General features: G+C 36.8%; 6 protein-coding genes across 12 annotated transcripts; 3 read left to right on the top strand and 3 right to left on the bottom strand.

The window, feature by feature from the left end:
* Positions 1 to 4349: 4349 nt before the first annotated feature.
* Positions 4350 to 8529, bottom strand: LOC128861616 (ankyrin-3). Its single transcript, XM_054099870.1, has 6 exons — positions 7888 to 8529; positions 7377 to 7796; positions 7080 to 7314; positions 6166 to 6319; positions 5816 to 6098; positions 4350 to 5681 (listed from the first exon to the last, which is right to left on the bottom strand). Exons 1-6 carry the CDS (start codon positions 8050 to 8052, stop codon positions 4830 to 4832), a joined length of 2109 nt encoding a protein of 702 aa, XP_053955845.1. The 5' UTR covers positions 8053 to 8529; the 3' UTR covers positions 4350 to 4829.
* A 1387-nt stretch (positions 8530 to 9916) lies between these two features.
* LOC128861617 (uncharacterized) lies at positions 9917 to 12504 on the bottom strand. Its single transcript, XM_054099871.1, has 8 exons — positions 12101 to 12504; positions 11911 to 12029; positions 11709 to 11840; positions 11454 to 11608; positions 11010 to 11369; positions 10866 to 10955; positions 10633 to 10790; positions 9917 to 10576 (listed from the first exon to the last, which is right to left on the bottom strand). Exons 1-8 carry the CDS (start codon positions 12241 to 12243, stop codon positions 9964 to 9966), a joined length of 1770 nt encoding a protein of 589 aa, XP_053955846.1. The 5' UTR covers positions 12244 to 12504; the 3' UTR covers positions 9917 to 9963.
* Positions 12505 to 13558: 1054 nt separating this feature from the next.
* On the top strand, positions 13559 to 15083 carry LOC128861619 (probable malonyl-CoA-acyl carrier protein transacylase, mitochondrial). Its single transcript, XM_054099873.1, has 2 exons — positions 13559 to 14636; positions 14693 to 15083. The coding sequence occupies exons 1-2, from the start codon at positions 13626 to 13628 to the stop codon at positions 14858 to 14860; spliced, it is 1179 nt and encodes a 392-aa protein (XP_053955848.1). The 5' UTR covers positions 13559 to 13625; the 3' UTR covers positions 14861 to 15083.
* Positions 15084 to 15185: 102 nt separating this feature from the next.
* LOC128861618 (calcium homeostasis endoplasmic reticulum protein) lies at positions 15186 to 21052 on the bottom strand. Its single transcript, XM_054099872.1, has 13 exons — positions 20885 to 21052; positions 20561 to 20731; positions 20028 to 20371; positions 18770 to 18932; positions 18491 to 18563; positions 17956 to 18030; positions 17541 to 17617; positions 17263 to 17461; positions 16116 to 17129; positions 15884 to 16051; positions 15579 to 15812; positions 15345 to 15516; positions 15186 to 15285 (listed from the first exon to the last, which is right to left on the bottom strand). Exons 1-13 carry the CDS (start codon positions 20907 to 20909, stop codon positions 15187 to 15189), a joined length of 2814 nt encoding a protein of 937 aa, XP_053955847.1. The 5' UTR covers positions 20910 to 21052; the 3' UTR covers position 15186.
* Positions 21053 to 23737: 2685 nt separating this feature from the next.
* On the top strand, positions 23738 to 38424 carry LOC128861620 (glycerol kinase-like). 7 transcript variants are annotated; one of them, XR_008454393.1, is made up of 4 exons: positions 23738 to 24070; positions 35773 to 36465; positions 36525 to 37850; positions 38136 to 38424. XR_008454393.1 is itself a non-coding variant. In XM_054099876.1 (3 exons), exons 2-3 carry the CDS (start codon positions 35850 to 35852, stop codon positions 37619 to 37621), a joined length of 1713 nt encoding a protein of 570 aa, XP_053955851.1. In that variant the 5' UTR covers positions 23738 to 24066; positions 35773 to 35849; the 3' UTR covers positions 37622 to 38424. The 7 variants fall into 7 exon arrangements, 6 of the variants coding, with proteins under 6 accessions (XP_053955851.1, XP_053955854.1, XP_053955852.1 ...); XM_054099876.1 differs by having other exon boundaries at positions 23738 to 24066; positions 36525 to 38424; XM_054099879.1 differs by lacking the exon at positions 23738 to 24070 and adding an exon at positions 26967 to 26988 and having other exon boundaries at positions 36525 to 38424.
* Positions 38425 to 43300: 4876 nt separating this feature from the next.
* On the top strand, positions 43301 to 45099 carry LOC128860620 (glycerol kinase-like). The gene is made up of 2 exons (XM_054098252.1): positions 43301 to 43914; positions 43995 to 45099. Exons 1-2 carry the CDS (start codon positions 43350 to 43352, stop codon positions 45095 to 45097), a joined length of 1668 nt encoding a protein of 555 aa, XP_053954227.1. The 5' UTR covers positions 43301 to 43349; the 3' UTR covers positions 45098 to 45099.
* Positions 45100 to 59896: the final 14797 nt, after the last annotated feature.

Below are 59896 nucleotides of genomic sequence, written 5' to 3' on the forward strand. Positions count from 1 at the left end.
TGCAACTATTTTTCACAATTTTCGACGCGGATTAAAAAACAAGAATTCACTGATGAATTAAAATCATTACACGGCGACCGAGCACCACCCTTTAGCACCGTAGAAAATTGGAAGATTGAATTTCTAGTGGTCGCTGTTCGCTTACTGACGATTTCCAGGAAAGTCCTTTAAAATACGTTATTGTGCTATAAAATACCTATGCATTTTCTCGTGGTAGCTATTTGCTCACCGACGAATTCCGAGAAGGAAATCCAAAATCAGTTGTTGTGCCATAAAATACCGCTGTTGTGCGCGAAATGATTGAGCAAAATCGTCATGCCACATACCGTCAGACTGAGGCATCCGGGGACAATCATCAATAAGAATTTACATGATGACCTTGTGAGTTCGCGTTGGATTCTACAAAATTTAAAAGACGCCCTGGAAACGCAACAGGAGAAAGTTCTTCGAAAATTGGTTCAAAGGAATGCAAAAGTGGATTGATTATCATGGAGAATATTGTGAAAACCAAAAACGTTTGCAGCGTTAAATTTTAATTTTTCCATTGTTAGGCCAGAAATATAAGGTCTCTTCTTTTCGCCAAGCATTAGCAAGCGAAGAATAGATGAAGCAATTGGTATAAAGTAGTCTGGTCAAATACTCATACACACTTATAGATATTTTTTAGGTTTTATTTTTTTAAGAAAATAAAATGCGATCTTTTTGATTTTATAGGATGTTATTATTGGCATCAAATAATATACAAAAACATTTTTTTTTTATATTTTTTGTAGTAGTGTGGCACCAAAGTGAGCGTCTTAAAAAAAAGATAGGTGGCTTATCAACAGGAATTTGGCTCTTCAGGACATCTGAAACGAAAAAGTTAAACTGATTATAATTCTGTAGGCTTGTCATTCTGGCAGGTGCTACAATGGGATAATTTTTTTTTTGAAAAATAACAAAATGGCGGACTTTTGAAAAAAAAAAATGTTTTTTCGGGTGGAAATCAGACTGTAGTATGGAAAGTTAGGGCTAAAAAGAAACGAAAGTAGCACCTGCTAGAATGACAAGCCTACAGAATAATAATCAGTTTAAGGTTTTCCTTTCAGATGTCCTGAAGAACCGAAATTCTTTGTTTGCCAATAGATGGAGCCAGCAGTGTGTGCTAGTCGATTCTAACATAACCTAAACGTCATAAACCAAGCTCAGACACATGATAAACAAACTGTTTCGACACATCAGTGACTTTGTTTTGGTAACATATACTTTTGGTTTTGTGAAAATGTCTGATTTTGTGCCAAATAATCGACATTTGCGGGAAGTGTTGATTTTCCTCTTTCATTTGAAAAAAAACGGCGGCTGAAGCGTATCGAGAGCTACAAAAAGTTTATGGAGATGCTGCTTTAAGTGAAACAACGTGCCGAGATTAGTTCCGTCGCTTCAAAGACGTTGATTTTAATGTTGACGACCGTCCGCGTGAAGGAAAGCCAAAAAGGTATTGGCGGTATTGCTCAATGAGGATCCGTGTCAAATACAAGAAGAGCTTACTTCAGTATTAGGAGTTACCCGCCAATCCATTTCCAAGCGATTGCATGATTTCGGAATGATTCAGAAACAGAGACTATGTATTTTAAAATTAAAATATAATTAAAATGAAAATTTTGTAAAAAAACATAGTTCTGAAACCACTTCGCCAAATCGACGATCATTAGTATTAGCGCACTTAAAATATGTTAACTCTAGGAACTTCAGATTAAAAGTTTGTGGTCTACAGAGACAAATGCTTTGGAATGATCAAGTAAATCAGAAAAAGTTATGTACATAGTTTCTGTTTCTTTCGGATTCCTCGAATTCTTTTCCAGGTCTACTTCGAACCAATTGCCATACGGAACTGATGCCCACAATATTGTACAATAGTTTTCTTGTTTTTTATTCAAAAATAGTTATATGCATGACATAAATAATTATTTTGTCATAAAAATAGAAAATTTTGCTTTACTTAAAACAGCGCCATGCCAGGCAGAGGTAACCAAAAAGTTTAAATTGGAAAAAAATTGCTTGCGTTGAAAAAATATAAATTATGTAATACCAATATGAAGAAGTATAGAAGAGTTAGATAGAGAAGTTTCGATCGAAACCGAACTTTATATATGTACATATTTATATACCTGGTGAATGTTTTAACTTCTAATAAACCATTTTTTTAAGTAGACAATGCCTGTGTTAAATGTTTTTATCCCCTTTCATTACCTCAGTTAGTTCCAGAAATGATGTATTTTTTAGCCGTTTTAAATTTATTATATTGAAAATGTATTTTTGTGCCGGAGTGAACATTTTTCGTGAAATTCATAGGTCGACTAATTGCATTACTTGTTTAATGGCTCTATATTTATCAGGGTTGGGCGTAATGCACTAAAAAATAAATGCAATAAGCGTTTCACTCCCACTACTTCTTCAGTAGTAGTTAAAACACGAATTCCGTTGTCACTGAATATTTAGAGATAGTGAAAAAAATACACTGTCACTAAACGTGCATAATTTAGTTTAGTTTAGTGATAGTTAATTTTTTTTTCTATCACTAAATTTTCAGTGATAATGGATTTTGCATTTTAACTACCACTGAATAGACAGTGTCGTTATAGAATTTTTTTTGGACAACTACACAAGTACAGACAATATTAAGTCCATTGTGCTGCACTCGGATTCCCTTTTAATTTTCTTTAAATGTACCCGATATCCGAAAAAATCTGAGACGATTTTGTGGTGCCAAGGAATCAAGATGGTCACTTCTTAACACATCAGTGCCAAAGACCTCAAGTCTGATTCGAGCGAAACATACAAAAAGTGGTCCGCCACAGCATCCTCCTCGTACACTGTCTGAGATACCTACCTTTTCCATGCCCACAAAAAGTTACCCGTCATAAGTCCAACCAGCTGCCTGTAGTCTTTTCTGCTTAATGACAGGAGGATTTGCGACAGTCGGTCGGACATGACAGGTAACATCAGTTTAGTCCATCTGCAGCCTCTCTCAGCCTGCTAAGCCCCCTTGTGGGTTGTAGTAACGCATTTGCTAGCCGTGACTTTGATGGGTGCAAAAGGGAGTGGCAGAACGGGCTTCAGGCCAAAAAAGTTGGCCTGAGAGCGCAACATAGCTAAGGAGTCAGAGGTCTCGTTAGCCACGATAGCCACGTGTCCAGGGACCCATGCTAGCATCAGACTATCATGCCTACCGACATAGTTCAGTGGTTGGCGGGCTGTCCAAAACCATGAGCGCAGCTTGGCTGTTACTACAGACACATATAGATTTGTTTTCCACAACAAAGTTCATCGCTTCTTGAACAGCATACACCTCAGCTTGAAACACAGATGCATGCATTCCAAGAGCGAAGTGCAGTTTTGTCCTGCTGGATTCCACGTAGACCCCAGAGCCGGAGCCGTGCTCGGTCCTGGAGCCATCCGTGAAAATGCAAAAACTGCTAATGAAGTTAATTTTATTTAATCATGTAAATATTAAAAGAAAATTATTTTCATTCGAAGTAGTCACCATCTTCAAACGATTCCAATGGATTCAGATCTGGACTTCCAAACTTCTGCGGCTATGAACCCAGGAATATTGTTTTTTAGCCACTGCTGGGTGGTTGTTGTCGTATGGACTGCAGTGGAATCTTGCTGGAAGATCCAACGCCAACTCCATTGAAGAGAGTACTGCTCAACTGCTTCATTACGCCTTCTAAGACATCCTCCTGGTACACTTTTGCCCCATTCTTACCGCCTTTTTCGCAGAAATAAGGATATGTAACGTCTTTACAAGACACTCCCCACCAGGGCCGTAGACAGCATATCCGGGCCCCGGGGGAAAATTGCAAATGCGGGCCCTTTCCAATTATGTCTAATTCATATAATTCGAATTACTCTCGAGTCCGGGCCCCTCTGAAAACTCCAGGCCCGGGGGAAAAAGTACCCGATCCCCCCCCTTCTTTTTCTGTCTCTCACTTCAGACGTTTAGGAAAAACGATTAATCGCGCGGTAAACAGACATTCTCGAAATATTAAGTTTTTTCAGCAATTCGTAGATCTCACTTAATTTTTACCACACTTTTGTAATGCAATCACTGCAATGCGATTTTCCTTGCTCCCCACTCTATTGATAACAAACGAAGTTTGCCACGAAACTGGGTATAATTTATAAGTAGACAATGCATACGAACAAAAGCCAAAATGAGGAAACTTTTTTCTCCGAATTTGTTCTCGCCGTGTGCATTGTAAAATTTGTCACAGAATATATTGCATTGTATTGCCCTATATCATGTAGGATTTAGATATGATCGTACATATACTCACTAGTTCTTAATTGGATCAACGAATTTATAATTTCAATGGATGTGGCAGCTTTATTTTTATTTAACGATGCTAATATTTATTTAATATTTATCTAATTTTATATATAACTTGAAATATGAACAAGAGTTAAACTGAATTCAATCGATACCTTCAAAAACGTGTGGATTTATATCCACACAAATACATATTTCTTTGTAATATGCATAAGGAAATAATAATAAAACTTATCACAACTTTTTAGAACAGGTTCCACTTTTCAACTTGTGTAGACAAATGTACACTTTTCATAAACTTTTGCTCATATATTATTTTAATTTTTAGGTACAATAAGCCTTAAACTATTACTTTTTTATTAATAACTAATATTTAGTCAATTGGTTTTTGTAGATCGTTGCTGGATTTAATGATTGTTTTGAGTAGTGGAAAATTGGAGTAGGGGTAAGGTGGGTATAAGGAATTTATTTCGACTACTAATGGATTTCTATTCACCTCCTTTGTGCGCTGCACATGTTATCTCTCGAACTGTAATACATACTCTTTCAGTGGGCCTGGTAAATTGAGCCGATTCACATTCTGTGCTAGTTTGCGATTTATCGCCTCGTAGATGGCGATACGAGCCATTTGTTTAAGACTGCGCGGTTTGCGATACAATGAAGAAATTAACGATATCAATTGTTCGGTCTTTTTATTTGGCACTTGCGCCACGTAAAAGTTATGCAACGACTTAAGGCAATTGTATAATGGTCCATGATGCATCGTCAAGAAAAACAAATGTATAATGCGTGTAAAGGTCAGTGCTGGATCATTAAGAATAAACTCTTTCTTTGTAATTAAAATTATATAATAAAAAAGCAGGTAACGTGAGTGTGTACGAAACGAATTGCGAAACGAGCTTTCACCACCACTGCTGGATCCGGCGACGCCGCCATTGCTATTGGCCCCACTGCCGCCACTACAGAGCGCTTCGCCAAAGCTGGCAATTTCGTTGGAGAATATGGCACTTCCTGTGGTCGCCTGACCACTGAGCACTATATTGGGATCAGCACCGTACTGTATGAGCGTGAGAGTCAACTCGTAGATGCATTGCATGTCGGAGCAGTTGCGCACATTTTGTACCATATCACATACGGCTTGTAGTATGTGCGGATATGTTTGATTGCAGTCGAGACCGTGTTGCAATAATAACAACAATATATTCTTAATAAAGTCGAAATTTGTTCGTTTTTGTGCATCACAATTAAGCGTAAAGTTTTCACTAACGGTAAATACCAAAACATGTAGCGGTGTTAAATTTGAGCGATACGAGCAATTTGGATTGGCGCCATATTGCAGTAGTATTCGAATGCAATTCAAGTAGCACACCTAAAATTAATGTACGAAAATACAATTAGTGAAACTATAGTTGAAATAATTTACTAAAATAAAATTTGTACATAATCTCTTATCTATTAGTTATTATTAACTGACTAAAGTGGAATTTTTGTCATTTGGCTTACCTTCATAGAGTGCGTAAAATGGTGCAGTTGGTCCTTATTAATTAACGGTACAAGCAATACCATTATAGGTACTGAACCATCACGTCCCACAATATTCGGATCGCCGTCTTCTTTGATTAGCATGTTCAGCAATTCAAAACACACTTCCCAGTCGCGTACATGTCGAAAGACACATGCCAGCGCGCTATTGCCGGTTTGATTAATCGAACTCTTTGCGCCGTTTTGCAGCAGGAAACGCACCAGATGCAGCACATCCCACTTGCTCCACTTGTCATAGCCATAGCTGTAATAAATTATGTTAAGGTGAATAATATATATTTTGCAATTGCTGTTTGAATACTGGTAATTACCGGGCCTCCTCTAGGGCATAGCGCACTATCAAGGCATGAAGTGGTGTATTGCCTAGAGAGTCAGGTTCGTTGATGAGTTCCTTACATCCGCGCTCCAATAAAATACGTAAGGTACTTAAGGTATCTTCAGCAGATTTGCGCGCTGCAAAAATAACTGATGAAAGAAAAAAACAAAAAAATTAATTCAAAATGTAAAACAAAGCGAGTTTATAATAAAATTCTATAAGCTGTATATATTTTAAATGTTAGCCGAGCATTTTATAAGGTGCCTTTTTTGTTGAAGGCCTACACAATCGGAACCGTATAAATTATAAATTTCTAACTTTAAATAATTGCATATACAAATATGTACACAACTTGGAAACTATTTTATTATTATTTACCTTAAACAGTTTTTAGTTTCAATTAGATTAAGCGAATTTTGATAAATACAAATTTGTTTAAAAGTGGGTGGCGCCAATAAAAATGGCTCCTTTCATCATATAAAAGACTTCCGCACAAGTCATATGTATGGAAAAAAATTCACAACATCGTATGCAAAAAAATTATAAAAAGTCAACGGGATTTTTGAGCGACTTTATTGTATTGAAATTAAACGGGCAATAAAACTGGATACTGAGCACTTTTCTAAAGAATCTGATTAAAATTTTTTAAATTTTGTGGACAATTTTTTACATTTGTTACACTTTTAACAAAAGTTTGGAACTTTGATTTATACGATTTTTGTTATACAATGAACTATATTTTCATAAAAAAATAACAATAAAAATTTAGCATGAAAAATTTTGCGAATATTGAAAAACCATAAAGTGACTTAATTAAATGACAATGATGCTTTTTTTTTTAATTTTTAAAACACATCTAGCACAACCTAAAATTTGTTAGAGTTTTCAAAAATTCTTTCATTAACATACCAACGTGCAAAAGTGTCATTTGTTGCGTACACGTGCGTACAGTCGTCACAGCACCGTGTTGTATGAGAAGCTCCAAAAAACGTCCCTCATGCAGCACAGCCTGATGAATAGGATAATATTCGTCTTTAATCAAATTAATCTCTTCCGAACGAGTCATAACCAGTTGTTGTACACAATTCCAGGCTCCACGCTCGCAAGCTAAATGCAATAACGGTTTTTTAACTCGAAAGGGTACCTGCAATAGTATAAAATATCGCTTAGAGGAATTCACTTTGTAGAAATATACTAAATTAATACCCAAGGATCTTCCATTTTTTGTGCCAATATGTTTAGCACATTTATCTGGTCGCCATCTATGGCGTAGCAAACAGCATTTTGCAGTTTTGTATGAGCACGTTCGCATACATTTGGCGTAGCTCCCACATCATCATTATTACCATGATACTTGCCACTTTCTTCACAGTTGTGCGAATGAACACCTGGAAAGCACATGCGTGAATCAGTGTCGATGCGCGCCCCATGTTTTAGAAGTAATTCCACACATTCTTCATATCCCTTCAAACAAGCTATATGCAATGGCAGTGAACAGGGACTACGATTAACATCTGGCCGATGCCGGTGTAACAACCACTTGGTGAGTTCGATGTGGTTAAGGCCTACACTACGCTGCAGTATATTGTACCCGCATTCATCGTGTATTATCAAAATAGTTTCGTTCTAAAAAAATGTATACATTTTATGTTAATTTTAAATTTACTTGTCTTGAAATATGCATATTAGAAAATTTTAGGTATCAGTTTAGTCATACCTTTGGAATTTGCAGCAAAAGGCTCTCCAAAGTGTGTATGGATACTTTCGGATTAGCCCGCAGTATTTCGAAAAGAGTCTGAATACGTGCTTCTGTAGCCTTGGTTACTTTATGACCGTCGCGATGTGAAAGCAATGCTGACCCTGATCGAAACACCTGACCCATCTTTTTTAATGAAAACTAAGCAAGTCAGTTGACAATGCAAAGCCAAATGAAGTCTTCTCCACAACAGAAAGGTCAAATGGAAGAATTTGATGTTGACGTATTCAATTTTTTTAAGTAATAAGTGTTTTATTTCATTTTATAGATAAAGTATTAATCAGAGCTCCAGTTAATTAAATCAAATCAGCTGGTCCCTGATTGCCAGGCAAATTCCATTTATTGAGCCGTGACGCGTTTTTCCTGTTAGAGTTATGGGCGTGCAGAACACTTAAAGAAAGGTACTCTTTCGTTAATCTTTTAAGAAAATGTGCTTTTTTCGCTTCTATTACTAGTTTTGCTTTTTTTAAGCTGTTAATTAAAACCGTTAAATATCATGTTGCTGCTGAACTTTCTTATTTGGACCAAAACATTCTTTACACAACAAAATACGACTTTTCACGCAATACACATTTTTGACGCAAATCCGTGTTGTTGTTGCTGCCTCATAACGCAAATGTCGCCAATGGTGCCATATTATAATTTTACGAAGACCACTCCAAAACGGTCGATAAAAACTATTCAACGTATAGGATGGCAACAAAAACGATATCAGCAGCTCGTGAAAAGGAACGCTGAAAATTAGTTACAATAAAAAAAGAATTTGACAAAGTGTGATTGAACTTGTCAGTGCTCTTATAGAAAATACGCTGTAAAAAACATCTCTCTATAATTCGTCTGGCACTTAGCAAACACATTATATCTTATAGTATAGGCAGACGGCGAGGTTAATTGGGATTACCGGCGCTAATTCTGATTAAAATTGTTGTGTGTCAGCCGGTTGTCACGCGGTTTAAAAAACAGTTGATTTGTTTATTGGATACTTTTTGCCAGTAAAAGATGGACCACATGCGGGTATTAGCTGCTCTGATTCTAAAAAAAATTATTTATTTAAAAAACCTAAATTACAAAATTTCAAACTCTCCGAAATATCAAACAAGTAAAGTATTAGTATTACATGCAGTGTTTTTTGTTTTTCTCTGTAAAAGTTTCATTTATTTTTCATTCCATTTCATTTCATAATTCCGTATAAAGCCGTTGATCCCGATTAACGCCACCGTCTATCTAGGTTATTAAGTACCCATTACGCCACATACAAGGTTTATTTTTAGCAAAAATATTTGTTTTGTAATCTATACATTCAGAAAATAATCTGGTTTGGACTACAAACACTATTTTCAAAAATATCTTGAATTCAGCGCCACCTAGAAACATTGGTTTCCTTTAAAGTTATATGCATTTTGAATATGAGCCAAATAGAACCACAGACACAGAACATTTCTGAGGTGTATTTTGTAAATAACTTTTGTTCCCCCCAGGGCCGTGAGTGAAATTATTTATTAAATGTACGTTCTCTGCCACATATAGCGTTTTTAGAATTAATAGTTCTACGAATATTTTATACCGACTCCAACGTCGCTTTCTTCTTTTTCTTGATTGGCGCGATAACCGCTTAAGCGAATTTGACTGAGTTTAACTGTCGGTTCACGTCAGTTGTTTCTTTCTCGTGCTAACCGGCGCCAGCTGGGCACATCAAGTAAAGTAAAGTTCTTCTCCACCTAATTTTTCCAACGCACAGGAGGCCTTCCTCTTCCTCTGCTACCACCAGTTTGTACTGCAGCGAATACTTTTAGAGCCGGAGCGTTTCTATCCATTTGGACATGACCCAGCCAACCACCCACTGAATCCGAATATACTTATGAAACATCCCTGCAACACAGCAAAATTTCATCACAAGCGGATGAACGGTATGGGAGTGCATACCAAATAGACAAACATTCACTTTTATTGGAATTATTTTTTTTTATGTTATTTGTCTCAATATCAAGTATTAAAAGGTGCATTATTATTTATTTATTAAAATGGAAACAATTAAAATTATATGGGACAATTATAAAAATAACCCTTACAAATTTTGCAGCTGAAAGATGTATTACTGTCATCAATTGGATTTAATGAATAGAAGTACCTTTCGAGTTCATGAAGTATTTCAATTTGCTTACTTTCGAGAAACTCGTAAGCGAGATTTGAGTATTTTGTGACACACCACATAAACGTTTCATAAAGCACTTTCTCAGTGGGTATAAAAGTACGAAGGACAATATTTATATCATCGCCATATTCATCCATAAAAGTTCTTGTTAAGTTCAGCAACAGATAAAAACTTCTTTCACTCATGAAATTTGCCATTGTGCCTAATAAATCGATAAAACTATTTGAATCCAATATGTTACGCACAAATTTGAACCCGGCCGCAGCTAGTAGCTGTACGGGATTCAGTTTACCGTCCATAGTATAGCTTATTAGTAGCGGTAGTTCACTGACTGCATTACCAACCAGCGTGCCAGTGGAAGCTTGTGCCAATAATTTACCGACTTGCTCTATAAAGGCTTCTTTTGAGGGGATGTTATTTACCATGCGTATTAGATCAATTTTTATTAAATTTTTACTCATCCTCATGCACTCACTCGAAATTTTGCCGTACGAATTTCTGTAAAAGTAAATTTAGTCGACTTATTAAAGAACCATAGGACCATAAATTGTTACCTGGTCTGTTCGCGAATTGCACGCCGAATTGATGCACTACCCCCTCGGGTTGGAATCTTTGAGACAAGTGACAAATTGTTAATTGAATGTGTAAAAACTAATAAGGAAGATGCGAGTTGTAGAACATCTAAACTATTTAGTCCTTCGTCGTAGCTTAGCTGTGTATAAAGTAAAGCACATAGTACATATATGTACATATATTATTTAATTATGGTACTTTATAAATTGCTTACCAAATATAAGTCATAAGCGGTATTTACTAGATCAGTACCGGAGAGTAAAAGTGATGACACATTCATACCACCAACAGCTACTTTGGCCATCTAAAATTAATCAAAATGTCTTTCATGTTAGGCAAATACCGGTACGTCACTTACCAATGGTACCCCCTTACCAGCAGAGGTGGCATATGTAAGCGCATTCATAGCACCCGATGCACCCAAACCGGCCACTCCTCCAGCAATACCTAGCCATTTACTTCTAGACTCCCGATCAGCTAGAGATGTGGACTGTCCATGCTTATAGCGATCTGTTAAATATGTCGCAGACCGTACGGTTGCATACGCACTTGTAGCCAATGACACCAATGTAGCTGTTAACATGACCGGTGCTGTAATTGGCATAACCATTGAGAGAGCAAGTGGGGCAGTACCCGAAATTAATCCACCTACGCCAATTGCAGTATCAAGTTTTCTTTTCGAATTTGTATTGGGAGTAGTGCATATTTCAAGGCTGACCTATTATCCAAAGAAATGTAGAAGTATTTAAAAAATAGCATCACTGTTATGATTACCCGTTGCAACCAAGATTGAAATATTTACCTCTTCACTATCAATTAAAGTATAAACCCCATTGGTTGGCGCTACCATGGTTCCCTTGGGGAGAATATTTTTCAATAAATATTGCTGCCAATTCTCATAGATGCGCGAGTGTTCATCAATAAAAACCATACAACAGCCTGAACTATTATTCGATGCTTGAATAGTATGTGAAAAGATGTATAAAACGGAATTCCGTGTTAAATGGCATGATTCGAATAAAGCATCCAAATAAATATTTTATAATTTTATACTTACACAAGCATTTGCGAGTGCGTATTACGGGGTGAAAACTGAATTTGGTAGAGTATTTAGCCAATTCATAGTCCTTCTCTTCAGTTACCATTATGTAAATAATGGTCGAGAGCAGAACACCATTAGTATATTTGCCTAAGTAGTGCATACCAGTGGGTAATTGATTATGATACAGTGCTATGTTCAATGTCAATTAGATACTTACGTTGCGACCAAACATTTTGAAAAAGATTATTGCGTGCGTTTTCCACTGCACTTTGATTATGATCTGGTATTATATTCTTAATTTTATCCTTTAAAATATCTGATTGATCAGCAGATAAACTGTAATAAACAGAGATATGAAAACAGGAATAGGAAATTACATATACAAACGGATAGGATATTATACTCACGAGTCCCATACTATCTCCATACCATGAGCGCTGCTACGCGCCAAGTCATTTTGAATCTCCCATATTGTGCGCTGTGACATTTTTTGTATTATATAATATTCGATATTGGTACAGTTTCTTAATTTTTTTTCCATAAATAGCATTTACTTATTAACTAACACACATTTTGCGATGGCCGAGCGAAAGGACATTACAGAATGTACTGCGAATCACTATTACTCCTTTGGAATTCCTATGACAACCGTGGATTTATTATAATGACGACAACTAGTCAAATTCTTAGACAGTGCACATACAAATAGTTCTTTAAATGTTTAAACGGTAAAAAATGCATGATCCACTAAGCATAAAGAGAATTATCAAATATACCTATGTACTCTTCGCTTGCAAACAAAAACGTAATTTGTAATTCCCCTTTGAAAGAGCTAACATACCCAAGGCGAATTGAATTCTATTATTCTTGCGATCGCATCACTGAAAGGGTTGCATTTGAAAAGATCGCAGTTCGAAATATATATTTTAATAATTTATTGTTGCAGATCTGCAATAATTTTCAACTTCGTCCTGAATTAAACAAATAAGTAAACTAATCTAGAACCATGTTAAAATTGCGAAAAATAAAGTAATGATTTTTGGAAGGCGCCAAATGGGTATTAGTCAAAGCGAATTGAAGACAAAAGGAGTCGTCTTCCGACAACAGTTACTTTATGCTTCGAAATTTTGACATGTCTGACGCCAGGCTTTTCTCCAATACAAAACCAACAAAAGGAGGAGAAATTACATGCTTGTGAAAATTCAGTGAATGGCTTGGTAATATTGTGATTTTCGAGATAAACTGAACAAATTAAATAAAACGAATTGTCAATTTTATTGTTTTGTGAAATCACAACTGTATATAAAGCCTACAAATGAATTTTTTTGCGTTTTCATACGGATGGCGCCTAGCCGAGCAATGTGTGTGTGAGTGTATTATTTCCTCTGTTTGGTAAAGGTAAAGGTAAAGTACGGTACACTAGACAGGGCTAGTATACTGGGGCGGCAGCCCTTGGTCGGGAAAGAAAATCCGAGTCATTCCGGTATCGTAGAACCGGCTGCCATGGGAATGTCCTCTGTTTGGTACTTTATATTGTGTTCGCCTACTCTTCTTCTTCACAAATAAGTGATATCCTTTCTTTCTGTTCACTTATTCATGAAGCGTGGCGACACAGTGAATTTAGAAGGCGCAACCTTGTATTCTATTATCTTTGTTCGTGCCGATATTTCATTGATTAATGAATTACGTCGTTGCAAATGCACATTCATGCGCGTAAATGCCGTAAAATGCCTCCAAATGTTTTCTTTGTTAGTTTTGTATTAATGTGGTGCCTGACGTCATACTTTTCAAAATCGCGAAATATATAGTAACGGTTTTCGGAAGTGCCACTTTAGGTATTCAATTCGCCTCACCTCTCAGTTATCAGTTAGCCAAACAGCTGATGAAACCGGCTGTTTAGATTGATTTGCATTTGATTGAACCAAATAAGTCATGCTGTTAAGAAGTACCGCAGCGAAACTTGCGTTCAAAACGCCTATTAAAACTATATTTGAAGGTTTAGGAGTACGATTAAGCAGCCAAGATGCCGGGAATACGAATCCAGAGGCTCCTCCACAGACGAATGCACCAGAATCATCATCTACCTTGTCGAAAAAGCGTTCTCAAATGCATTTGGTAAACGCTTTAGAAAATGATTTGGATGAGCGGCGTACTATCAATCCTAAAGAAACCACCATTGTATTATTTCCCGGTCAAGGAGCACAATATGTTGGAATGGCGGCGCAATTGATGCGATTTCCCTCAGCCCGATCTATATTTGAACTAGCAAATGAAGTTTTGGGTTATGATTTGCTGAAGTTATGTATTGAGGGACCACTCGTCAAACTTAACCGAACTGAGTATGCACAATTGGCGGTGATGGTGTCGTCTTTGGCAGCATTGGAACAACTGCGCGAAGAAAGACCACGTGCTATTGATAATTGTGTTGCGACTGCCGGCTTTAGTTTGGGCGAGATAACAGCGTTAGTGTACGCAGGTGCATTGCCATTCGATAAAGCCCTACGACTGGTACAAGTTCGTGCTAATGCAATGCAGGCGGCATGCGATGCTGTGCCCAGTGGGATGGCTTTGGTGCTGTATGGACCAGATACTTCAATTGGAACTGTGTGTGCAAAAGCGCAGCAATGGTGCTTGGAGCGTGGCGTTGAATCACCATACTGTGGGGTCGCCAACTACATGTATCCTCACTGCAAAGTAATAGCGGGGAATTTGGATGCACTGAAATATATCGAGGTGAATGCGAAGGCTCTGAAAATTAAGCGTATGAAACGACTTCCTGTGAGTGGTGCTTTTCATACGCCCATTATGCAATCAGCAGTTGAACCCTTTACAAATGCACTAAAGAAAATCTATATAAAGGATCCGCTTATTCGAGTATATTCAAATGTGGATGGTAAGCAGTACCGCAATGCAACGCATATATTGCGCCAACTCCCTAAACAAGTGAGTAAATATTAATGTAGACATGTTGATAGATGATTTATACATAAAATTTTCAGATTGCAAATCCAGTAAAATGGGAACAAACTATGCATTTAATGTACGAGCGCCGTGAAGGGGCCGACTTTCCACGCACTTTCGAATGCGGTCCAGGCAAAGGACTCAAACAGGTACTCGAAAAAGTAAATGCCAAGGCGGCGAATTCAGCGTTTAGCATGGAAGCGTAGTAATATAAAATTAGCGGTTAATAATTATAAAATGGCAAAGATTTTGACCTATAAGCAATTATTATTAATAAAGTTTTAAATTCAATTGTAATTTTAAAATATTTTATAATTAATTCCTCACAGCCATACCAATGAATCAGAAAGTCGAAATTTTTTATTATAGGGCTAATGCTTTCTTAAAAATTAAATAATAAAAGTTGTTTTACATGCTTCGCGGATTGGACTTATGCCTAAAATATCTTTATTTAATTGCTATTAAACTTTATTTATATTTTAGCCTTTTAAATAAGTTGTAAATATTTCCATAAAAATACAAAATAATTCATTTAACTCTTTTCATCACGTGCTCGCATTCGATGCACAAAAGCTGCTCCTTTGTTTTTACGAAAGTTTTCAAATGGATCATTCATATTAATTCCAACACCCTGCAAAGAGAAACTTGTGTATCAAGAAATGATATGTATGTATATATACAATTTTTTACTTTAAACATGTCTTTGCGATCGCGGACTTCGCCTCCTGAAATAGGCTGATCGATGCCCTGCTGCTTTGAACCCAGACCAGTTCCCGAACCAGCCCAGCCCATTTTCTTTAACATTTGATGACCTTTATTTGTTTCTTCAATAAACTCATTGGGTTTTGGAAAGTTTCCACCACTACATTTAAAAATTGAATAGTTCCATGAATGTGATAAATATAGCTATAGAAGTGTACATACAAGAAACTTGGGGGAGTTACGGAGCGTTCACGTCGTGGATTGGCACGCTCCGACCGATTTTCGCGGTTACTACTAGAAGAATCACGCTCCCGTTCATTGCGTTCTCTCGGTGGCGATCTTCTAGGTGAACGACTACGTTGACTGTAGCGGTTATTACGCCGGCTGGAAGATGAACGCGCTGGAGGCGGTGAACGATATGGTGATCGTGACTTCGAACGGCTGCGACTTTTTGAGCTGAAAAACAATATATTACATAAATATTATAGCGCTAGGTCAATTCTATAAGAAATATTTATATAACTTACCGGTAACATCTTTTATTGAGTTTTTTTGTTTTGGGTTTCTCCAACGTGATGGGTGAGGGTGAGCGTGTTTTTTCGCGTTCACCCTTTTGTATCTCTTCCTCTTTCTGCTTTTTCGCCGCATTTTTCACCTTGTAGTATTCATAAAGCCCGAGCTTTTCCCAGCCCTCACTGTTGAAAAAATATTTACATTCACAATTTATAAATTTCTTTTCAGAGCTTTAGAACTACTCACGTATCACGTGGCCGATCATGAGTTGGTGGCGCGTAGAACGCCGCTAAAGCGTTTGTTAGACGCTCACTTTGTGGCGCAGGTGGTGGTAGACGTATCTCTGCCGGATCCAGAGCCTTGTAGTTATAGTCGTCCAAACGTATCAATGGCACCATCAATCCAGCAGGCAAGTCATAATAAGGCGCTGATGGTTTTTGTTCCTCCATTTCAATTTGTGGCGGCATAAGACCTAATGACGGTGAAATTTCATCATTGTCAAGCAAGATGTGCGGCATTTGGGGTTGCGTTGAAGGCTGTGGTAGAGTCTGTGTTTCTGGATGTGCCAGAAGTTGCCCAGTCGCATCTATATTTTGATGAGAGTTTTGTAGTTGTTGATTCTGTTGCTTTAACACAAGTTGTATAGCTGCGTTAAGCGCCAGCACATCAATACTGGGAGCTCCCGCATCAAGGCTACCAGCGCCTACGTTATTATTGTTGTTGGCAGCATGCGGAATGTTGTTCATTTGCCCAAATGGCTGTTGCAAACTGGTCGTTATTTGGTTGGCAACCGCACTGGGAGCGCCACTCGCAAAACCTGGAGGTGGCTTTGACATATCAGGTATAAAGAAGTTCCCAGCACCACCTTGCTGTGGCATATTATCAAGCGCGAAATTGTTTTGTTGTGCACTAGTTGGTTGATTAAAATTTATGCCGTTATCATACTGCTTCTGTTGCTGATAATGGTGATTCCTATTTGTATTGCCACCGCCATAACTGTTATCATCAACCCCTGGTGGCTTCATAAGCTCATCATCATCGTCTGGCATAGAAACTTTTTGCGCCATAAGCGAAGGAATCTTCGGAATAATTGGCTGTTGCAGTTGTTGTGGAGGTAACGCTGCAACCGCCGGCAAAAGCGCAGCAGCATTTGGCAATACAGATGCCAGCATCTGCTGTTCCAATTGCTGCTTCTGTTGTTCCAATTGTGTGATTTGTTGCGTTGCATGCTGAATGAAGATTTGATGCTGTTTCTGGTAGCTACAGTGATCGTCACACATGCGAGTAATAAACGAAACAAAATTTATTTCCGTATTCACAAATGTTGGTAGTAGTAGGTAAATGTTAATTGTGATATGAAGCGAGTCATTTCACAACTATGCGACTTTCGTACTTATCTAGTGTGGCCTTAGTGGCTTGTGCAAATTTCGTAACGATATCCTGGTGCAAATTCTGCAAATTCGTTTTGTATTCTTGCATTGATGAATCGGGCGACTGCAGCTTCGATATGACGCATGCATCGAAAAACTTTGCCTTTGACTCCCAAAGTGAGAGCAGCTTTGTAAGTTTAGCGCGTTGCTCCGGGCTGGCAACTGTGGGGTATACAAAATTATAAAAATGTGCCTACAGGTAGAATGTTGCTAAAGAATTTTTTTTTTTGAGTTAACTCACTTAAATCTGCACTGCAAAACATTGGTATGACCACATTTTCCAAATTGTTCTTCAAATCGTGGGAATTCTTACGCACACTGAAAAGTCAGAATAAGTGTTTTGAAGGAAACTTTCTTAAAGCTACAAAAAAGTTATCGTATAACAAAAAAAAAGTGTTGAGTTTCAACCAAATTTATTGTTTGTTTATTAAGAAGAGACAATTGGGTTAAATGATAATATTTTTGTGGAAGCTTTTGTGTTGATTATTTTTTAAATTATATTTTACTTGCAGCGTTTGATCGAATATTAAACCATATTCGAATATTGCATTTATTCTGGTTTCAGTTAAATTATAGGTATAATTAAATTTGGTTTCAGTTAAAGTCAAAAAGGACTCTACGGTTATAAAAGTGGAAATAGTTTTTGCAAAACTTACCAGTGGTGGAGTATATCATTTACTAAATATATAAGATGCAATTTTTGTTGAAACGTTGAACCAGTGACCAAAGCCCTAAAAATAAATTTACAAAGATATTTTCCGTGTCTCTTGCCCACTGTAACTTGATTAATCTCTATAGAATCTAAATTTTTACGCGAAAAATCTTTCTTTAAAGTGAAAGTGTATATTTTAGATTGTATTGAATTGTTGTATGTGTTGTTAACGGTATCATTACTTTTGCAGTATTTCAGCGTGTACATTTATTCGAAACATGCACACACTTAAATACTGATAATGTTGAATACATATTAATGTTTAGTCTTTACTTATCGAATTTATATTTTTTCTTACTACAAGCGACAATTGAGGGAGCAAGATATTAAAGAAAAAATTCATATTTATATGTAAGTTATTAATAAGGGTCAGGCAAAATGCGCTCCTATTATACTTCTTGGTCACCACGAGTGGAAGAGAAATTTGGTTATGAGTTAATAAATTAATTAAATTAAATAATTGATTAACTGACGCATACTTTTTTAAAAGATATTGTAAAACAACATTGCTTTTTGCGCTGTCGGATGAATGCTGTAATATCCAGTTTTTGCCTAAAATTGCAATACCAAAAATGTTACTTTATTTTGTTAACATTTCTGCAAGTTTTAAAAGTATTATATATAGCATAATGTAAAGAACAAATAATTTGAGCAAAAGTATTTAGTTAACTAAAGTTTATAAATAAGAACAAATAAATATAAAATTTTCGATTGCACTAAAAACTATTATAGTTAGTTAGCGATGCACTCATATTTACCTGAGGAAATGCTATCCTTCGTGCAGGACTCAATTATTGGCTGCAATATGCCGTCGAATTCACGTAACGCTATGCCATGCTCTTCGGCCTGCTTCTCCAAGAGCGTATTCTGAGCCGTTTCAATGGCTTCTTCAATTTGCTTAGCTTGTTGTGCCATCAGTGCCTAAAGTTTTTAGTTTTTTTGGACGTAGTGCAAAGACGAGCGATTGAGCGAATTCGAACCACAACAATTTCAAGGCGAAATAGGTTTTGTTTGTTTTTTGTTTTGAGTTTTTGTGTCATATGGAGGTTTTAAAAATATATAAGTAAAGCAAATATTTAAATATGGGCTTAAAGGCTTGATATATGTACATGAGTATATTATATACAATACGTACGATTGTATTTACGATATAACTTAATATATATACGAAGGTTCGATCAAGTAATTTATTCTTTAAAGAGGCCTTATTCATGTATTTCCGAAAGGGGAACGATATATTGGGACCTCTAAATGCATTTATACAAGCTGCGAACATATGTTTCAAGAAACATAATTAAGTGAACCGGTAAGTTAACACAGTAAACCAAAGAAAAAATCAGGGCAAATGCCAGAAGTACAACTGGTAAGAATCTCAACTAATCTCGCCAGTTTTAGACAGCACAAATTCGAAAACATGTATTGTACATATGGTACATACAGAACTAAATAAACGACCCCTAAAAAGTATACACAGTTTTTCTTGAATACAACTAAAAATATTTAAGTTTAGTTATTACAATGTAACTAACAATAGCAAACATTTTTTAAATGAACTTTTAGCTGCACTGTAGTCACAATAATCCCATCACGTGGTTGTTGCTGTGCCTATGTTGTGTAATGCAGTTTTTTTGTAATTTAACTATCTCGATAGTATCAAATCAGCATTCAAATGAGAGCATCAGGACACACCTCGCTGGCTGAAATTTCGAAATTGTTTTTGGAAGTTAAATAATTTGTTTGCAAATACATGTGTACTCACATTTCAGCTGTGTTATGTTGATTTGTTTAGTAAACACATTTAAGAATTTGTATATTTTTTATACTTTTCAATTAATCGAAGCGCGGTAAATTAATAAATAAATATAAATTAATAAATGTACAATAAATAGCTTATAATTCCGTTAACTTTCCGTTTTTATAAATAATCCTAAAGAGTGCTATAATCTCCACCTACTACTTCATCATTTAATTTTCATATATTGGACCAAACAAGCAAACGTATTAATAACAAATTACCGAGTGTTGTGCGGAGAGATTTGATTCGGACTGATGTATTTGCTCGCGTAAAGTGTTTTGCTGCATATTAATCCCTTCTATTTGCCCAGTAAGGTTTAATGCGATATTTGTGTTATTTGAGGAAGTTGGTGGTGGTTGCTGCATATTCATATTGAAACTATTTCCATCATGCGAGTTTTGTGGTAATCCTTGTGTTTGTGGGATATGCATTTGAGATGGAGGACCCTGCGTGTAATGATGTGACATTCCCGGAGACGCTGACTGGGATTGATGATGTGACATATGATGTACCGAAGCCGGGTGGTGCGTGGAGGACTGTGGAAGTGAGCCTTGTTGTTTCAGAACTGAAACGCACAATAGTTATAATTTTTTTTTAATAATTTAGGTTTAAAACTGGTAAGTGTGATTATTTAAACTAAGCAATTTCATACAAATGTACTTATTAACATATAAAGCACATTGAACAAACTCATTTATTTTGTAGTTATCCAATCATGCTTTCAGCAAATTAAAATAAATGTGTAATGGCTTACACGCTTGCTCAGCGGTCACTCGATATTGATAGTAACCAGCGAATTCGCCTCCATAGAGGAAATCAAATTTTGGATTGCCGTGCTGCTTTTGTTTGGTGATCATTTCAAACTCAGGCCCGTTTCGTGCCACAAATTCAGCCAATTTGTCGATTATGTTCCGAAGACTGGAATCTATACAAATAAAATTTTGATATAGTGATTTTTTCATATGCATATATTTTTAATTGAACCGGGTGAGGCGGCTCGAATGTGGTTATCTATGGCCACGAACTCGCAATGCAAAATGCACAAACCAAGTTTGTGGCTGAAACGAATTATTCTTACCACGCGGCGGCTGTGGAGTATCCATGACTATCAACTTTTATTGATATATTTACACTTTTAAATGTTAGATTTCACTTTTATCGCAAACTTTTTCAAATATAATGTGCACTACATTTTTTCTTTTGACGCCATGTTTAGCTACTTTTGCACCGGTTTCGGGGTCAAAAGAAAAATAGAACATAGGGTGGTTTTGAAGACACAGGGTGTATACACATTCAAATGTAATTTTAAGAAATTTTTTGACTTGATATTAGATGTGTTCTCGTACGCGATAATTTGTCTAATTGTTATTAATACGTTGAGTGCCATCATACAACAAAAAAAAATGGGGTTCGTCCGGCCACGATTTTTTTTTACATAATACAATAGAATATTTGAATTTTTGAATAGGCCATATGATGCCACATTGGTCTCATACCCATAGGCCAAGCAGCATAAACAATGCAATGGCTCTAGTATGGCGTGAATACACTACTACTAATAGCCTCTATGAAGCAGCTGCATCGGCACAAACCGAAATCTCACACATTATACCGTGAGACCAAGTGTCACCACGATGCCTGAAAGTCCCTTCGCACTGTGAGACCAACCTGGACTCACATGGCATGTTAAAGTCATGGCCATGCTGAAAATCTGTTTGGCAAACACCAATTGCCATACATAAAAATTATTGAGGATCACATCATTACGTCTTTTCTTATAAAATTTCGGTTGTTTATTGTCCAAAATATGATATATAAATTTTTACTTATTATAATTAGCTGTTTATGAGCCCATGTCCATACAATAAACAATTTTGGAAAACTATAAACATATGGAAAGTGTGCATTTGTACTTAGATAATTCGCAAATTTAATTTTTTACATGTTTTACCATTAAAACCTGCTAGTTCTTACTAGATTTGCGTTCTTGAACTTTTTGCGATAATTGCCTTCTCAGATTCAATGCTGCCAAATTCTCAGAAATTTCTTTACTGTTTTTTTACTAGAGCATTTTACTGGAAAAGTACGAGTAGCAGACCTGTAGTATTTTATACATTGGGTCCTTATTAGACTATTCACCTAGGTGCAAAATAATCATAATTAAATTACAAGTGCCAAATGCCAGGCACGCTTCATTTATCTACAAACCTTAAAAAAATTGGATTTTACAATATGTTGACTGCCTCCTTTGTGAAGTTCAGGCTATTTGGTAATTATGAGAATATATTTTATGCTTTTAACCTACCACAACGTCTTTTGCCATTTACCATTCCCATGAACAAATTTGTGAAAACCAATTTGTTTCCTATCTTTATAATCGTGCGTGTCAACATTCAATCAAATTTTTTGGTGCGCAAAAATGATAGAATACAAAATTTTTAAGATTGCAGCTGAAGTCAGAGAGTAATATGGCTATACCGCGATCATGGTATTGCTACTTTGCTTTCAGCTAATTTAACAGAATCGCTGTGTGTTTGACGTCATATTTGTGGAATTTATTTTAGTTTAATCACTTCTTCGTCTTGCATTCTTGTTCGCATTTTCATATTTGTCTCGCTCAACTGTACTAGTGTGACGTCGCATCTCTCTTGTTTTCTATCATCCTTGGCTGTATGCATAACTTAAAATTCACTACGAGAGCAAATTGAAAAATAGCAACGATAATGCAAAGTTAGGTTGGGTTATTGTGAACAATGCAAGAAAGCAGTAATTTGCTATTTAAGGGGGGAAGCTGGTCTAGAATTTTGAAAAAATCGAAAAAATCGAAACAATTTTTTTTGTCTTAAAAGGTGCTTTAGGGTCTTAGAAATAATATACCAAATGAGGGATGCCAGCAAAAATGTCTAAATGCCCAAATTTTTCATTCGACGGCAGTGCCTCGCAGGTATGCCCCGAACGCTACTCACAACTTTAAACGCGTTTTTCTCGAAATCACTTTTTTTAAACTGGCCGAAGACATAACTCGAACAAATCTTTACCGATTCTTACGAAATTTTGACAATACATTCGAAATACCTTTCTCCGGAGACGTAAGTAGGATTTTTTATTTATATTACATAGTTTTTTTTTTAATCAACAATTTTATGTCGTTCTTTATAGTGAAAATTGTAACTTTTTGTTCAAACGTGCACCATTTCGCGAAAAAATCCTACGTACGTCTCTTTCTGTTGTTATATAGAAACTAAAAAAATTTTATTTTTGATCCAGGACAAAAATTAAGGAGTTTACGTCTTCGGCAATGGACCCACCAGAAAAAAAAGGCGCCTTAGGAGAACTGCTGGACAGCGGCCATTTTGAAATTAATTCAGACGAAAAATTTTGTATTTGTACCATGAAAGCTATATTATTAAACCTATTTCACAGATTTTCGATTGATTCCTTTGTTGAGTCAAAATAAATTCATAAAATATGCCCATTTTTTGCGCTCTAGACCAGCTTCCCCCCTTAAATGATTTTTATTAAAGATTATTAATATTGACATTAATAAGTATATTAACAATTGTCGATTGATTTAAATGACGCTAAACTTCGCATTAAATGCTTTTGGCCTTCGGCGGAACTCGATCCACTTCGGCAACAATTCAACATTGGTTGTAAAAGCAAAGGGACTACACTTGGAATCTTTACTTTTATTGCCATTGTCAACATCACCCAACTCATTTCAAAAGGTTTTTATAGCGAAAAACATACAAATCGCAAAATATTAAGCAAAATGTTCAATGAAAGTTCATAAATATCGTGAATAAGTTTTCCATACACTGAAACGGAGATCGTTTAACAATAACGAGTACTATTTTATTACATTTTTATTGGTCCTTAACGTGTTAACATATAAACAATACAGCAACTCAAAAACAGAGATGCATGTAGCATGCACTTAATAAACGTGTTCAGAATTGCAAATAGCAAAAGGTGGGCTCGGCTCATTTCTTTTAATAACAATCGCTGTGCGTTTGTCTTTGTTTATATTAAGAGAAACAAATGTGATGTTTGAAGTGAAGGAAATATAAAATGAAAATAAATGTAAATGCGTAGATATGTACTTAAAAACTAATCGCACGCTATTCTTATAAATCAACCGAGTATAGTGTTCTGCAAAATACCAACGACTACAATAATTGCATAAAATGTTTTGTCACTCTCTAATACAACAACTTAATACAACATAACCATCCGGATAATGAGCAAATGGTTGCTAATGTATGTACGTATTGTACACTATATTTATGTATATATGTATGTACGCAAAGGTATATATAAAAGTTTACAACCAAATCGACCTTTGGCCAATCAGATTTAGGCACAGATGGGCTCGTCTTCATTGTTGGTAAATAGTAGTTCAAATGATGTTATATCGACCGATGGGTTTGTGATAACGTCACAAAACAAATATATGTATGGATGTATGTACAATGAATCTACCTAATATGGATTATAAATGAGTTGGTGTAGGAAATAAAAATAATGTAGTAGAAGAGAACATTGATTGTTCTCTGATTGTTGATTGTTCTCAATGTTCTCTGGTTGTAGAAGAAAAAATATCTAATACAATAATGTATGAGGTTATAATCAAGGTGTATTAAATAAGGCGATATATTTAGGATTAAAATTACAAGATTTGGCCATCCGAAACAAAATTGTGAGAGTAACTTCAGCTGCGACGCCATAAGGGATTCGTAGCAGAATTAGGCCCACTCATGAAACATGTATTTTTACGTTGTCGAAACCAAACAGTCTGTGTTCACAAGGGTGATATATTAGCAGGTTTGACCATCCTAGACTCTCTGAATTTTCTCAGCCATGGTTGCTCAGACCATAAATAACGTTCAGACGACAACGAACTAACGTAAATAGTTCTTGTGTTGATTTTTTCTTATATCACCAAAATATTCTCAGTTTTGTCGTAAACAAACCGCTGTTACATTCCCTGTTACGTCGTAAACCAGTTGATTCCTTCAAACTCGCTGAGAGCCGGTTAGCGGTTTGCTGTTATTTTTTTTGCTGAATTTTTTCTACTGTGACGATGTACGGTACACAAAGGTGGCGCCCATCTCGTACCATTATTTTGTTGTGCGTGTGATGTCATACTTGTGCAAATTATTCATGTGTTATTTGTGTAAGTTCTCCTTCGTCTTGCATTCTGATTCGTATTTTCACATTTCTTTCACGCTACTTCTCGTACCTGTTCAATGTGCATTGACATGAATACATTTATTTTTATAAATTTGTGCTATAAACGCTTATTGTTGTTCAAATATAAATGCACAAGTTATTCAACTTTTGAAAACCATTCCTAATATGTACATATATGAATATGGTTTGAAATGTAAATGAAAGATGGAAAAAAAATTGTATTTCATTGTCCAATAATCGCTATACATATAGACAGTTTACGTATCCAATGAATCCATTGACCTTGTTCACTGGCTCGATGAATAATTTTTGGCGCCGAAATTTCTTGAATAAATTGTAACAAAACGCATGTGCAATATACAGAGTGGTCCACATAGTACATTGCTTTTTTTTATCATTCTTTCATATCATTTTTACAGTGATAACGCTTACCCGCGGGAAATTTTGACAGAAAGTATCATATCTTCGCGGGACGAAATGAATCGCTTTACTCTTGAATATTGCAAATTTATTTTTAAAGTCAATGTTATGTAGCTCAAAGTAAGTAATTTTTTTTGACGAATCCCATTTTCATCTCGGCGGCAATGTTAATAAGCAAAACTGCCGCATCTGGAGATCGAAAAACCAGCAGGTGCCCGTCGAGAAGCTAATGCATCCTAAGAGAGTGGCAGTTTGGTGCGGATTTTGGTAATTTAGGTCAATGGTGAGTGGTAACTTTTTTGTGGCCGGAATTTCAAAACATGGGTTTTGATGATCTTTAGTTTCCGCAGGATGGTGCACCATACCATACATCGCATTCCACAATCTATTTTTTGCGCACCAAGTTCGGTATACGCGTCTCGGCTATGCTAATTGGCAACCTCGGATCTGACGCTGTTAGACTATTTTCTATGGCGTATCGTTAAATATCGGCGCTATGCGAACGATCGATTAACGATTCAGGCTCTTAAGGCGAATATCAATAAACCAATAATATACAGAAAAAATTTATTTTTCTTCATCTTTTTGCATTTTTAAAAGTACCCCTCTATATGGACCACCCAGTAAATACTTTTGCATATGTATGTACTACTGCTACGAATGAGAAAATATGTATGCGCATTAGGGTGTCCTTTATTTTGAAAAGGTTTTGGATTCCCGGTCTTCCCCCTATAAATAGGAAAATAGCCTAAAACATACATATACATACATACATACATGCGTACATATATATGCCAATTAAAAAAGATTCAGCGATTGAAATCCTGAAAAATTGCGATTTTCTAACTTTTTAATTTATTTGTTATAATTTCTCACTTTTCTAAAATGACTGAAATTAGGGAAATTAACCAACTAATCATGAAGTTACAGAACCAAATAGCTATCGTGCCCGATATTTCAAGCAAATACAATATAATTAATGAATTACATCGTTGCAAATTCATATTCATCCGCAAGCGACTTCTTGAAAGTTCGATTATGACGGGACTACTTCTGTTAAAATTTAAATTTTGTGTTGCCAAAAATCACTTTATTAGCGATTAATTTCAAGTCACAAATGTTCAAAAAATTACACGATCAGAGTCCCTGTGGCTAAATCCTAGGCTTGACTACTGGCTATTCAAAAAAATTGAATAAAAAAATATTTATTGGTTTTTTTTTCTTTGTTTAAAGCATGTTTTGGACAAATTTACGGAATACGTAATTTCAAAGCGTCAAGCGTAAATATTAAATAAATAAAAAATATATGTATATTTTTTTTAGCAATGGAATAAATTTGGGGAGCCTCAAGAACAAAATAAATATATTTTTTTTTTGGTCACCCTAATGTGTAATTCAATTTTTTATTTGGCTTTTGTGAGATAAGTGTAAGCTTTAACCGTTTTGAATGTTTCAAAAAAATTCCATCTGCAACGCATTCATTGATCTGCTTTTTGCAAGGCGAATTAGTATTTAAGATTTTTATAACCGCGCACACTTGAGTCGTCCGTCTGTTCGTCCGTGCGTACGGTAAACTCGAGCAAAAATTCACACTCGTATATTCCAATTAAATTTGCTACACTTGGCTTACTCTTTGTCCCAGGTAGGTTGCTAATGAAATTTGGTGAAATCTGTAAATAACCACGTCCACCTACCACATAACGGCCAATTTTCAAAAACGCGCAACCAAAAAAAGTGCTATCTTGCAAGCAAAATTACTCAAATTTGGTATAAATGATAAAGTCAGAAACAAAAACAAAGAAAACAAAAAAAGTAAATGCGGTGCAAGTAAAATTTTGAAAAATGGACGGTTTCATGCTCAATTTCGGGTAAATCTGAGTTAATAAAACTTGGTATGCGTCTTGCTTCCCACCTTTCTTAGGTCCGTCCGTCTGATGGTAAAAGCTATAACTCTTATCGCCTATGAGTTTCTTTGATTTCAAAAATTAACAGTCGGCCAAAATTAAATACTTCTAAAATGTGCGCCGGGTATAAAAAATTCCATACCTTATGCAATTAAAAAATATATCCTTTATTCATTTAATCAGTACCACCGTTCGGTTGCATGCAAGTGCCGTTTCGGGCTTCTTTGAACGTGGCTGTAGGTTTCGGCTCCTCTCAGAGATTTTCCTATCTGCGGATTGCTTTTTTTCTGTCGCGTGCTTGTTTAATTGGTTACCGATCGATCGAATGATCTGTTGCTTCGTTGTTGGGTTAGTTGGTCGCGCAGCTTATTGACATTGTCATTGCCACCATTGCCGTCATTGCCACCATTGCCCTCACCAATACCAATCGGCATCGATTTTTTCCTTATCTGCATGACAGCCAATTTTCATAATATACGATTAGAAGTTGCAGTGCTCTTGTTATCGTAATATACATACATATGTATGTAAAAAAGGCCTTCGTTTGTTGCTACTAGTGCGTTCGGCGATCATTTAGTTAATCGCCAATGCTTCATCCATGTTTGCCGCTTTAATGCGTCCCTCAGTATGTGTTGCTTTTAGCTGGTAGACAAACGTGTTTTGCGGTGTTATAAATCTAAACCTCCACAAATAACGAATATAAATTAGGCGATTTTTATTAATTTTATTATCTTTGTGCATTGAAAAACAACAGCCGATCGTAAATTTGCTTACGTTCAACCGCAATTCTCATCAACTTCAGATGCGCACGAACTTCATGTAATTACACAGAGTTTGTACTTTACCCTCTGAAGTAAACACATCCGAGGTTTGTTAGATTACGTACATATGTAAGTCGCATATGCAAGTGTCGTTTTAAACTTTTTTTACCAAGCGTGAGTTTTGAACTTCAATTCTATTTGAAATGTACGCATCGTAGACGGTAGTCAGGATGATGAAGTGAAAAGTTTTAAAATAGTCGTACTGTGCAATATAATAAACATAAGTTATTTAAAAATGTAATAATTTTGCTGCAATCGTCTGTGAACTTTTGGCATAACCTCTTATCTGACTAAAGCAATTTGGCCGATAGATCGTTATAGAATTTAAAAATTGTGTTCGCCATTTATTTATATGTACGCTAAGGCTTTAAATGGTATTTAATGTTTAATAGGTGGAAAGTGCTAAGTCGACTTAAGTGGTTTTTTTTTAATTTCACAGATATCTTTTGATAATTGTGATTGTGAAGGTGAAGTGTACGCATTACATTTTTATGTAAGGTTGTGGGTATAACAAATATCATTGCATAATCGAAGAAATCAATGGAGATCGAAAAAACAAACCAAATAAATGGATAAATGATTGGGTTGGACTTGCGTCTTATCGAGAGGCTATTGATAATTTTTATGGAAGATAAACCAACAGTGATAGCAACTTACTTACGTATAAATCTTTACTTTAATTTAATAAAATTTAGTAAAGTAGCTAATCTTATGAAAATGTATAGGGTGTTTTTTAGAGAAAAGAAGAAGGAAAAGGGGGTTTTTTGAATAGAACAAAAATCAATTAAATAGCTAATAATTTGGCTTAGTTATATCTATATATCTATATACGAGGTGTATCGCGAATTTTGTGTTTTTTCAAAAATTATTTATTTATTTATTCATTAATATCTATTTTGTCCCCTTCAAAGTAATCCCCATGAGATATATTGCACTTGTGCCAACGTTCTTTCCAATCTTCGAAGCACTTCAAAAATCATTTTTTTATCTTGTTCAGCTCCTCCTTCGATGCCGTCTTTATCTCATCAATGGTTGCGTAGCGTCGTCCTTTTATGGGCCTCTTCAGTTTCGGGGACAAGGAAAAGTCACAGGGGGCCAGATATGGGAAATACGGTGGCTGTGGCATGATTAGTGTCTTGTTTTTGGCCAAAAAGTCGTGCACAAGCAACGATGTGCGAACAAGGGCGTTATCGTGATGCAAGAGCCAATTTTTGTTCTTCCACAAACCCGGGCGTTTCTGGCAGATTGCTTTGCGCAAATTGCGCATAACTTGCCGGTAATATGATGCACAATTGCCCTGCAATCGAAGAAACCGGTAAGCAAAACTTTTACATTCGACCGAACTTGGCGCGCTTTTTTCGTTTCGTCTTGGTTCGTCCATTGAAATAATTGAGTTTTGGTTTCCACGTCATAACAATAAACCCACGATTCGTCACCAGTTATGATGCTCTGGAGCAAATTTGAGTCGTCACGGACAGAGTCCAACATCTCATTATCAATGTTCATGCGATGCTGCTTTTGGTTGAAATTGAGCAGTTTTGGTACGAAATTTGCGGCGACCCGTCTCATGCCCAAATCATTGAAAAAAAAAAAAAACGAATGGCACGAGCTATTCGATATGTCTAGGTCTTCAGCAACTTCTCTAACGGTGATTCGACGATTGGCCAATACCATTTTCTTTACTTCATTAATTTTTTCGTCTGTTGTTGAAGTGCTCGGGCGTCCGGCACGCTTTTAGTCGTTCACATCTTCTCGTCCTTCTGAGAACATTTTGTACCACCGATACACGTTGCTTTGGTAGTAGTAGTAGTAGCTTCTCCGTATGACACAGTCAACATTCGGAATGCATTCGTGCCCTTAATTTCGTTTTTCACGCAAAATTTGATACAGGTTCTTTGATCCATCTTTATGAATAGGTAAAAATCGAAGGCGAGCCGAAACACGCGCAAGCAAAGTAGCTGTCAACAATTAACTGAACATTCAAAATGACCGAACTCGTCGGCATCAGTGAGAGACATGAGTACCACCATATCGCCACAAAAAAATCGAATATAGGTACGTAACCTGCGAAAACTCAAAATTCGCGATACTTAATTACTTCGCGAACACAGCTCGTATAGGGACAAATTGGGGGACCTACCGTTTTTAACCTGACTCCAAACAGCAAATATTTTTTATGAGGAGATTTTTCATGGCGTAAATACCTACTCGGAGGTTTGCCATTGCCTGCCGAGGGGCGACGGCTATTAGAAAAAACTTCACCAAACTTGATTTTGGTGTTTCACCGAGATTCGAACCTACGTTCATTCTGAATTCCGAATGGTAGTCACGCACTACCCATTCGGTTACGGCCGAATTATGTTTAATTTGAGTTTGTCTTATGAAAAGCATCCGGTCGGTACAATTGTGTGTATAAACCTTTTCCAACATATCTAGGCTTACCTTCAAGCATTCTCTCGTAGTTAGTTTACTAGTATTGGCCACTTATTTGAAGCAGCCTCACAAAAAATAGTCTAAAAGAGTTGAATCACATAAGCTATGCGGTCAGTTGGCCACCGTTTTGTTGGAACCGATTAGTATTGAAACGATTGGCGTGAGAAAGCAATAAGTTTCATAATTGGCTTGTCACACCCAACCCTGAGGTGCATTGGTAGTTGTTGACTCACTTGTACAGTCTTGTACTTTTTTTAAATGCGACGACACTCTTGCTTAATGGCAGAGCCGGTCTGCCAGAAGTGAGTATGCCGAAAAGTAAGTGAAGCGCTCTGCGAAAGTTTATTACTGAACACGTCTTTTGGAAACTCATACGTTTCCATGATTTGTATACTGTATTGTATTGCTTTTTCATGGCAAAAATATACTCGGAGGTTTGCCGAGGAACGTCTCCTATTAGAAAAAAAACTTTTTTGTCAATTGATGTTTCGTGCATGGCGTTTCGAGCCTGTGTACTTTGGTAGTGACGCACCCACTATAAAATTTTCAGCGCAGACGCAAAAGCGTGTAAAATGAACAGCTACAAGTATTGCCTGTCTTGCTTAAAATAAAGTAGATCAATCAAATTCTGTTATTATTTAGCTAAAGGGTTTTCCAATAAGAGGTTTATTTTGATATTCAAAGAAAAATGCTATTTTTTAATATAAATGATCGAATGTTTATTTCATTATAAAGAGGAAGGTATGCCGTTAATAGTGGAAAATAACATCAGGAAAATGAACACCACGACTTAGCTTACAGGACTATATCCTTTTCATGAAATTTTCCATAACCGAATTGTAAAGTCGCTGACCTATGTCCTCGACAGCCTCACGAATTCCATTTTTGAGGTCTTGAATCGACCCTGGGCTGTTTGGGTAGACCTTCTCTTTCACGTTGCCCCAAAGAAAAAAGTCACAAGGTGTTACATCACAAGATCTCGGTGACCAATTGTGATCACCTCTTCGAGATATAACACGGTCCGGAAACTTTTACCGGAAAATATCAATCGTTTCGTTGCTTGTAGTTTGTAGCGCCGTCTTGTTGAAAATAAACGTTATCCAGATCAACACCAACCAATTTCGACCATAAAAAATCGTTAATCATGTCTCGATAGCGCAATCCATTCAACCATAACACCTGTTATTGGAAAACCCTTTATTAAGAAAATTTGTTTTATTTATATATTGTAGATTTTGTGTAGTATCCATTGCGACCACTTTCTTTTATAAGATGAAAGTTCAAAAATTTTTCACGTTTTTATAAAACAGTAAGAAGAACGCAGTTAAAATGAAAACATTTTTTTCTAACAAGTTCGGTGCAAAAGATGTTTCTTAGATTCGCTCTAAGATCTTTGAATTTCTCTGCTTCTATTCCTTTTTGTGACTCGATCAAACAGAAAAAATCGCAGGAATCCTTATCAGGTGAATTTGATGGCTATTGGATGGTATTCGTTTTGTTCTTGGTCAAAATTTCATACAATGACGACACGGGCTACGGTGCGTTATTATGGTGCAAAGTCCACGAGTTATTTTAATACAAATATTTTCATGTTTGGCGAATTGCTTCACGTAAACGTCTCATAATGACCAAATAATAGTCGTGATTAATTGTCTGACCTTCTGGTAAAAATTCATGGTGTACAATACCATTGTAATCCATAAAGACCGAGAATATCGCTCTAATTTTTGACTGAAAATTAGGTTTTTTTTTGGTCTTGGTTCATTCGTTCATTCAAAGCTCTCTACTCACTCGCCTGATGTCTGGAGTGCGGGTCGTACTCATATATCCACGTCTTGTCTTCAGTAATGATGTGTTTGATGAATGACCACGGCCCCCTTTTTGCTTGAAATTCAAGTCCTTTGGCATCCAACTTTGCAGCAGCACGGCATAAACCCAAATAATTAACTACAGTATCCTGAATGGATTAACTACTATGGATATTGGTCAAGTCTTCTATCATCTCTCTGATGGTTAATTTGTGGTTATTTATCAACTCTTCTTTTACTCTATTAATGTTTTCGTTCGTTTTCGATGTGAATGCCCTGTCACTACGTTCGTCATCCTCCATGGACTCACGATCTCTTCTGAAGTGTTTATTACACTCGTAAATGGCTGTTTTCTTTAGAGCATCATTACCAGCTATCATTACAGTTTTCCAATATTTCTAAGATTTCCGCACCATTGAATCCATTTTTAACGCAAAATTTAATAAAACTTCGTTGCTGCGAATTCATCCATTCTGCAGCCCATTTTCAAAGACGGCGTAACTTTTACGAATGTTAAGCATTGGCGATAAAATTTTGATATGAATGTTACTCACAGATATGGCAACCTAATAAAAGAGCGCCATCTTGTGGTTGTTCTGGGAACTTTTTGAACAAGGTGGTAATTAAAGCAAAGTTACTCACATTTGAAACAAAGGGTAAACCCCAAAAAAAATAAATACAATGGAAGAAAAATTTTGGAAAAAATAGGCGGTGCCACGCTTACTTTGGGTAAATGCGCCCAAACTTGGTACAGGTGTTGCTCGCCATCTCATTTAGATCCGATCAATAATATTTACTTATTTATATATTGAAAACGGATAAGAACCAAACGAAAATCGGACAGCATTGGCACATTGCAGAATAAATGTAACATTGTTACGAAAAAAGGAAACGCTATTACAAAAATTAAAATTTCATAATTTATTAGGTGGTGGCACTAGACCAACAACAAAGTTTTGTACGTTTGATTGTCAAAACAAAATATTGGCAAAGTAGAAAACAAAGAAAGAAAAAAATAAATCAGCTGATTTACCGATACCATAGATTCGCCCTGGTTTCTCCAAATTTTTCCTTTTTTTTTCAAATTTAACATATTTTTAATATTTAATACAAGTATTCTAAAAATTTCTAAATCTTACAAAATATAAAAATTCTCAATATGTCAAAATTATTAAAAATATGATCTTTATTTGACCTACTTTCCCTTGTTTTTTGAATTTAGAGTCAAGTTTGCACTTTCGAGTTAATTTTTTAAATTGTTGAATTGGGTAGAGCGGTGGCTGCTAACGGTTTTTGTAACCTCTTTGTGCATATTATTTTCTGTTTGATTTTCGTTCTACATTTTGTTTTGTGGCTAGCAAAAATTAAACAGAACAGGCCAAGTGACTAAATTACAAACCTTGCCAATCGCTGTCACAACGAAAACAAAAAGTTTGCGGACAATGTTCACCTACCTACAACATTTATTTACTTCTCAGTATGCATGCACGTATGTTATCATTTAAAAATGTGCTATGTAACCCAACGAGTTGTATATTTAATTTGTTTTTGTTCGATTGGAAGCACGCCGAAGCTCAACATATGAAAGTACATAACATGCAGATGTTAAAAGTACCAAATATGCCGTGTAGTCGAAATTAGTACAGTTAAGAAAAAGAGTAGTTTTGTAATAACCATTTCGTAAATACTTTCGATGCGACACGAAATATCAAAATATGCTCAACTAATGCATTTGCACGGTTTTGTGCTCTTGGACCTGGTGCGCGTTTGAGGAGTTTGGCAATTAGATATGCTGGGGCTTAAGTGCGGGCTGGTACCGATGTAAAAATGGGCTAGTCTAGTGCTAGTCCGGTAATAGTTTGATTTACAGTGGGGCAGACATTTATGTATATACCATAGACATTGCTTCTCTGCTAGTGTGACGTCTATACACAAGTTTCCGCTTTTAGCAATAGGGGCTTGTCCGAATCATTCCAATTTGGTTCCTTGATAAGAGAGTTCTGTTTGTGTTCATAGCACAAAAATACATCGAAAACCAATCTCATATCAAAGCAGCAAAAAAAAAAAAAGAAGACACATAGCTCTTGCAGTTAAATATCAAAGCAAGTTTGTTTAGCTGCGTTCAAAACACCCACTGTTAGTGCAAAAAATATATTAAAACGCTCATTGTATGTACATACATATATTTACACGTAATAAATTACATATATTAAAACGTAAAGGGTCTTACAAAAGGCTTGCCTAGATGTTGTATGTTGATGATTCTTTCAGGTTTCACTTTTTTTTTCAAAATACGGCTCTTAACAACTATATGTGAAAAATAACACCATTTAATTAACAGCTATAGGTCAAATCCGCCAAACAGTCGATTCATGAGCACGTCGAGATATCGATTTTGAAGGTTGTTCAGCAACAGTTTGCGCTACAGCAGCAATATTCTCAATAGAATGTGGAATTTTTGGTCTGGCAGTTCTCTCTCTATCCTCGACAGAACCTGTTTCTTGAACTTTTTTCACCAAACTTTGAATTGTTGACTTATTCGGACAATTATTTCCACTAAAAAAATCACGAATTTTACGATATTTTATTCTTAAAGATCGACGATTTTCATAAGAAGTTTCAATAATTTCAACGCATTGCTCTATCGTGCAAAATTGTACATCTGTCCACTTGACAATAGCCAAAGATGACATAAAATAATTTCATTTAGGAATTATTCGCTACTGTCATCTAGGCGTCTCTTTTGCAAGACCTTTTACATATACACTCACACATATATAATATATCGTTTCCAAACGATGTTGTGCCAAAATAGCTAACATAAATTTACTAGCCAATATAAATTTACTACCTATATACTATATATTGGGTGCAGTGAGAAGTTCTGAATGTTTACCGCTAGATGTCTTTAGTGCGTCATATCGCCGTTTTAAAGATAATGAAATGTTTCAAGCAATTTTGAATTTGGTAATGTGCATTCAAAATAAAGTACCACCATAACCAAGATGAAAAGTCGGCGAACGGCAACAAACAAATTTGTGCTGTTTGTTGACGCAATACCGTAGTACGGTAAAGCCTTAATTCTGAACGATTTCGCTCTAGCAAACCATTCGTCGAAAATCTTGATAAAATCTCGAAAATCGTCGAGTCGAACAGGCAAGTAGACTGTTGGGAACCATTTTCTTGAGAATAATTATAATTTTGTTAATTTTATGGTCGAAATACGTTGAGAACATTTAACTGCCCCTAATATAAGCGATTTAATAAACCCTTTTGCCGCTCAGGTTATCCGGTTTCGACTGTGTTTACAAAAGAAATGCATGCAATTATTAATTTCTATTTACAGTTTATACCTATAACCCATAATTTATTATCCATTAATTTTAGTTGGCTTAGAGTGACCCAAAATTAGTTTGTTACGTGACGAGGCAGCTAACTGGTTAGTCACTGGAAGCACCGCAATCATGACGGAAGGCAAACGCCTGTTGAATGGGGCAAAGTGCCGTATAATTACTTCACAAAATCCATCTACGACAAGCAAGAGTCTCGTGGGGGTCATCGATGAAGGCACCAGCAGCGTTCAATTCTCATTATACTCGGTGCCTTTCTTCAAAGAAGTGGCAAACTATCAAATCGAATTGACGATGATCACACCGCAGGATGGCTGGTTTGAACAAAACCCGTTGGAACTGATGGATGCCATTTATGAATGCTGCGAAAAAGCTTGCGCTCAGCTACCCGCATTGGGCTACAGCGTTGCTGATATTAGCTGCATTGGAATTACAGATCAGCGAGAAACGACTATAGTTTGGGATTCACGTACTGGCCAGCCGCTGTATAATGCGCTTGTTTGGAAGGATATACGAAGTGAACAATGTGTTGATCGAGTACTGTCCAAATTAGATAATCATGACAAAAATTATTTTAAGCATATTTCTGGCTTACCTGTTTCACCATATTTCTCGGCGTTGAAATTGCGTTGGTTGTTTGATAATGTAGCCGAGGTGAGGAAGGTGCATCGTGAAGGTTTTTGCAAAGCTGGTACAGTTGACTCGTGGATTGTGTGGAATCTTACCAAAGGTAACTAATTTTTATTAAATATTTTGTTTTTGTACTAAATCGTTGCATCCTTAATGCAGGCGCCTTGCATATTACCGATGTCACAAATGCCTCACGCACTCTACTTATGGACATTGATACACTGCATTGGCATCCACAGCTGTTGCGCACTTTCAAAATAGATAAAAAAATTCTGCCTGAAATTCGCAGTAGTTCAGAAATCTATGGCCCCATCACTAGCGATCGGTGTGTGCTCACTGGTGTACCGATTAGTGGTATTCTTGGCAATCAACACGCTTCATTGCTGGGACAGATGTGCATCAAGCCAGGCCAAGCGAAGAATACCTACCGTTCCGGCTGTTTTCTTTTATGCAATATTGGCGATCGTCCAGTTATTTCGGCGCACGGCCTAATTACCACGGTCGCCTATAAGCTGGGACCAAATAAACCGGCCACATATGCACTGGAGGGATCAGTAGCTGTAGGCGGTCATGCTTTACGTTGGTTGGAGAATCGTTTTCGTCTGTTAAAAGATTACGCAAAAGCGGAACAATGTGCTGAGGAGGTGTCCACAACGGGAGATGTGTATTTTGTGCCTGCTTTTACGGGTCTCTATGCGCCATATTGGCGGAAGGATGCACGTGGTTTAATAATTGGCCTGACGCAATACTCCACAAAGCATCACATAGTGCGTGCTGCCCTTGAGGCGATCTGCTTTCAAACGCGCGACATACTGGAGTGCATGCATCAGGAGAGCGGTTTTCAGCTGAATAAATTGCATGCTGATGGCTCGATCAGCATGAATAACTTACTAATGCAATTACAGGCCGATACGGCAGGACTGACTGTTTTTCGATCTCAATTGACTGACACTACAGCATTTGGTGCTGCATTGTGCGCCGCGCAAGCGGAAGGCATCGACTTATTCTACTTTCATCCCGATGAATTGCCTTACGATGTTTTAGACTACGATACTTTCTTACCAACGAGCACCGAAGATGAACGCTATTATCGTTATGGTAAGTGGAAGCGCGCAGTGGAGCGCAGTATGGGCTGGGTAATTAAGAAACCTGTGCGTCAAATAACCGATGAAACATACAAGCTATTATCCTCGGTACCGGCGGCATTGTTCGTCATGAGTACTTTTGCCATGATTATTCACTCGGCGAGGAGGTAGCTTAAATGTAAAAATTGTACATATTCACATACATACTCGTATGTTTAAAAGAGTAAACGTGTTTATATGTATGTTCAAATATGCATGTACTTATGAAGCTAAAAGCCTTACTTAATTTGTTAACTAAATAGTTTTATATAGCAGGAGTTTTGCTTTGCTGAATTTTGCACCAATACTTACCTAAGTACATGTACTTATATACATATGTATCTAGCTTTTAAGTATGCAAGTTAATTTACCCGGTCACGGTTGTTTTAAAAAAAACAATTTTTATCCGGTGAACGGTCTTTATTTGTTGAAACTTAATTTACAACTGACTTAAAAATTATTCTTAGTTCTAATACTAAAGCTAAGCCCGTGTGCCAGCAACGTGACCCATTCTTTTCTGAATAGGCGTTTCCCACGGAAACGCCAATCGCTGCTCTGGTATCTCTTCAAAAGCGTTGCTCGTGTGGAGTGTTGGGTTACCGTCATACTTTGGTTGAGGTGTGTGAACTGTTGCGTTAGCTTGCAGTTTACTATTATACGAGAACCCACACACTTGTGCTCAAGGGTATTATAATTTTGTATGTAACAGCATACAGGAATGAAGATAGAGATAGACATATGCACACAATAATTGTATATATCAAAATGTTCAGAACGATAAGAGGGATCGTGCGTTAACTGATACACATATTACTCAATCTACTATCCAAGGTAGTTTGGTATTAAAAATGGACAAAAAACGGGCAATAACCACGCTCTCTTGTCGAATAAGGGACAAATGACGAACTTAAAGATAAATACTGACGCAAATAAAATTTTGAAAAATAGGCGTTGCCACTCGCACTTTGATAATGACTTAATAAAACTCGCCCAAACTCGGTACACGTATTGTTTCACATCTCTTTTAGGTCCGACATGAATATTACTGAGGTCGGATTAAAACCACGTCCAATTTTTATATTTTAAAACTAAATAAATTAAAATTGCAGCCGCCATAGCCGAATGCGTTAGTACGTGACTATTATTCGGAAGCGCATAGCTTCGAATCTCCGTGCATGAAACACCAAAATTAAGAAGTTTTTTCTAATAGCGGTCGCCATTCGGCAGGCAATGGCAAGCCTTCGAGTGTATTTCTGCCATGAAAAAACTCCTCATAAAAAATATCTGCCGTTCGGAGACGGCTTTAAACTGTAGGTCGCTTCATTTGTGGAACAACATCAAGACGCATGCCACAATTAGGAGCACGAGCTCGGCCAAACATCCAAAAAAGGGTGTAAGCGCCAGTTATAAAGAATATAAAGACTAAATTTCTGTCCATTCGTCTGGTTGTACAAACTATAATAGGTGGCGCAAAATTAATTATCTAATTTTGCTTTTCAATGACTTTTTTACTAAATAAAAACAATTATTTCGAGTGATGGAAATCTTTATTTTGAGCTTTACGTGCTCTATTACTTGTCTGTTTGTATACTGCCTGTGTCTAGTTGCAAAAAGTTTAAATCTTCCGGTAGGGTGATTAATTTTGCGCCATTTTGTATATCTTTCAGTGTCTATGAGCTTGTTTGATTCCAAAACTGAATACCCAGCCCAAATTAAATTTTACTAAAATGTGCTTGGGTATATAAAGATAGGCTAGGTGTGAAATTAGCTCTCTTATTTTTGAATTATGTTTAATAAAAACATTTAATTATACTAAAATCTATCCTTAAGTACTTATAAAGTTTTGGTTGTGATAAATTGTTTAAATGACAAATTGCCCTGTGAATTTAAATTTTTGCCAGATGACATTATTTAAATTGTAAATATTATATATATTTTTATATAATTATTGCAAAATATTTATTAAGTTATTGTTATTTTACTTAGAATTTGCAAGAATAAAGGAAATTCTGTAAAATGAAGAACGATAAAACGAATGTGGTTTTGTTTTTAATTTTTGATTGAAAAAATAAGTCTATTTATATGTAAGTACATATATGCATGTGTAAGGTGGCGTTAAACTAATTATCCAGTTTTCGAATTTAAAATAACTTTTTTACTAAAAAAACGATTTTGAGTGACGAAAATATTTCATTTGACCTTAGGGCGCTCCATTGCTTGTCTGTTTTGTATGTTTGTTTGTACGGCGCTAACTTGCAAAAATGATAAATCTTCCTCACCCTATAGATATATAGATTAGATATACTACTTTAATCCCCCTTTAAGCAACCTTGTATGTATAACCACTTATTGGAGTTTATTTAATTGTGCATTCTTTTCATTCGTGTGGACTATCGCTTCGAAATGTTTCAAAAAATTTAAATTATCTTACTTATAACGTTTATTTTATGGGTTATTTAAAACTCAGGAACGGTTGGACCGATTTTTATGACTTGTAGAATTTGACTCTGCTCTGCAAAATTACTACTAAAACAATGGAAAAATTCACGGAAAAATATGAATTGAGAAAATTGATTTTCTCAAATATTGTGTATGGAACGACTTTTTTGGTGATGTGTCGAGAACGGAGTAACTGCTTTCAATTTTGACGTGATAACGTCTTATAATTCGATGTAGCCGGTTGCACGCACCAAAAAATGCGTCGTTTCTTGCTCATGCGTCGTTACCTTGCTCATTCGGCGTTACCTTTTCATGCGTCGTTACCTTGCTTGAACTGCAAGCGAGAGCGCGGAACGAACGACAAAGAGACACAATCGGCCCCCGCGTTCGGCAACGTTTGACATCTGGCTCTCTCCTACTTGAGTGAGTATATATATGTATGTATATATATGCGCATATGTAGGTACATAAATTCACATACTTGTATTTGCATATGCCTTCTTCCTGCGTGCATGGGTAATGAACTACCTACTTCTCTGTTGAGAATAGTACGATGATAGGAAAAGTAGGAAATGAAAGGGAGTGATTCGAGTGTAATGTGTCAAATCGATGATGGTGCCTCTTAGTGTTGTTGACTTATTAACGTCTGATGCACAATCGAAATTGAACATATCTTTTATGAATTTAATAAATGTTTCCTAATTTTTCACGTTTGTGTAAATGTAACTTGATCAATTCCATTGCGATTCCATTTAGAAGGAGGCTATATCCATACAAAATATCTATCAAACAAATAAAAATAAATTTTTTTTTTAAAATGCAACCATTCCATCAGTAGTTTCTTATGACGTTGTCACGTTAGACTATCGTCAGTAAACCGACTTTACAGACAACCTCTTTTTTTGTTACTTTTTTGCAGCTGATTCAGTTGCTATTGATAGCAGATGTACGCCCCGATTTATCAGCATTTTTATTAGAATTTTCACAAATTTTAACTCAATTTTCGTTACTTATTACATTTGGTTTCGATTCGAACAATTTTTTCTGAAATCCATAAGCGAAAAGTAATTTCAAAGGTAAGTTCATCATCAAACTGAACTATGCATGTTGTAAAAGGTGATCAATGTTAATTTTCTTTTGGTGATCAATGATCATAAATCTGCAATTCTGACTTTCGACGATACAGATCCAAGGCCAAATTCACTATCGAATTGGAATCACAACCGCTTAAAAACGCGCAGCATAATTTCATCCGAGTTTCACTTTTTTATAAAAGAACTTTTATTCACAGTACAGCTCCAGATACCCGGGTATTGAGCAGTTGGAGCTGCTCTTCGCTCGAAACTCGCTCATTGGTCAACAGCTTAAATGCTTGTTCGAAATTCGCGAGCTTTTGAACAATTTGGGCAGCTAAACAAGAATTACCAATTTTACAATATTTGTCAGCATTATTGTGTAGAGATAATTTGTAAAACTTAACAAAAAGTGTTGACAAAATCGTAAAATTTATTAAAAGTATGATATTACAATATTATGTATGATATTCGTTGGTTCGAATCTCGGTGAAAGCAAAATTAATAAAAACATGTTTCTAATAGCGGTCGCCCCTCGGCAGGCAATGGCAAACCTCCGAGTGTATTTCTGCCATGAAAAAGCTCCTCATAAAAATATCTGCCGTTCGGAGTCGGCTTGAAACTGTAGGTCCCTCCATTTGTGGAACAACATCAACACGCACACCACAAATAGGAGGAGGAGCTCGGCCAAGCACCTAACAAAAGTGTACGCGCCAATTATTATTATTTTTTTTTTTTTTGATATTATTCAAATTATTCGAAAACGCTCGATATACTTGAGCTGTAGCGGGTTCTCGGTGTTCGTTTGCCCGCACTTTGGAAAATGTACGAACAAAATAAAGAGCTTCTTCAATTTCCTAGTTGTTATTAAAATATTTCCGCAAATATTTTTGGTGGTTACTGTTGAAATGATAGTCCCTGGGCGGATGTAAACCTAGTCCTTCCTGTAACGTAGAACCTACTGTCTTCGATACAATATCCCCGTCCTGGAGGCAGCTGAGGTAGAAATGATTCGTGAGAATAATGTCGTTTCATTCGGGCCATTCTAACGGTATACATCCCTGTTAAAGAGTGATCTGAAATAATCCATATAAAGGAAGAGTTAAGAGCGAAGGGAGTTCCGGAGTTCCGAGTTTATAAGAAGATAGGGTTATGTCTGCGTTATGGGAGAGGGAATATCACTGTCATGCGTAGTCTCAGCCAACAAGAAGACTTCTACAGATTTCCGCATCTGTGAATATATAAAGCAGTCAGGTTCCTTTGATTTGAAGGGTTTGAGTGCTCATACAATGCGATACTCCAATAAGCTGGTACCCTAGGCCAGCTAATTTTACGCAAGTCGGAATGTGTAAATAGGTGCTCCGCCGAGACTTTGTTTGTGTTTTCATTGGGGGGATTTTTACGTGACGGGTTCCAAACCCAGCGCACAAGCAGCTATCCTGGGTTGCTTCGCCTTCTCACATTAGCTCGCTCTCGAACAGGTGTTCGGAAGCTACCCGGAGGATACTTGGGCTAATCCCGGAAGTTGTGTCCACTTGCGTGGACTTCTCCATATTGGATAATTTTCATGTCGTCTGAATGGATACAAACGCTTCGGCTCTAAGTATTCGATGCGGTGCTAGCTGATGTTAGCAGAGGAAGAGGAAGGCCTTCTTTGCGCTGGAAAGATTAGGTGGAGAAGGACTTGGCTTCACTTGGTGTGCTTAACTGGGGACGGTTAGCACTAGAAGGAAACGACTGGCGCACTTTGTTAAACTCGGCCAAAATCGCGTAAGCAGTTATTGCGCCAATTAAGAAAAAGAGGGCCCCGCCGATCATCGACTATTTTTCCATTCGCTTCTCAAATACTCAAATGTAATGGGATTCCACGAGGGAATAAAACTGAATCTTGAGGATTCATGCCCACCTTACATGGGTATTTAAAGAGCGAACTTAGCTTATAAACGGCCAATGCTATATGTACATTGTATTATCAAGTATTGGGTATTCAAAAGTGTTAATTTCCACCAAGCCACAATAAACAGCAACGGCGTAGGATTGCAATAACGATTTTTTTCAATTTATTTGTTCTCTAAATTGTCAAATTTTCTTGAAGTTACTCCAGTCACAAATCAATTAATCTTTGTTTATAGACTTTGAAATGCTGAGGACCAAAAGCAAAAACAAAAAACGTAGCTTTTGTTATTTTTGCTCTACTGCTGCTACCTGCTTAATGTGCTTTGATTTGTGGTCATGTCATTTTGAAGCATCTTTGATATATAAAAAAAATCATTAATTGATTTTTCTATATTATATTTATTTAAAAATTTTCTGATCGCTCTTTAGTTACATAAACTATATACATACATATGTACATACATACGGGTAATGATCAAAAATTGATTGGTGTTATCAGGTGTGAAACAGACAATGTTTACTTCAGCATACATCAGCCACCAGATTTTAGTGAAGTTGTCAGGACGGAACAGAATATTGGCGTCTCAATACCACAGCCTGGTTGGTTTGAACAAGATCCAATGGAGATTATTGAAGCAGTTTACAAGTGTTGGGATGAATTAGGTAAAGTACTGCCGAAGAAAGGTCTTACGGTTGAGGGAATTGTAGCCATTGGAATCACTAATCAGCGCGAGACCACGATTTTGTGGGATTCGCGCTCGGGCAAACCTCTTTATAATGCAATTATGTGGAAGGATATACGTACAGATCAAATTGTGGATCGCATTGTTGCAGATACAGATGATCAGAATATTAATCATTTTAAGTTCACATCGGGCTTACCATTGTCACCTTACTTTTCGGCTCTCAAAATACGATGGTTGAAGAATTATGTGCCAAAAGTGCGCACCGCATGCTTGGAAGGTCATTGCAAATTTGGCACTGTAGACAGTTGGATTGTTTGGAATCTAACGAACGGTGAGGAGGTCTATTTCCACATTTCAAACATCGTTTATACACTTACATATTGCATGTAAACTCAACTATTAATTTTACAGGTGAGCTGCATGTGACCGATGTGACGAATGCTTCTCGCACATTCCTTATGAACATTAACACTTTACAATGGGATCCCTTGTTGCTTCGTACATTCAGTGTGGATCGAAATATGCTGCCCGAGATACGCAGTTCGTCTGAAATATACGGCAGAATCAAAAATGAGCGTTGCGGTCACTTGATTGGCAAACTTATAACCGGTATCATCGGCAATCATCAGGCGGCATTGCTTGGCCAGTATTGCGTGAAGCCAGGTCAGGCGAAAAATAGTTACCAAAATGGCCTGTTTTTGATTTGCAATACAGGGGAACGCTGTGTTATAACAGATCGTGGTCTGATTACCACAGTTGCATACAAATTAGGGCCGAGAAAAAAAGCTATTTATGCATTAGAAGGTGTGGTGCCTGTGGGAGGAGCGTGCTTGACTTGGCTAAGGACGCGTTTACGTCTTGTGCGAAATGAAAAGGAGGTGCATGAGCATGCTGACGCTGTGCCCACAACAGGTGATGTTTACTTTGTGCCTGCTTTGACTGGACTTTACGCACCATACTGGGATAAGAGCGCTCGCGGTCTGATCATTGGTCTGACGCAGTATACAACTAAGAAACACATCTTACGTGCCGCACTCGAGGCGATTTGCTTTCAGACCCGTGACATCGTCGAATGTATAAACGATGCGAGCGGCTACCAAATAAACAAAGTCTATGTGGATGGTGAATTGTCTGGGAACGATAAGTTAATGCAATTGCAGGCCGATACGTCGGGTTTGGCGCTGTATCGCATACAAACGGACACAATATCTTTGGGGGCAGCTCTATGTGCAGCGCAGGCGGAGAGTATTGATTTGTTCCGATTAGACCCAAACAAATTTTATGAAGACACTTCACAAAGTGAATTATTTCTGCCAATCAATACCGATGATGATCGTAAACAACGTTACGCAAAGTGGAAACGTGCCGTAGAACGGAGCAGGGGTTGGGTGCCAAAGAGGCCGGGTAGTGATATGACCGATGCAACATATAGATTGTTAGTATGCATACCAGCTGCTGGGTTTATACTAGGTACGACTTTCATGGTGTTACTCGCGGGATGGGGTAAGAAATAAAATGCGCGTAAGAAATATAAACTTATACTTTTATTATGTTGGGAACTGGGTACTAATGCTGAGGGTACATACTCGTTTGGATGAATGAATGAGTTGGAGATAAAAAACCCGAGCGAGAGCCAGTAGTTGCTGGGAGCCAAACCGAGCGAATGCGGTGGATGTAGAAGCAATTCAAAGTTCAATTCATGTAGTTTTGCCATTGTTTTGATTAAATTCACAGGACGTTGCCTTCATGAAACAATTTCTTCCGTATGCGGACACTTCTTCGCAATTTCGGCCTTCAAACGCTCCAATAACGCTATTTGATATTCACTGTTGATGGTATTTCTCTTCTCAAGATAGTCCATGAATATTACACGACGCACATCTCAAAATAACGAGGCCATAACCTTTCCAGCCGACTGTTGTGCTTTCGGGCGCTTTGGACGCGAAGTTCACCAATTGCTGTCTCTCAGATGCCGATTGCTTTGATTCCGGAGTGATGCGATGGTTCCATGTTTCATCCAATGTCACATATCGATGCAAAAATTACGGTTTATTACGTTTAAACATGTCCAAACTCTGATCAGAATCATCAACACGTTCTTGTTTTTGGACAACAGTGAGTAAATGTGGCAACCACATTCAACAGATCTATCCCATAGTCAAATGCTCATGCAATGTAAAGCCAACACGTTCTTTTGATATCTTTACAATGTCAGCTAACTCACGCAACTTCACTTTTCGATCATTCAAAACGATTTTGTGGATTTTTTTATGTTTTTTGGTGTTACTGCCCATTTGGACGTTCACTGCGTTGTGCATCATCGGTGCCTTTACGACCACGTTTGAAGTCAGCAAACCAGCGTTTTATTATTGTTCCTGATGAAGCAGAGTCCCCGTAACACTTTTCAAGGTATTGCTTTGCTTGAACGGTATTTTTTCCCAATAAGAAGCAGTGTAAAATTGAAACATGATTTTTTTTTTATTGAATAGATAGAATATCATGAAATATTAACAGCTGTTTTTTAAGGTTAGTACTAACTGAAAAAGAGGAGACGTGTTTTGAACGTTGAGCTCGCTATTTATTATATCCACGAGCATTTATGCACGAGGTTATTATTATTATAATCACATAACGGTTGTATGTAACTGCCTAAAGCAATCGAGATAGATCTAAACATAGACATATGTTCTGTCAAAAAAATATCAGGAATTGTTCATTTGAAAAGCGCGCGTTCAATTGGGCAACTTTTATCCAGCGCATCGTAACAGGTGATGAGACGTGGGTATATAAGTTTGACATGCAAAACAGCCAACTGGCGGCTGAATGGCGCTATCCACATGAAGCCTAAAGACCCACGTCAAAGTCGGTCAAAAGTGAAAGTCCTGCTACTAGTTTTCTTTGACTATCATGTTGTTGTGCACTCGGAATTCGTTCCAAATGGTTCTACGGTAAATAAAGAATATTAGTTTGAAGTTATGCGACTTTTGAGAGAGAATGTGCGCAGGAAACGGCCCAATATTGTGGAGAGAAAACTCATGGATCTAGCACCATTATAACGCACCGTCTCACAAGGCTCATATTGTGCACACTTTTTCGACCAAAAACTCGACAAATATCATCGAACAATCACCGTATTCACCGGATTTAGCCCCCTGTGATTTTTTCCTTTTCCCAAAACTTAAATTGCCACTCCGCGGACGCCGCTTTCAGTTGATAGAGGCCATTAAGGAGAATTCGCTGAAGAAGCTGAAGAAGATCTCTTCAAACGCGTTTAGAAGGTGCTTTGAAGACTGGACTAATCATTGGCTTATGTGTATTGCTTCGAATGGAGCCTGCTTTGAAGGCGACAAAATAAATTTTGATGATTAAACAATTATTTTGCATTTAACTGAATGATGAGAGAAATCGAACTCATTTCATGAAGTTTGGTACTACAATACTTAAATATTAGGATCAATGCTTTCATTTGTCTATGAGCTTTTTTGATTGCAAAAAAGAACAGTCATTTCAAAGTAAATATTACCAAAATGTATGCAGCTATATAAAGTTCGGTCCGAACTGAATCAATCACTTGGTTACTTGTTTTGGATATTGGGAATAAAAGGAAGTGGCTTTCGACCACACCACAGATTGCATATTAATTGCTCATTTTCAGGGGAAAAATGACAATGGGATAGTTCGTGAACGTTTGCCTCCTCTGGTCGATGTTTCCTATCTGTTAAGCGAATGAGAAAGGCCGTTTAATTACGTTAGCCGTTAGCTCATTTGCCTGGCGTTGGCGTCTGCAAATCTCAACAGACTTATAAAATAATTTATAAGCGCAGCACGAATTTGCAAACTGTTGTACATATCACTTCTCAATAACAAAAAAATGTTCCTATCTGAGCAATTAAATTCAAATATTCAGTTGAAATATTCAATTCAACTCAGACTAATGCCGAACGCTCCTAGTTTATAAAAAATTCTCACAAAGCACTTCCCCCAATTTACGGCCAACTGCTGAGAGCCACTTTTAGCACATTGCCGGATGTGCATTAATGCATAGGTTATTGTTATTCATCAACTACCCATGTATCCTCAAAAATGCATCAGAGGTGTAATCGGGTCAAAATCTTTACTTGGTGTGTCCAACTGGCGCCGGTTAGCACGAGAAATAAACGACTCACGCGCTTTGTTAAACTCGGTCAAAATCGCATAAGCGGTTATCGCGCCAATTAAGAAGAAGAAACTGTTAACATTAATTTTTGGCTTGTTGCATCGCTCTAGATGTGATTTTTTCTTCCGTTTGACAGAACCCAACATCAGTGCCCCTAACATGGAGTTCTTCAGATATAATTATTTCCATGCTTCCATTAGCAACAATAGTAGACGTACTAGTTGTCTGGTTGGAATTTCAGATACATCTGCTCTGCGGTTAGAACCCAATTGTAAGGAATTCCGAAACTGCCTTTCCCCATACGTGTTCCAGTGGAATATCAAGGAGTGTGTGAAGAGAGAGAGAGAGAGAGAGAGTTCTATGAGCTTTGGCGATATTAGATTTAGCCGTTTGGGGACTTTTGGCCGTAGAAATATTTCTTCATTACTTTCTTATTTTCAAGCAATGTTTCTTCTTGTGCAAACTTCTCTCAACACCATCTGATATCGGCAAGTATGCATTCAATAAATTTTATTGAGTAACCTTTGAAATATTGTTAATTTTATGGGTACCTTATCGAATGGGTTCAAGGTTTAGTTTAAATTTCAAATAGTAAATATTATTTATGTTAGTCTAAGTGAGCATAACTATGCATGTATGTACGTAAGTATGTAGATATAATCATACTTAAAATGAAATATATACGAGCAAATACGTTATCTATTATAAGTACATACTCGCATACCCTAATTAATCGCGGTGACGCTTACGAGTGTACAAAATAGTCGTTGACAATCAAAAATGTTGATAGAAATTTTAAAACAAATTTCCGGTAATTAGACAATAACTTAGCAAACAACTTATGTCCATACAAGTGGTTAAATTCACTGGTTATTCTGGGCAGTGCAGAGGCCCTATTTCAAAAGCCCTGTCTAATTGGGAACCCACATTTTGTAGGATATTTGCTGTAAATTTTACGACAAATGTTATAAAAATAAAATATACGCCTCTTCTATTAGTCACTCTTCTTCAGCTAATCACTTATCTACTGTATGTGATAAGAAAATATTTTTTCCTGTCTATTTCTACATAGTTGCTCCACAGCTATGCTTAAAATTTTTGAAGATGTTCGCTCTGCTTATGATAAAAACTACCTAACAGTGCTAGTATTACTCGATTTTTCAAAAGCATTTGATACTATTGATCACAACATTTTACTGAAAAAATTGTGCTATCACTATAAGTTTGGAGCATTTTCTCTGCAACTAATAAAAAGTTACCTTTCGAATCGGCTACAACAAGTTAAGTGTGGCGATAACTACTCAAGTCTAAAACCAATTACGTCAGGTGTGCCGCAGGGTTCTATTTTAGGTCCAATTTTATTTTGCATTTTCATTCATGATATTGTTGAGTGTTGCCAAAATTCGTCGATTCACCTCTATGCTGATGACACCCAGATCTACCTGTCAAGGCCAATAGGTCTTATTGAAGATTTGAAAGCAAGGCTTAATGAAGACCTCACACGTATTTCTAACTGGTCTAAATCTAACAACTTAAAATTAAATGAGTCAAAGACGAAGACGATTGCTATTTCTCATTCAAAGTATGACCTTAGCTCTTTGCCGCCAATATTACTTAATGAAGTAAATATTAACTTTGATGACATAGTAACTAACCTGGGTTTCAGAATAAATTCAAGACTATCATGCGTTGACCATGTAAACTATGTTGTAAACAAGGTATATAATATTCTTAGGAAGCTATATTGTACTGCCTACTTACTGCCACGGCAAACTAAATTAAAACTTGTTAGATCACTCATTGTTCCTCATGTATCATACGCTGAATTAGTATATTGCAGGCTTGATAATAATTCGAAACAAAAATTGCAAATCGCTTTAAATAATGCAGCGCGTTTCGTGTTTGAAAAAAGGATATATGACCATATATCTGTCTACTCAAAACAGATTCTCGATCATAACCTCGACTCGTATCTCAAAATACGCTCTGTTTTGTTCCTGCATAAACTAATATACACACAAAAACCATTGTACCTGTATAAAAACATTAAACAATGCCAGTGCACCCGAACATTGAATCTAATTGTTCCGACTTACACTTACTTGGAATCAGAACGCATGTTCTTTGTCAGTGCCATTAAACTATGGAATTCTATACCAACTACAATAAAGCTTATAAAACAAGCAAGGTGTTTTAAAACTGCAGTTTCTAATTACTTCTAACCTTTAATACCCCTTTCCTTCTCCCTTTCCCACCATCTTTCTCTTCTTCTCACTTACTACTCTAAGTTTTAGTCTATAAGTTTAATAGTTAAAATAGTTTTAAATCTAAGTAGAATTTCTATGTATACCATCCTCGTATTCTAGAATTATAAGAAGATGTACTACCACAAGACTCCGTCTTACTATGTACAAAACAAATCAAATAAATTGAAATTGAATTGAAATTGAATTGAATTTCCTAACCATTTCAAATAAATTTTAGTTATTATGAAAATCTCCCTTAAATACACCTAGGGTGTTCACAGTTCGTTCGAAATTGCGTCCCAAAATATAGACATCCTCATTTACATAGCGCTCATTCAAAGGTTCACCGTTAGAAACTATGTTTAGTATGAAAACAATACTTACTTGAATCATTCTTTAATAAATGTACATAGTGCATTTCGGAAGCACAATCCATTTAACAGTTTTCTTTTTCACTTGTAATCGGCACATTAGCATCGCAATGACAATTTCCAAAAAGGTTCAAAGCAGAATATGAATTATAAACTAAACGTAATGAAGAAATGTCTGGCAATACCACTAAAGTTTTGCGACGATTTTACGACGACTGCTAGAAAGGAGTGTTCACAGTTTGATGCTAAAAATGTCTCAAAATGTAGAGGCCTACGTCAAGTAATATTGCTTTCAAATTGCGAAATTGCCGTATTTGGACTGAAGAGCAACGAGAAGTCATTCAAGAACATTATATCCATTGAGAGGAGTGAAACAATGGATTTACTGCGTCATCGTTTCGGTGAGCAATTTATCTCCCGCCTTGGACCACCAATATCGTGTGATATCTCACCTTTGGACTTTTATTTGTGGGGGTATGTAAATTCTTCAGCATCGATTGAGACATTGGAAGCCAACATTACTAAAGTTATTCACGAGATACCGACCGAAGTTCACCAGCGAGTCATTCAGAATTGGTATTAACGGGAAAGGGTTTATCTTTGAAAAGGAAATATGAATGGTTCTACACAAAAATAATAAAGACGACCCAATCAATTTGAATTTCGTTATTTTATTTCAATTTAAATTCCAATGCCTCTAAATTGATCACCATTCGTTTCATTAATTTATAAAAAAATTAAAAAAAATCAACAAATTTATAAAAAACTTATTGGTAGGCAGGTTTATAACTCATTAAATTTTAGTATATTGAAGTGCGAGTTAGAAACAAGGCGAAATTTTAAAGGTGGTATCGCGAAATTAGCTGATTTGTTTTTTTCCGCCGCCGTAACCATGTGGCTGTCAGCACAGAATGAAACAAGGCGAATTCATTTTTTGTTTTCTTCTTTAGAATACTTGGCTTTAACAATCAATCGTGCAAAACAACGCCATCAGTAAAAAGTTTGTCAAAACTCAACGGGATTTTTCGGAAAACTCACACTAGCACTTTATGATATTTAATAGACTATAAAACTGTATACCAAAAATTTTGCTAGAAATTCTAATTGAAAATGTGAAGGTTTGATGAGACTTAAGTTTTAAATTTAAATTTTGAGTCGCACGTCACTTTTAAATTTTTCTTCTTCAAAGTTAAATTGTTCTGCCTTCAGTTTCACTTCTTTAGCTTTAAAAGTCAGCTCCTCCTACTTCAGGTCTAAATCTACATATGTCACTCCGATGTTTCCTTATCTCTAATACACTGGAATTTATCAAGTACTTGAGATAGCTGCACCATTGTAAAATATATGCCTTTTCGCACACTTTTTACAGAAGTGTTTAGAGGCTCGGCATTTGCTTGCACTGGAATGAAGGCTGATGATATTGTGCTTCATTTTCTACTCCCTCATTACCGGTTTAGGGCATTTCTTCCGGCCCAACTTCAATAAGGCGTCATCAGTAATTGAATCAAATGGCGACTAGTGCCTATTGCACTGTTGTTCTCCGTGTCGATGATATCTTCAACCGTTGCAAATTCTATAACCCAATACGTCTTCTAGCTCGACATACAATGCGCACTGTTGTGGATTCAGTCCTATTGCCCCAATTATATGTTTTAATTCCAAATAATAAAAGTTTACATGCATGGTTTATTAGCCTCGGATAGTTTTCGCGTCCTTGAAAGTTCTATCGCCTGTAGATGTCTACATTTTCAGACACAAATTGAAACGAACTGTGAACACCCCAAATTGAAGCACTATTTATTTACTTTACTGATAGGTACCAGAATTGTTATTTATTAAATAAAAGAAAACAAAAATGTTATATCCCCTAATAGAATTTACTTATTAGCTTTTTCTTACTGTGCCTTATTCATTTATTTATTTATTCAGCAGTCATCATACTTATTGAACAAAAACGGCCTTCTAGAATATTTTATAGCAATTCCTATTATTAAGATAATACAGAATACCATAAGTAATGTTGAGATAAGTATGTACGCATATGTGTGTGTATGTATTCAATTTATTCAATGGTCCGTGGGTGTGTCGCACTTAGGCTAAGAAAATAACGAACAAATATTAACATTTATTAGTTAAGCACATACACCCCGCGACAAAACGATAGCACTTCAACATTTTGACCAGTTTTTTAATTTTAATTATTTTTTGTAGAAAATTATAGCCCATTGCCTAACAAAAACCACATAAATCCAATTTTGAAATTTTATACAAAAAATTATAAAAAAAATTTAGAAAAATTCCAAAAACTTTTCATCGCAAATTCATGGCTTTAAATTAGAATTTCTAGAAAAATACAGTAAAATACAAGTTGGAAGTTCCAACGAAAAAAAAAAATCTTAAAACTCACACAACTCTATTAATTTTAATTCAATTACTGTCAAATATAGCTCATTCGACGCAAAATTAGATTTACTATAACAGTAGTGTACTAAAAAAAATCCTCAATATCGGATAATGTCGTAAAAATTATGTCAAAGTTGAAAAAATAGAGGAAAAATAAAAAAATTCCAAATACTTCCGCGTACAGTCTCGTCAGTTGTCATTTCAGAAAAATTGTCAACACACTGTCAAAAAGGCTTGTTTTTGTTCTTTCGAACTAAAAAAACAAATTCGAAATCGGATGGAAATTGGCGAAGTTAGGAGTGATTCTTCACATCAACCTACTGAAAAACGGTTTTATGGCCATAAAATGAGATTTTGGGGGTGTATTGGAAATTTCTCCTATAGCATTTTGCTTAGTTTTTCTATAGCCACAAGTTGTGCTAGGTCTCCATAAAAGTATATTTAATTTTTTTTTTGTCACACAGTGTAGTTAAAACTGGTTAAAATATTGATGTGCCATCATTCAAACCAGTTCAAATGTATTTATCTACTTACCTTTGTTGACAATTCATGTATGAATGTATCTGCGATTTAATTATATCACTTGTCCATTATGCATACCTGTATACATCCTACAGGGTCCGGCACTCGAAGTGTAACTAATTCCAGACCGCTCGCGCAGCTGATGCATGGGCTGTTAGTTGGCTAAATGACTGTACAGAGTATTGTTTACAAGCCCGCGGATACATTTTGCCGAGAGTAAACGCAAAAAAATAAAATCAGTAATGGATTTCAAACGTAATAGTGTGATTGCATTACATTTGGCTGGAAAATCACAACCAGCGATTGTTCGTGAGCTCCAGCACTTTAAAGGAAATAAAGTTTTTTTTTTATCGCATAAGTACTCGTTACAATGACACTGGTAGCAACGCGAAACATCATGGAGGTGATCATCAAAAGACTACAACATTACGTGAAATGGTTCAAAAAGTGAAGAAGCGACTTGAGCGAAATCCCCATCGAAGTGCCAATCAAATTGCGAAAGAACTTAAAATATCTGACCGTAGCATTCGCCGTATACTGAAAATTATCTCAAAGTCAAGTCTTACAATATCCAAGAGGCGCATGATTTCACACCAAAGCAGCAACTAGTCAGACTTGAAAAAGCGAAGGAGTTGCTTCGCTTGGCCGAAAGCGGTTAATTTTCGAACATTGTGTTTTCTGACGAGAAAATTTTTCAAATTGAGCAATTCATAAACTCCCAAAACGATAGGGTTTAATTGGCCGACCGTTCGTACGATAATTTGAGTCATCGATTGGCCACTAGGAGGCAGCACCCGCCACAGGTAATGGTTTGGTCCGCTGTAACCGCAGATGGGCGCTCTCCAATCGTTTTCATCGAGCCTGGCGTCAAGGTAAATACGAAATATTATCGGCAAAGTATTCTTGAGGTTGATTTGAAGCCGTAGGCAGATAAATATTTCGGTGGCAGACCATGGAGGGTTCAACAGGAATCGGCACCATTTCACAAAGCTCGAGTGAACCAAGAATGGCTAAAAAACAACGTTCTGAACTTCATAACGTCCACACAATGGCTCTGAAATTCACCAGACGCGAATCCGATGGATTATTCTCTTTGGGCCATTTTGGAGAGGAAGTTCCGAACTAAAAGATTCACCAGTCTCGACCCGCTGAAGAAAAAGCCATTGTCCGCGAGTGGTCCAAAATACCTGCAAGTTACATTCGGGCAGCTTGCGATTCGTTTCTGGACCGTCTCAAAGCCATAGTCAAGGCAAAAGGTGGTTATATCGACAAAAGTCAATTGATTCTTAATTTTGCATTATTTCCATACATTTTTACTTTGAATTGAATAAAAGTAATTTACCAAACCAAATTTATGGCCTTTTTAATTGGTTACACTTTGAGTGCCGAACCCTGTAATTATTTTCTTTGACGGTGTTGGGCATTTTTTACATGTAAAAAAAATGTTATGCTTTTGCTACATGAAGAGTTTTTCTACTTTTTGTATAAAGATTGATAAATATATTACATTTTTTTTTTAGGCAATAAACTGTACACTTTTGTAAAAAAATTGTGAAAATTCAGAAAAATAGTGGTAAAATAGAAAAAAATAGTTAAAACTGTTTAAAATATTAATGTGCTATCATTTGTCGCGGGCTGTACCAGTTCATATGCAAAGTATATTATTTACCTACATTTTTTGAAAATTAATGTATGAGCGTTTGTACGATTTTAATTATATCACTATATGTGTAATATGTATATGTATGTACAGGTATACATATTACGTATATATGTATACCTGCACATACATATACATATTACACATATTTGTTTTTATTTTCTCTTACTTGTTTCGTTGTCTTTTTTGTAGAGAAGAATTAAACCTACTTTTTTTATACCACCTGACGATCTCCGACGAAAATCTCAAAATGCCGTAAGCTAGGTATCTGCATCACTGAAAAAGAAACAATAGTGGGACCTGTTCTCCCGAGGGTCGTTTGAAAAATCCGTGCAAAAATAGAAACAACTAAATTTTTTGGGGTAATTTTTTGTTATTTGCCAATACAGTTTTTTTGACCATTAGTGTGACCAGTTCAAAAACGCATAAACATTTGATTTGAAATGCATAAACATTTGAAGATTTGTTCTCGTGGGATACCGCATAATTTGACCATTGCCCAAAGAAGGACTTGTGCCGATTGGAGTAAAGAAATGTTGAAAAAATTCAGGCGCAGTGGCTCAAAGTACGGCTATGACATCGTAACAGGTCTTTACACCGTATGAGCCAAAAATTAAACAATAATCGATAGTATGGGTGTTCCAAGACGAGTTGAGTGCAACAAAAGTTGTTCGCGGAAGAATTACTTCAAAGCAAATGATCACCACCTGTTTTATCGGAAAATTTGTTCATGTTGCAACTTAAAACAGTCAATTCTGAGTGGTACCCAACTATTTGTTTGCAATGAGTTTTCAAAGAATTAAGATGGTATTCTAGTTTAGAGTCAAAATAGGGGGTCCAAAAAAGTGGGTGTCCTGGCGTGTTTGAAAAAAAATTTTTTTTTTGGAAATATTTTTCAACAATTCCGATTTTTTCAAAAATACTGAATGAAAAGTTATAACTTCGAGCTAAGTTCGTCCGATGAAGGAATATAATAAGAACATTCTACCCAAATTTGAAGCAAATTGGTCAATTAGAACTCGGGATATCCTCACCGCCAGCTCGAAAAAAATAGTTTTGAGAAAAACGCGTTCAAAGTTTTCAGACAAGATGGATCGGAATCGATGTCATGTCACCAAAAAGGCTTTAACTCGTGAAATAATAAGATTTTAAAAAATGCTCTTAATGACGTATTCCTAAATGTATAAACTTTGAAAATATGCAAAAAAATCGATTTTTTCAAAATTCCACACTAGAATACCCCCTTAAGGAAAACCAACCGCCGAGCGCGAATCATCCTTCACCAAAACAATGTGAGCTCTCGCGTATCAGCTACCTCTCACGAGAGGTTTTGAGCACTCGAAAGATCGAATAATAGGCCCCCTGTCATAATGGGTCCGTTGCGTCAACGAATTTGACTGACAGCAAAATAAATTACGAGTATTTGAGTTGAAGGCGCCACATGCGACACGTGCCGTAAGCCATGTCGGAATACACAAACCTGTCCAGTTTCTACTTTTGCCACACGCCACGTGCGGCGAAAAGGACAATTGTAAAAAGAATAATAATTTTGTATCGCGGAAATCTTTATCGATGTTGTTTTTTCATATCAAATTATCAGAAAATAAATGCAATTTAAATTAACAAAGTCATTTCAAATACGTCTTTATCTCTTCGATGCCATAAAGAGTAGAGAAAAGGCTAGGCTTAGCAAATTGTCCTGAAAAATGAATGTGTGCCCCGAACTCGAGGTTATGGTTGTATCCATCGTCTACGACTACCATAAATTCTATTAAAACCCACGTTTGCTTCAATGGGTATTACTTGTTTGATATATTTCACAACCACAACCATATTTCACGGCAAGAACATCTGTTTTTTTATGTTTATATGTGGCAATACTTTCATTGTGGCACCACGGAACGTTTCACATGTCAAGTGTCGTTGCCGCAATGGACCAATTGTGACAGGCCTATTAATGGGTCACTCGCCTTACAGCCCTGTAGTGCGATTCACTAATACATTTTAACATTATTCGTATTGTTATCTTTCTTTAACCACAATTTTAATGATGTTGCTACTTGGTAACCCATTTCATAACGAAAGTCGATAAGACAAAATCAGCTGCTTGGTTGACATGTCGATTATCGCAAACTAAACGACAACAATTTTGTTCTAGTTTAATTAAACGAGAAAACAAGAATTAGTAGTTTTAACTGAAACTGTGAAACTATATTAACGTAAATTTATTAAAACAACGTGAATATGTCTTTTGAGTATTTGACTTATGACTTATTGCGTCCATGAGGTGGACAATTCTTGCCATTTGGTAGCAGGGAAGTTTCAATAATTATTCCGGTTAACTCCAGACTTTACCGAGGACTTAATTTCTCAGCTTGACAGTCATTTTCGAGGTTCCAGAATAACAGCGATTTTGACTAAAAACCAAGTACATCTTGTAACCTTCAAGCCGATTCTAAATTTTGCCTTTAGATTACTAAGTTTTCTCTGCACTGCCTGTAGTTGAGCAATAGAGAGAATCCATAAGCCAATCGTTCGTTAGCCGTAGCATACAACGTATAACAGATGCAATCAACCGCTTCATATTTTGCGCAAAGGTGAGATGTTTTCTTTGATCGAGTTGCTTGGCTGTGGCGCGGCTCCTTTTAAAAGCTGCTGATGATATGCTAAATCATTATATATTGTATATAAAAAGTATTAAGTAAATATTAATTTCAAACAAAAAATTATTTTATTTTACTTACTTTGGGAAAATATAATCGAAAAACTCTCAAAATTTAATTTAACAGCTTGGCTAGTTTGCCATTTTGTTATTCTTCTTCTTAATTTGACAAACATGCCACTCTCTATCAGTTTGAATAAAAAGAAGAACTCAGCTGTTTAGTGTTAGTTAACATAGGTTTGTGAACAGCACAATCGTTAGTGCAATCGATAAATACTGTAGACAAAAATAACCATTATCAAATCGTTAAAAGTTAGTGAATCGCACTGATTTGACATCTAGCGATTTCTTTTTCTTCTCAAAGAAAGCTTTCAAACTAGGAAGGCGGCAATTGCAAAGCTTTTTCAATCGTTTGGGGAGCAACTATGCCTAGAGTACTCTCAAATTCCACTCGTTTATTTGTACATACGGTTCTTTGTACATAAAATAAACAAGACTGAGCTAAAATAAAAACGACAGGAGCTCTGTTCTGATAACTTCGAATCAAAATAGTCCCCTCTGGCCTCGATACACTGTTTTGCGCAATCTAAAAGCTTTTCGAAAGAGTGTTTCAGATCATTGACCGGAATGTCGTTCAGGATGTCGGTACAAGCCTTTTGGATCTCCTCTATGGACGCAAAACGTTTTCCTTCCATGGCCAAATGCAATATTCCGAATAGGTAGAAGTCACAGGGAGCCAAATCAGGCGAATACGGTGAGCGATTCATGGTTAAAATGCGATTTCTGGTCAAAAAATCAGTCACAAGAGTGGATCGATGAGATGGTGCAGTGTCATGCAATAAGCGTCAGCTTCCTCCTTCTCGGCAATCAAGGTGAATTCGACGAATGCGATGCAACAAACGCTTCAAAGCGCCAAGATAGAAAATTGCATTGATGGTTGGGCCCGTTGGCACGTACTTCTTCTGGACAATTCACTTGGAATCGTAAAAACAAATGAGCAACGACTTGATTTTCTCCAAACGCGATTTTTTGCGTGGTGGATCATCTGGGGCGTCTGACACAAGGTTTCAAGACCGGATCATCAGCCTGCAGAGATAAAAACGGAAATCTGGTTATGGATACACAGTCCACACTGGGCATATGGAGGGAACACTTCGGCAATTTACTTGCGGGCGATGACGCACACAATTCCGACCCAGTAGAAGATGACCGATACCGCCAATCGACGATAATTTGGACGTTCCACCACCTAGTCATGCCGAAGTCAGAGTTGCCATTCAGCGGCTCAAGAATAACAAAGCGGCTGGCGCTGACGGCTTGCCCGCTGAATTGTTCAAGACTGGCGGCGATGTGCTGATAGGGAGCATGCATCAGCTCATCTGCAAAATATGGCTAGCAGAAAGCATGCCCGACGATTGGAATCTCAGTGTCCTTTGTCCTGTACTGAAGAAGGGTGACCCGACGATCTGCACCAACTACCGGAGCATCAGTCTTCTAACCATCGCTTACAAGGTCCTGTCTAGCGTCCTATGTGGAAGACTTAAGCCGTTTGCCAACACACTGATCGGGCCTTATCAGTGCGGCTTCAGAAGTGGTAAGTCCACCATCGACCTGATTTTCACATTACGCCTAATAATGGAAAATACCCATTAAACGCAAGTCGACACCCATCATCTCTTTGTCGACTATAAAGCTGCGTTCGATAGCCCGATAAGGGATTGCCTGTACGCCACCATGTCTGAGTTCGGTATACCAGCGAAGCTCATACGGCTTTGCAGAATGACGTTGAGCAACACAACCAACCTTGCGTACGCCGATGACATTGACATTATCGGCCGCTGTAAGCGAGATGTCACGGCTGCGTTTTCTGCTATCGAGAACGAATCATCACGAGTGGGCCTGGCGGTGAACGAGGGTAAACCGAAGTATATGCTGTCTACAACGCGAAACACACGGCGTGTAGGAACGCACGTCATTGCGGGCAACTATACTTTCGAAGTTGTGCCAGAATTTATTTATCTTGGCACCGCCGTTAACAGCAACAACGATATCAGCCTGGAGGTCAAACGGAGAATCACTCTTGCTAATAGGTCATACGATGGGCTAAGTAAGCAACTGAGTTGTCGAGTCCTCACTCGCATGACCAAACTGACACTTTACAAGACGGTCATCATACCCGTGTTGCTTCATGGCGCAGAGGCATGTGTAGTGTCACAAAGCGATGCAGCCGCTCTTGGGGTGTTCGAGAGAAAAGTTCTTCGTAAGACTCCGACATTGACGTAGTTCAACGCAT

The sequence above is a fragment of the Anastrepha ludens genome, chromosome 4 (assembly GCF_028408465.1).
Source record: "Anastrepha ludens isolate Willacy chromosome 4, idAnaLude1.1, whole genome shotgun sequence".
Taxonomy (NCBI): Eukaryota; Metazoa; Arthropoda; class Insecta; order Diptera; family Tephritidae; genus Anastrepha; species Anastrepha ludens.

Coding starts and splice junctions, on each gene's coding strand:
- LOC128861616 (XM_054099870.1), bottom strand. CDS start 8,052: ATGGGTCAGGTGTTTCGATCAGGGTCAGCATTGCTTTCACATCGCGAC. Junction 7,315..7,376: donor AAAAAATGGAAGATCCTTGG/GTATTAATTTAG, acceptor ATACTATTGCAG/GTACCCTTTCGAGTTAAAAA. Junction 5,682..5,815: donor ATTTTACGCACTCTATGAAG/GTAAGCCAAATG, acceptor CATTAATTTTAG/GTGTGCTACTTGAATTGCAT.
- LOC128861617 (XM_054099871.1), bottom strand. CDS start 12,243: ATGCTATTTATGGAAAAAAAATTAAGAAACTGTACCAATATCGAATAT. Junction 12,030..12,100: donor ATGGAGATAGTATGGGACTC/GTGAGTATAATA, acceptor TGTTTATTACAG/TTTATCTGCTGATCAATCAG. Junction 10,956..11,009: donor CTGGTAAGGGGGTACCATTG/GTAAGTGACGTA, acceptor GATTAATTTTAG/ATGGCCAAAGTAGCTGTTGG.
- LOC128861619 (XM_054099873.1), top strand. CDS start 13,626: ATGCTGTTAAGAAGTACCGCAGCGAAACTTGCGTTCAAAACGCCTATT. Junction 14,637..14,692: donor TGCGCCAACTCCCTAAACAA/GTGAGTAAATAT, acceptor TAAAATTTTCAG/ATTGCAAATCCAGTAAAATG.
- LOC128861618 (XM_054099872.1), bottom strand. CDS start 20,909: ATGGATACTCCACAGCCGCCGCGTG. Junction 15,517..15,578: donor GTAACTCCCCCAAGTTTCTT/GTATGTACACTT, acceptor TTTTAAATGTAG/TGGTGGAAACTTTCCAAAAC. Junction 15,286..15,344: donor ATCGCAAAGACATGTTTAAA/GTAAAAAATTGT, acceptor TTCTCTTTGCAG/GGTGTTGGAATTAATATGAA.
- LOC128861620 (XM_054099876.1), top strand. CDS start 35,850: ATGACGGAAGGCAAACGCCTGTTGAATGGGGCAAAGTGCCGTATAATT. Junction 36,466..36,524: donor TGTGTGGAATCTTACCAAAG/GTAACTAATTTT, acceptor TCCTTAATGCAG/GCGCCTTGCATATTACCGAT.
- LOC128860620 (XM_054098252.1), top strand. CDS start 43,350: ATGTACATACATACGGGTAATGATCAAAAATTGATTGGTGTTATCAGG. Junction 43,915..43,994: donor TGTTTGGAATCTAACGAACG/GTGAGGAGGTCT, acceptor TTAATTTTACAG/GTGAGCTGCATGTGACCGAT.